At 45.2% G+C, this 72089-nt stretch overlaps 1 long non-coding RNA gene across 1 annotated transcript; it reads left to right on the top strand.

Moving 5' to 3' along the window:
* Positions 1-39983: 39983 nt before the first annotated feature.
* On the top strand, positions 39984-63759 carry LOC309393317. The gene is made up of 3 exons (XR_014175566.1): positions 39984-40476; positions 47271-47397; positions 63680-63759. It is a non-coding gene; the product is annotated as an uncharacterized lncRNA (long non-coding RNA).
* The last annotated feature ends 8330 nt before the right edge of the window (positions 63760-72089 follow it).

Genomic DNA, 72089 nt, shown 5'->3' with positions numbered 1-72089 from the left:
ATTTCCTTACCGCCCACCAGTTTTGTCCTTCGACTTCTCCTCCTCCTCTTTTCCCCACAACCCCACTCCCTTCTAGCAGTGATGATGTTACCTAGTTTGGTAATGAAGCTCAGAAAGCAGCAAGAATCCCACTATCCCCCACCTCCTCTTTCTCCCTTTCATTCTACTTTTTGTCTTTTCTGCTTCTTCCCCCCCCCCCCCCCAAGCTCAGAAAGCAGCAAGGATCCCACTATCCCCCACCTCCTCTTTCTCCCTTTCTTTCTCCTTTTTGTCTTTTCTGCTCCTTCCCCCACCCCAAGCTCAGAAAGCAGCAAGGATCCCACTATCCCCCACCTCCTCTTTCTCCCTTTCTTTCTCCTTTTTGTCTTTTCTGCTCCTTCCCCCCCCCCCAAGCTCAGAAAGCAGCAAGGATCCCACTATCCCTCACCTCCTCTTTCTCCCTTTTTTTCTCCTTTTTGTCTTTTCCGCTCCTTCCCCCCCCCCCCCCCAGCACTTCACCAGCTCAGGTGTGACCGGAGAAGTTTCTCTTCTCAGAAATGTCTTCAATGGAGCGGTGGCAGCCTGGCAGGCTGAGCCTGCGTCCCTTTCAGGAGCTTCACTGAGGAAACTTCTCCGGTCGTGCCTGAGCTGGTGAAGCTCAGGCAAGCACAGTCCCATCGCCAGGGAAACAGTGAGTGAGGTGAATCGCGTGGTTGCTCAGATCACATGGGCGCAGCCCGACGGGAGAAGTTTCTCTTCTCAGAAATGTCTTCTCGGGCTGCGCCCGTGTGATCTGAGCAACCACGTGATTCACCTCACTCACTGTTTCCCTGGCGATGGGACGGTGCTTGCCTGCGCTCCACCAGCTCAGGCGCAACCAGAGAAGTTTCCTCCCCTTCCTCTTCCCACGTGTTTGCTTGTGCACGCGCTTGCGCTCGCCTGCCCACTTGCATAAAAGGAGGTTTTAACCTCCGAAATCCCTAACGCACGCATTCTCGCGCACGTTAGTTCAAAAGGAGGTTTTAACCTCCGAAATCCCCACCGCCCACCTGGAATCCCAAAACGCCCACTAGTGGGCGGTAGGGACCAGGTTGACAGCCCATGCTCTACATATTGCACTGAGTCACTTTGAGAAATCTGGGATTTATGTCAGAATGCTGTTTATAGACTATAGCTCGGCCCTTAACACCATCTTACCAGGCATTCTCACTGAAAAGTTGACTGACCTGAATTTCCCTCCCCTCACTTGTGAATAGATCAAAGACTTCCTGATGGATCATCCACAAACAGTAAGGGTTGGGTCCTTTATATCTTCCATGCTGAAGCTCAGCACAGGCTCCCCTCACTGTGTGCTCAGCCCCTACCTGTACTCACTGTATACATATGACTGCATATCCTCTGATCCATCCAATATCATAATAAAATTTGCAGATGACACAACGGTGCTGTCTCTCATAACTGGAGGGGACGAATTAGCATACAGAGAAGAAGTCCAGAAGGTATCCTCATGGCACTCAAGAAACAACTTACATCTAAATACTAGTAAGACAAAGGAGATGGTGTTAGATTTCCGGAAGCACAGAGAGGAACCTGCCCCACTGTATATCGAGGGGGGCTGTGTGGAGAGGGTTTCCTCTTTTAAATTCTTGGAAGTGCTTATTAGTCAAGATTTCACCTGGAAAAACAACACATCTTTGGTGATTGGAAAGGCCCAACAGGGACTTCATTTCCTTAGACTCCTGCGAAAAAACCAGGCGGAACAATGGCTGATGACCTTTTTCTATTGGTCCAACATATAAAGTGTCCTCACATATTGCATTATAGTATGGGATGCTGGTTTAACAGTTGCGGACAGGAAGGCACTACAGAGAATGATCAATTCGGCACAAGAAACTATTGGTTGCCCTCTGACACCACTGGATGACATTGCCAGATCTCGCTGCTTTAGCAGAGTAAGGAAGATACTCAGAGATGATTCACAACCTGGTCAATGTCTCTTTGCACTTCTACCATCGGACAGAAGACATCAAAGTATAACCAGCCGAACAAATAGGTTTAAAGGTAGTTTCTATCCTTGGGCTGTCAGACTTTTAAATACAACCACAATCACTCCATGCACACTCTAGTTTTTTTCTTCTTCTTTCTTCTTTAGTTTCTGCTATATTTTTGCACCAGTGAGGTTAAAACCAATTTCATTTATTTATTTTGTACAATGACAATAAAGATTATACTATACTGTACTTAGCTTACTCTTAAGATCTCATTAAATACCATATTAATGACAACATACAAAAATTAATGACCAATGGTAAATTGTTATCCATCTCCTTTAGGTTTCAAGGCAAAAGATTAAAAATGGTTAAAAAAATTTTGAGTATCATTTTGAAGATAGTTTTTATCCACTTAGTTATCACACAATTCACACCTCAGGTTCCCAATCACATCACACAATTCTTTGTGAGTCCTTTACTGAAATCCAGTTCTATCACCAGAGTTCCCATAATCTATTTAGGAAGTGCAATGATATGTGAGAATGACTTTTGGGATGAGGAGAAGAGAGGCTGCCTAGGGAAGGATCAGATAAGAGGGGAGAATCCTGCAGCTGCGTAATGGGAGAGAAAGAAACTCAGAAAGGATCCTCGCTAACTTTTCAGGCTGAAAAAAGAGCTGGTGGGAGATTTGTTAATGTTGCTTTACAATCAAGTAGAATTAGCACATCTGGAGGTGTTTTCCATCGGGATGACCAGGGAGAAGATTAGCCTGACAACTTTCTTCTTGATCAACCCATGCTTTCTGGGAATCAACCTCTTGTTTTCAAAGAGTTTATGAATCATCCTTTTTTTTCTGTGTTCATTTCATTTGTTATTTGCTCTAGAATGTTCCCTATAATTGACTGACTGTGTCGATTATATTTTCTCTATATTTTATCAATGTATGATTGACAAAAGTTTCTCACACTTTTTCATTCACTTATGAAGATAATGGCAGTATTTGTTTCCTATTTAACCATATTTGGAGATGAGAAAATTGTAGAAGAAAGATTCAATGTGGGATAAGAAAAAAAGTTTTCTGCTTTCCAAATTCCTGGATTTTCCTATTCTAGTTTCATCCTTTTCTGAAGAAGAACGAGTTTTGGAATATTTCTGAGTTGAAACTGTACTTGGACCAAAATGGAGAAATAAGAGCAGATCTTGCCATTTCGGGCTTCTTGGTTCTCCCAAGGAGGATGCCAAGAAAAAGGTTCTGGCATATTTAGAAAGACAGAGACTTTATATCGACCTAGATACTCTTTCACAGCTAAAGTTGCTTAATAAGGTAGGAGAAGTTTTGGTGTCTCTTCTCTGTTTCCCAAAGCCTGAGGTCCCATTTCAAGTGGGCAAAGCCTACAGTCTCCAGGGTGGTTGGCCTTCCATGCCAGTTGGTGTCATCTAATGGAAGTTCTTCAACAGACGGGACCTAAGTGGAGGGGCTTTGCCATGTTTTATGGAAACCTTTCAAGATCTTACTGGTCAGAGGTTTCTTTCTTCATCACAGTTTAATTTCATAATTAAAAAATCTAATGGAATAAAAGTTTCCTAAATCTTTAATGGTAAACTTTATTCTAAGTTTTAATATGAATGTATAATCATACTTAAATCTGTTTTCAATTCCATTCCTCAAGACTTTATTAGATAGAAAATTACTTTATTGCAATGTTAAATTCCAAAAGCAAAAGGAAGGAACTAAATGAACAATCTGCCGGTTGTTATACCTCCTGCATCTGTTAAGAAATAGTCAGAGATTTCATATTTACCTCAGTGAAGACCAGAGGCTACATGCCTCCATCCATTTCTACCTCCATTTTCCATGGACGGAGAGTCCTAACATCTTTTCTTTGGCATTCCTTGTTTTTCTGCTCAGTCCCTGCCTCAGTCCAAATGTGTGGAAAGTTGTCATCCTGGATTTGTCAAGAGGGCCCGAGAAGGAGAGCCAGTTTGCTGCTATGACTGCATTCCTTGTCCGGAGGGGACCTTCTCCACTCGGAAAGGTTGGTGACACCAGAGGAAAAGAAGGCCTTGTGGAAAAGGATTTTTCCACAGCATTTTGATAGAAAGTACAAATTAAAGCAGAAATTGAAGTTCAACTCTTTTTTTTGTTTATTCAAAATGCACTACAAGTCCTCTAATTTTATGTACTTTAGTTATAAAGGTATTAGAAAATTATATTATCTTTCTTTTTCTGTGGAATGGTTAAGCAACCCATCTTGGAAAATATTCATGGAATCAGGCTTTGTCCAAAAAGTATTTCTTGAAATATAAAAAAACCAGAATATTAAAGAAATATTGCTTTTTGGCTTTCTCAGATACACAAAAATGCACCAAGTGTCCGGATGATAAATATCCAAATGAGGACAGAGTCCAATGTATCCCCAAAGTTATAACCTTCCTGTCTTATGAAGAACATCTGGGCATCATCCTGATCTCTTTTGCCCTACTCTTTTTCCTAATAACAGTCCTTGTTTTAATCATCTTCATTAAATACCGAGAAACTCCCATTGTCAAAGCCAACAACCGGGACCTCTCCTACATCCTCCTGGTCTTCCTTCTGCTTTGCTTCTTGTCTCCTTCTCTCTTCATTGGTCAACCATGGAAAGCCACCTGCCTTCTCCGACAAACGGTTTTCAGCATCATCTTCTCAGTTGCTGTTTCTTCTCTCTTGGCCAAAACCATCACGGTGGTGCTGGCTTTCCTGGCCACAAAACCCGGAAACCGAGTGAAGAGATGGTTGGGAAAGAGCTTGGCCAACTCCATCATCCTTTCTTCTTCTGCTGTCCAAATTATAATCTGCTCCATCTGGCTGGGAGTTTCTCCCCCCTTCCCTGACTCTGACCTCCACTCCCAGCATGGAGAGATCATCCTGCAATGCAACGAAGGGGCTGTTGTCATGTTCTACGTCACCCTCAGCTACATGGGCTTCCTGGCTGCCATCTGCTTCACGGTGGCTTTCCTGGCCAGGAATCTGCCTGGGGCCTTCAACGAAGCCAAGCTGATCACCTTCAGCATGCTGGTCTTCTGCAGTGTCTGGGTGACTTTTGTGCCCACCTACCTGAGCACCAAAGGGAAATACATGGTGGCTGTTCAGGTCTTCTCCATCCTGGCCTCCAGTGCTGGTCTGCTGGGCTGCATCTTCATCCCCAAGTGCTACATTATCCTTCTGAGGCCAGACCTGAACACAAAGGAGCATCTCACAGCCAGAATAAATGTAAAACCATGAGATATAATATCATGATATTATAAGAATGGTAAAATGTCCTTTTATTTGAAAGAATACCTAAATTATTTCCACTTAGATAGTATGCAAGAATCAAAGACAATGATATATGTCTGTCTCTAAATGGAAAATGTTTGAATGACTGAAATTCTGTTGTCTTCCTATTCATCGCCCCGAGTCCTTCGGGAGAGGGTGCGGCTAAGAAATAAATATATTATTATTATTATTATTATCACAATAAATTTAGCTAAGGAGAAGAACTCGTTGAAAATCATTCAGAGGAATTTAATATTCGGCAGCTATCAATGAACCAGACACCGTATGAAAAAATTGAGCAATTATTCTTACTGACAATGGCTGAAAGTGTGTACCGTATATTTCAGACTATAAGTCACACCTAGATTTAGAGGAGGAAAACAAGGGGGGAAAAGGTTTTTGCCTCCACTCGTCCCATTTTTGCCCTCCCCGGCCTCCAGAAGCACTGTGCAGGCAAAAGAGGCCTGTCTTTGGCCTCCTGAACCCTCCGTGTGTCCTGTTTTCACCAAAAAACATGCCTGGTTATGGCCTGCTTCTGGGGGTTGAGGAGGGCAAATACGGGATGCACTGAGGGTTCGTGTTAGATCGGGTAATGGAAAGGCACACACAGGATAACGGTAACAACAGCTCTTTATTAACTCAGTAGCAACTATATACAATCCAGCGAAGGTTGAGTCTGACAGCAGCCCTTTTATAGGGAGCTGTCATACCCTTCGACCAATGAGATTAAACCTCTGTTCCCACCGGAACAGAGGACTTGGTGGAAACCATTATAGCTGATGCTAGTATCTAACACCCCTCCCCTCTTAAGTAATCCGACTGGTTACGTAGTCATACAGGTAGGCAGGCATTTTTGTAGCTCTGCCTGACCTGTGCAGTTCAGTCGGAGGGTGTTCTTCGGACAGGTCGGATAGACCTGTTTGCTCCGCAGCTCCACTTGGTGGAAGCTCCTGGAACCTTTCACAGGCCGTGGCTGGAGCTTCTAGAGCCGGTTCGCTTGGAGCTTGCTGCGGGCCTGCAACACAACCAGATAAGTTCCCCGGTACCCTCGGGCTTGAGCTACCTGTGGATGGAGTGAGTTCTTGCTCCATTTGGGTAGGGCTTTGGCTAACTCGTGCAGGAGTTACCTCTGGTTGTCTAAGAGTGGAGTTGGAGAGGCGGCCACGGAGTTGGGCGAAGTGCCTTCTCCAATTCTGGCCGTCCTCGAGTTCTACAAGATAAGAGTGAGGCATGGTGATGCTTATCACTGTGGCAGGAATCCTTCCCTGGCATAGTTGTGGGCGTAAACTGAATCCCCATTGCTAAAGTTCCGAATTTTGCTTGTGGAGTCAGGGGGCAATTAGCAGAATAGTTTGGGTGTAGCCGGTCTAAGTGGGACCTTAGCCGGCGACCCATGAGAAGCTTGGAGGGGCTTCTCCCTGTAGTGGCACTGGGTGTAATGTGCTGAATTAGCAAATAGTGGTCAACCCGTGTTTGCCAATCTCCTGGGCCCATCCTAGAGAGGGCCTCTTTTGCAAATATCACCATTCTCTTCGCCTGACCATTGGAGGCCGGATGGAATGGCGCGACCAGGGCATGTCTGATTCCCTGTGCTGCTAAGAAGGTCTCAAATTGCATGGCCATGAATTGGGGCCCGTTGTCAGAGACCAAGATGACGGGCAGGCCGTGTGTGGAAAAAAGTCTCCGTAGTACCTTGATGACCGCTTCTGCCATACTGAAGGTCATCAGGACTGCCTCTAGCCATTTCGAGTAGGCGTCCACAACTACAAGGAATGTCTGGCCATGAACTGGGCCAGCAAAATCAATGTGCACCCTAGACCATGGTGCTTGAGGTCGCTCCCACTCCTTAGCGGGTGCCTCTGGGGGAGCATCTGGACTCCTGGCACGGTGTGCAGGTAGCCACCCATTCTTCAATCTCCCTGTCCATGTTAGCCACCACACGTAACTCCTAGCCAAAGACTTCATCCTGACAATTCCAGGATCCCCTACGTGTAAATCCTCTAATACTGCAATGCGCAGTTTGGGTGGAACAACGACCTGGTCCTCCCACAGGAAACAGCCATTAACAACAGAAAGTTTGTCGCACTTACAATGGTACATTTTGAATTCAGACCCAACAGGCCCCTTGGGCCACTCCTTCCACATCCAGTTCAAAATTTGTTTGATGATGGAGTCTTTTGCAGAGTGGCGGGCAACGTCACTAGACGAGACAAGACCAGTCTCTAAGCAGTCAATGAGCAGAACTGGCATCTTGGGGGTAGAGTCAGCAAGAAGTTCTGGTAGCGGGCAGCGGTTCAAGGTGTCGGCGTGCCCCAAAGTGGCACCTGGTTGGTGGATGAGGCGGTAGGAGTAGGCGGCTAAGAAAATGGTCCATCTGGTCATCCGCAGTGATAATAACACAGGAGTAGGTCGGTCCCCAGCCAGCAAGCCCAGCAGCGGTTTATGGTCCATAATTAGTTTGAAATTACAGCCGTATAGGTACTCACGGAACCTCTTTACTCCGGCCACTGCAGCCAAAAGCCTCACGGTCCAGCTGGCTGTATTTCCGCTCTGCAGCGGACAAGGTCCTAGAGTAAAAGGCTACGGGAGCCTCGGTTCCGTTGGGCATGCGGTGGCTGAGGACGGCTCAGGAGTCAAAGAAAATCATATCAACATGTTTGGAAATGGGAAATGGTTGAATGAGTGTAATTCTTGTAACTCCCTTCCCTTCCCGCTCAATAAATGTTGAAAGTCATTCAGAGGCATCTTCCTTCCCCACTGACTTCGCTTGTCAGAAGGTCAGAAATGGTGATCACATGACCCAGGGACTCTGCAACCATCATACGTAGGTACATGCCAGTTGCCAAGCATCTGACTTTGGATCATGTGACCATGGGGGATGCCGCAATCATAAGAGAAAAAAAATAGTCATAAATCACTTTTTTCAGTCCCATTATAACTTCCAGTGGTCAATAGAAAAATGGTTGCAAGTTAAAGACTCCTTTTACCATTGCTAGGAGTTGGTCCTGGATGATTTGGGCCCAGGGCTGCTTTGGGGCCATAAAATCCTGAGCTCACAGCTAGGGATGGCTGTCTGGAGCCCCCCAGCACCATAAGCCCAGGGGACTCCACCGCCCGCCCAGCCCCAGAGCCCCGGAGGTCAGGCAGGGAGTCTGGTGCAAGAACAGCAGCCCTCACTGACCCCTCCAGGTGCCCAACTGAAGAAACAGCCTCTCTCCTCTGACTATCTGTGGGACAAGGGCCCTGCATGCCTCCCAACCTGCAACCATCATAAGTACATGCCAGTTGTCTCCCCTCCTCTCCCCTCCCCTGGAGTCTCAGCTGGTGCCAAACCCAGAAAGCATCTCTGTGAGCAGAATCGCCCCCTCCGGTCCCAGCCAAGTCGCAGGGATGCACGCCAGAGCAGCCGTTTCCTCCCCCATGAAGTTCTGGATGAACCTGATAGAGTCTCCGAGTTCTCTGTGTTAGAAGATGCAGAATTTCAAATAAAGCTCTCTAGGATTATGCAGCTGACAAATTCTATTAGGAGCTGTGGTCTCCTTATCTCTCATGTAACTAGGTGAGACAGAAATAAATAAATTAAAAAAAAAGATTGCTTCACCAACAATCTGGAATATTGAATGTCAAGTGCATAAGAAAGAGAGAGATCAGAGTCTTGGACTGCACATTAGACAAACAGCCTACTGGGATACTTGGGTTAAAGCATTTTCTGTGCATTCAGAATCAAACATTTATTGGAACCAAACATTGATTTGACATCTGCATAGGTGGGTCTGATTGCAATAAATTGTAGGATGATGCAGAAATGTGATTTATGTTTTTCTTATTCTTTTTTATCTGTTTCTTTTATTCAATTTTTATATACAGTGTTGTTAATGCTTTGTATTTAATATTCTGCTTCTTGATATGGCATAATGGCTAATCAACAATAATCTATTTAATTTGTTCATCAAAAGTTGAATTTATTAAAAAACAAAGTTTAGTATTTGGCAAAGGTATAATTAGCCAGGAGTCTACAATGTCAGTACATAGTATTTTTTTCACTGCCGAAGAGAGCTAGTCCATTCAGTTTCTGCTCATGAGCTTCTCCAGGGTGCATCCCAGGGGGTGAGCTAGCTCTGCCCCAGAAAGACGAGAGGGATCCTGTGGCATCATCCGGTCGCCTCACACTTGGTTGTCACATCTGAGCAAGTCCAGCAACTGGTGCGGCCATCCAGCAAGAGCCCACCAAAGATCCTTGGAGACCCTTGAAAATGACTTTGGTCATCCTTGGGGTCCATGTATGGTTGGCCTCTGCGTTGAAGGTGTTGCAAGTGTCACCAGAATCACCAGCTGAAGATGAGGAGGCCTCCATCACTGTGGAACCTCCATACCGGAATCCATCGATCCCAACATCACCATCATTGATGGGAGACGATGTCAGACGTTCAGCCCTGGTCAACAATGTGATGGTTGCCGCAATTTGTCCTGGGGCAAAAGAAACACAGATTGAATATTTTAAGAATAATGAAATAGAAACAAAACAATAAAAAACAGCAACCAAATTAAAGGCTCCTAGTTTTCTTTCCTATTAGTTTCCATAGTCCAACCACCTCCACACAAAACCACAAAAGCAAGAAATGCAAAACAACAAAAGGTATTAAGATATTAAATAACAATAACAACAATAATAATAACAACAGAATACCTTTAAAATAGAAAAATAAAGAAAACCTGACAACCACATTAGGTCACTTACCAACCATCACATTGTCATGCAAGACAGAACGTCTGACATCCTTCGCTCATCAATGATGGGGATGTTGGGGTAGATGGGTTCCAGTATGTATGGTTCCACCGTGATTATGGCGGCCTCCACATCTTCATTTCGTTGTTCTGGCGACACTTGCATACACTTTTTTCTGGGGATTGAAGAAGAAGAAAAGAATCAAATATAACTGCCTAGTACATTGTTTTCTTAACAATGATAATGAAGATAATTCTTAATGTCAGCTCCAGATTTTCAAGAAAAAATTGGGGGTTGGACTAGAAGACCTTCAAGATCCCTTCCAGCCCTGAGGGATTCTATCCTTTCTCCTATTAGTTCCACCAACATTGGGGGGGGGCTTTCAGTGCCCCAGGACTCCCCAGGTTGTGGTGATGATACTTCCTTTAACAGGAGCAACTTACTTGCATTGGTGGTAAAAAATGCAGAGGCCAACGAATAAATAGACACCAACTATGAACAATGTGACTTTCCAGGGGTCTCCAAAGATGGTCTGGGGTCTTTCCCTGGATGGCTGCAACAGCTCGTTTGGGTCCATTTCTGAAAGAGAGAAGGGATGGAGGAAGAAGAGTCAATTCTCTGGTTTTAATGGTTGGTGAAGGGAGCCCTGGCAGACTGGCAGCTGGGAAAGGGCTCCAGAGATCTGGGCCGAGTTGCCTGGCCCTCACTCGCTCAGCTTATCCGCGAGCCATAATTAAGGGGCGGAGCCTCCATGAGGTGACCTGGGAAAGGAAAAGCTGCCTCCTGTGCTGGCCATGCCCACCCCTTCACTTATACTGTCCCACCCCAAAAAACTCAGGCTAGGGCTTATTTTCAGGGAAAGACGGTATTTCTGACCTGTCCCGTTGTTCCCTCAATGCTCGGTTCTCCCTGAGAAGCTCCTGGTCCTCCCCAGCTTGTTCCCGAACTCTGCAGTGGAGATGATGGCTTTCCTTGTTTACGTCATTGAGTTCTTTCCCCAAACTATTGATTCTGTGTTGGTTGTTTTCTCTGAGGACTTCCGCCTTCTCCCCAGTTTGTTTTTGAACCCTGCAACTCAGATCTCGATTCTCTTTTCTGAGCTGGTCTTACCTGAAATATTTCTTATGTAAAAGATCTAAACCAGAGTAAAATTAGCTTCCTTGGGTTTGTTACATGAGTCATCAGACTTGTTTAAAATTAAAACTAATTAAAATACCTGGTATTTTGTTTATTGGCTTACAATTCAATAGAATAGAATTGAATTCTTTATTGGCCAAGTGTGATTGGACACACAAGGAATTTGTCTCTGGTGCATGTGCTCTCAGTGTACATAAAAAGACAAGATGCATTCGTCAAGAATCATAAGCTACAACACTTAATGATAGTCATAGGATACAAATAAGCAATCAGGAAACAATCAATATCAATATAAATCGTAAGGATGTAACCCACAAAGCTACAGTCCTGCAGTCATAAGTGGGAGGAGATAGGTGATAAGCAACGATGAGAAAACTCATAGTAATAGTAAAGCAGCCTTAGTGAATGGTTGTATGTCTATGTATAATTTTCTGTGTTTTGAACAAGTTGAAAAGAGTCAGGTTTTATTTTTCCCAACCTTATTCCAGGCAATGTAATTCAACCTAGAACTATGGATAATAGGGGAGAGAGAGAGAGCTAAGGAGTATTTAAGATGAAATTCTGGAAGAAAAGTCAGGGCTGCTATCTAAACATTTCTCACTGCTCAGTTTCTCTTTAAAATCTTTGGAAAGCTCCTCCTTTTCTGTAATTTGTTGGATACTTTTCACCCAAAGCTCCTTGTTCTTCAACTGGAGCTCTTCTTTTTCTGACAAGAGCCTTGAAATTTCCATGGTCTTCCTGTAAATTATAAAGAACAGAGAGAAATTGGCCTCCTTACTTTTTTTCACTTGAAACATGACATTGTTTTGTAAATTAAAAAAAATATATTAAACATAACTTGGTGTGTTTTGTGTGTCTGTGTGTGTGTATATAAAATTCAGTTTTTCTCTTTCTGCTATAACAACCAGCAGTTTCTCCTTACAGGAAACAAAGCTGTCAGCCATTTATTGGGGTATATGAGAAATCAGTAGATTTTCAGGGGCTTCAGCTGTGCCTGAATGCTTCTGCAGCCACATTATTCTATTTTTCTTAATTCTCCTCTTTTCCCCCTAAAAGATTGCAGATCGCAGGATCCAATCTGGGTCGGTCACTGGGACCTCAGGTTGAGCCTCCTGAGCTTTCGGACTCGTGCTGGGACCCTTCCTCAGGAACCCAGGGACTTGAGGGGGGTCAGCAGCCCCCAGGGGTCTCCAGGGGAAGCCTTGCCTCTTTCCCGCCTCTTCCTCTTTGGGACTTTGAATTAACGCATCAAACAGACAAGAGGCAGAGACTGTACAGGTAGTCCTCGACTTACGGCAGTTCATTTAGTGACCATTCAAACTTACAATGTCACTGAAAAAGTGACTTATGACCATTTTTCACACTTACGACCATTGCAGCATCCCCATGGTCACATGATCAAAATTAAATGCTGTGCAATTGGTTCCTATTTATGACGGTCGCAGAGTGCGGGGGTCACGGGATCCCCTTTTGCGACCTTCTGACCAGCAAAGTCAATGGGGAAGTCAGGTTCACTTAACAACTGCAGTAATTCACTTAACAACAGTGGCAAGAAAGGTTGTAAAATGGGGCAAAATTCACTTAACTGTCTCGCTTAGCAACAGAAGGTTTGGAGTCAATTGTGGTCATAAGTGGAGGACTACCTGTTGTAGGAGATCTCATAAAATCCAGAGGAGGGGGCTTGGGGCCTGGGGAAGGGGAAAGCAAATAGAAAAGAGAGAAAGAAAAACAGAAAATTTCATCTCCACTTTCTTGACTCATCACAACATTCACACAAAAGTCACACAGACCAGAATAAATGGGGGATGGGGGCAGGGTCAGCATTCACACTCAGCACCAAAATAAATCCAGCTTTTGAAAGGGAGAAACTTACAATTTCTGTTTCTGTAAAACAGAAATATAAACAGAAGAGCAAAAAGGCACCATTCTTTTAAGATTAAGCAAAGAACAAGAACTCCTCCCTGCCCCTCTTTGCATGGAATCCATCCCAACTTCAGAGAGACCCAGGAATTCCTCCTCTTCTCAGCTGGAGGAAAGAAATGGTTCAGGCGGAATCCAACGTAGATAGAGAATAATGTTCTGTCACATACATGCTATGGCATGATAGGATTTCTCGGGTTATGATTAGCTTTGATGGCCTCAGATCGCAGCCTTGCAAGGTAAAAGAAAGACAGAACTGGAAGGGATTCAGGAGACCCTCTACCCTCCCACTCAAATGGCTCTCCAGTCTCTTCTCCAAAGCCTCCAGGGATGGAGCCCCCACAACTTCTGGGGAAAGGCCTTTCCACGGATTCATTGTTCTCCCTGTCAGGAAAGTCTCCTGAATTCGAGGTAGATTCTCTCCTGCATCAGTTTCGATCTCTCACTTCTTGTCCTGCCTTCAGGTGCTTTGGAGACTAGCTGGACCCCCTCTTCTCTATGACAGCCTCTCAACTGTTGGAAGACTGCTATCAGGACACCCCGAATCCTTCTCTTCATTGGCCTAGCTCTGTCATGGTGAACCTTTTCGGCACCAAGGGCCCAAACCGGAATACGTAGGCGCATATGTGCCCTGGAGCGCAGGAAACCCAAACACCAGCTGGCTGGCATGCATGCACACTCCAGAAATCGTAAGAGCAGCTGGCGACAGTGCACATGCCCAAAGAGAGGGCTCTACGTGCCACCGCTAGCACACGTACCATAGGTTGGCCATCATGGCCCTAGATGGCACCTGTTCCTGCCATTGTTCATCCTGCAATTCAGCCTCCAAGCCCCTCCTCCTCTTTCTTGCTCTTCTCTGCACACTTTCCAGACTCTCAAGATCTTTTTTTTAAAATCATGGTGGCCAAAACTGGATGTAGGATTCCAAGTGTGGTCTTACCACAGCAGTATAAAGCGTGTTTAGCATGGAGTATAAAGGGTATTATGTAACGTATATCCTACAAAGCGTATAAATTATATGGCAGCAAATGAATTCCCAAAAGAAAACAGCTGTAGCTTTAAGGATTTTCAATTTCATTTTTACCACGAAGCCACACGTGCTTTGAAGTCCTTTCAATGGAGGCTGTAAAATCCATCAGGAGATTCATCTTCCAGGACTCCTAAGAGGGTTGATTTCCCTTCTTCTCCAAATTACAAAGAAAAAGTCTCCAGACTGTTAAAAATCGGCTACTGAGCTACAGGGAGAAATCTCACTCAAAAGTTCCGCACAACAATATTGGCTGAAACTCACCCAGCTGGCTTTCATGCCTAAAGCAGAACTAGAACTCGCAATCTCCTGGTGATTGTCTCAAAGTCGCCCATTTAGTTTTTATTGTGAAGTTGGGATTAAAACTTTAGTGATGGGCACAAAGTCCCTCGGCTGGCTTTGGATCCTTCTGCCGCTGAGCTTCCCGGCTCCCCTCCCCACCACTCGCCCGAACAGACAGCTGTCACTCATGCCCCTGTCCTGCCCCGCCCCCTCACACCCAGATCAGGCCGTGCCACCGCCGCAGGCGGTCTACCTGAGCGCCTCCCGTCCCGCCGCCTCGTCCCCGCAGAAGCCATCGGGGCTGGCCGAGAGCCTCGCCAGGGAACCGGTCGGAGCGCGGCGAGAGAAGCCAAGGGGCGGGTGAGCGGGCGAGCGAGCGCCTGGACGGGCTTCCTCCCAGCCGGGTTGCGGGGAAGCCGGGCGGGGGATTTCCACGCGCCTTCCCTCCCGAGCCATGTTGGGGCTCCGTCTCCGGGAGAGCGGCTGAAGGACCTGCGGGGGGCGAGCGTGGCCCTTGGATCTGAGAACAGGAGAAGCCCCCCCCGGGGGGGGGGGGGCAGGCAGCCTCTGGGGCTCGGAGCCCCCGCGGGACCTGAGGCAGCTGGGGAGGGGGCGCAGTCTCTCTCGGCCCTCCCGCAGACTCTGCAAGGCGGCCGGCGCTGCGGAGGGGGCGGCGGGGAAGCCGGTCTTGGGAGGAACGGATGGATCACCGATGGGCTCTGAGGAGGTTTCTCTCCCTCCGAGACTGCAGCCGTCGGGCGGGGGAGAAAGGGCGCCCGGATCCCTCCCCCCTGATCTGAAAAGATCTCCTGGCTTTCTTCCCCTCCAACCCCCAACCCCTCTTCCCCGTTAACCCCTTCCCCCCTTCCCGGTCTTTGTCCGATCCAGCCCTCTCAGGGCGGATCCCCCTTCTTCCTGGCAGCTGCCTGCTGAGAAGCCCTGGAGGGGCATCCGAGGGGCGCTGCCCCCTAAGGGGAGAAAAACCTCCTTTCTGCCTCTGCTTTTTCCAGCGGCAGTTGCACTGAAGCCCCCGGGCTCTCCAGCCCGATCTTCTGTTTCTTGGGAAGGTGCAGGTGGGGGCAGAGATTGAAACAGCTCGACCCGCCTTCACTCCCCCAACTCTAGGCAGCCACACCTGGGAAGGAGGGGTCCCGTCTGACTTGGGGGAGAGATGAAAAGGACAGGAGACCTGATCCAGGTGGGCCAAAACTTCCCTTTTCTTCGGGTTGAGGTGGGGCCGCTTCCTCCCCTCCAGACCTTCCCAGCCTCCGGGCAACGTGAAGGCTCCCGACTGACTGAGCGACCAGAGTCCCTTGGGGCTTCTTTTTAACACCGGCGGCAGATGAAACCTTTGGGTGAGGCTAACAAAAAAGAAGTAGGAAGACCCCAATGGCGGAGACTCCCCACACAGCCCTCCATTCCCAGGCCTGGTTGGTCAGGCGAGGCCACTCAGGCGACCACCCTGTGTCCAGAGGCTGGGAGGGTCCGGATGGAGGGGAAGCAGCTCCCTATCGCTTTCAACACGAGGGAGAGGAAGGGGCCGGGGAGACCCCTCTCTCTCTGAGGGTCCCTGTCCATCACACCAAGGGGGGGGGGGCTGCCTCCAGGCCTCTACTTCCAATATTGTCCTAGGTGAGATCCAGCCGCCTCCCCTTTTCCACAGCAGCCCCGCCTCTCCCCCCCCCATTATTCCCCCACGGGGTTCAGCAGCCCCCTCCCCCCATTCTTTAGAGGTCTCTGCCCTTCTCAATGCTGTTTGCGGTCTGAAGGGGAAGAAGAAGAGTAGTAGGAGAAAAGGAAGGGAAGAAGGAAGGAGAAGAGGAAGGAAGGAAGTAGAGAAGGGAGGGAGGGAGAAAAGAAAGAGAAAACAAGGTGCTGTTACAACAGGAGGAAGGGGTGGTAAATAAAGCAACCCAAACTGTATACTATAACCTATTAAATGAAATAATAAATGCATAAGAATGATAAATGTAAAGAATAATAACTGTTGCAGATCTTCTGATTTATGTTGGATTAATTGATTTATTTGGTGCCATGAAGTCTAACACTTCTCAGTGTGAGGTAAACAAAGGGCACTAAGGAATTTCTCGAAACAACATTTTTATTTATGGCCCCCATAAAAAAGGGGCTCATAGATAAACATTCCATCCCTTACTGTCACGGTGATATCTCTGACTGTCTAATCAATGATATATGTACATGTGAAGTTTTCCATACATGAAATTGTATCTTTTCATTACGTAGTTTTCTTGTTTATGAATGTGTATCCACCCACCCTATTGAAACCAATAAAAGAGAGCCACGGAGTCAGATCTGGGCTCTCATCTCGAGAAAGCAGCCTCTGCCTCTTTCATGATTCGGCCCCCCATGAGAAGCCCACCGGACATTCGCAACTGGTGACCCCGACGTGATAGTTCTGAGACTATACGTCCCGACGTGATGGCTTAGGCTGTACGTTTCTTGAACTTTTTTTGCTCATTGCCTGGAAGAGGCTATGCATACATCCCGTCTGAAGCAAGATGAGATCCCCTCGTGAGTATAAGAAAGAAGGTTAACCAAGAAGCAGGTGCGACCTGCAAAAACTTGGTAAACCAATCAAGGTTTAAATTATTATTCTAAAAAGAATAATGGAAAGATTTTACAAAAACCAAGCAAATTTAATTTGGCCTTTTTATATTTGGAAATCCGGAAAAGGGCTCTGTAAAAATGTCTGTGTGGAAAAGATTGGGCATTTACTTCCACAAGACACAAAGAACCCCTGCAAAAGTGTTATCTTAAAAATTCTTTCTCTAAAATCATCTTCGATTGGTCTCTTAACTCCTCATGGAGATGTTAATTTTTCTGCTTCTCCATGATTAGAGGAACAATTAGCAACAGAGGAGGGGAATAAACATATGTTTTCTGCCTCTCCACCTAAATTGATTCCACAAGATCATGAAGTAATTAGTTTAAAGGATTGCTTTTTTCTATCCTTCCTTTACCTGCTCATAAGAAAGGTTTAACTCTGTAAGTCTGCTTCTTACCTCCCCACACCTCCCCCTCTTCGGGATGTCTGCTGCCTTCCTCCCCCCCCCACTTTCTTTTCTTTAGAAGGAGTTTGTCCTGTCCCCCACCTCCCCCCCCTTTTTTTGGAAGAGCCTGTGTGGTTAGGGTTAGGGTTGCAGGAAAACACCAGAGAGATAATTTTGAGGCTCGAATGAAGCTTTTGATGAAATTAGCAAAGGGAAATGTTACGTTTGAATGCCGGAGGGCATTTCTTGGACTTGGGAACGATCTTGATATAGTAGATATGATTATATATTTACTTAGTTTTTTTTAAAATTTAGATTTATGTTGTAGAATTGAATTTTTTGTATAAGTGCTACTCATTGGCTTTGGTAAATTATTATATGGATGGTATTTTATTTGGAGCCCCAAAGATATAACCTAATTGGCTTTTAAAAATAAAAAATGATTTTTTTACTGGAAGGAGTAGGGGAGACATGATGGCATTGTTCCAATGTCTCAGGGATTGCCACGGAGAGTCAGGCTGGTCAAGGAGAGAGATGGCTTGGAGCTGGGGAAAGATTTCCTAACAGTTAGAGCAGTTGGCCAGTGGAACGGCTTGTTTCCAGGGGTTGTGACTGCCCCAACATTGAAGGTGTTTGAGAGGATGTTGGATGGTTATTTGTCTGAAACGGTATAGGTTTCCTGCCTAGGCAGGGGGTTGGATTGGAGGACCTCTAGGGTCCCTTCCAACTCTGCTATTGTATTGTATTGTATTGTATGAATTGCAGATTGTATGAAATTGCATAACTGCATGAAATGTTACAATCTTTTTTGCTCCAAATTTTTCTTTGTTTAAATAAACATGGAATTATTTTGCTAATTAATTTATGGCAGCTATTGGGGAACCTTTGTCTGGGTTCATCCGTCTGCGTCTGCCAGTTTACTTAAAGTTCTTTATTTGATTTATTTTTTTTCCTTTTTGTGCCCTTGCCACAGTTGAAAAGATTAATGAGATTTTGAGCATTCCATTTGTGGATTGCTAACTTGTCAGCTAATTCTTTTGATATTTTTTAAAGACAAAAAGACTCCGTTTTCAAATGTTTTGCCATTATTATTATTTTTATAGGCAGTTGTGGAATTAATAATTTTGGGTTTGTTGTAGAAATTGGACTAATTTAATTAATATTATTTTTCCTATTCCAAAATTTGATTTTCAATTTTATTTTCAGTACACCTTATCTTTTTAGTGTGCTTTAACTGACTATGTGGTCTGTATGACTTTCCTGCTTGCCTATTGTTCTCGATTCTTTGCTTTCATAAGACTGTTTTTTTGGATGTAGGGTGAAATTGCTTATAAGGACTCTTATGAAAGTTTCCTACCTTGCAATACTGTTGTTCTTGCAACACTAAAAATTGTCTGTTGCTATTTTAACTTTTCACATCTTTTTTTAACAAGCTTTTTAACTACATTTCTGACTTTTATTATGTGTGTCAATTTATTTTTAATTTTCTAGGTATTTTTTAAACTATGTTTTTTCTTCAGATTTTTTTTGATTAACTTTTTTTATCACACTGCCTGGGGACTGGCACAATCTTGCCATATGCCACTCAACCAGGCCAAGCAAATTGTTTCATCTTGCCCCCAGTGTTTTGGGGCATCCCCCTCTGGGGATAGGAAGTTAATCCCCATGATTTGGCCTTTAATTATTATGGCAAATGGATGTCACCTATGGTTTTTTTTTTTGGCTCCTTAGAAGTCAATTCATTTCTTTTTTTGTATTTTTTGGCTACATTTTAACGAGGAGTAACAGCTAATTATGTTATTTCTCATCTTTTTTTTTCAGCTTTTACTGCCTTGGGCAAACTTTTCTTTTTAAAGACTGATAATGTCCTGGCCTATTTTTCATTGGCCTTTTTTTATAATTTTGTATTAATTGGAACATTGTTTTAAAATTTTGGGTTTTTTTTAATTCCACAGGTTAAGCCATTGTGGAACGTGTTAATTGGTCCTTTAAGGACTGTTTTTTCAAACAAATAAAAAAGGAGGGATTTTGGGTACCTAACAATTTGGCGTACCCCAATTTGGCTAATTTGGCATTGGTAACATTATAGATTTAAAAAGTTTATTTGCCTCCCCCGCAAGGGGGATGAGGATATGCTGTGCTTGCTTTTACAGATTTTTATGGATTCTAGTACGTGATGTTTGTCCAGCCAAAAAATATTGTCGTACCAGTTTCCAAATCCAGTTCCAGAGATGACCAAGATGACTTTACAGACAGCACAGTGGCCAATACGATCTTGCCAAAACAGCTGTCCAGTGATGTGAAAAACCAAAAACCACCAAAGCAGTGCTGAAACAACGACACGACAACTTATGTGCTGCCATTTTTGCCAAGTTTTTAGTCATCATTAGTCATCATTTGTTTATGTTTACTTGTTCTGTCATCTCACCCAAAAAACTCATTTGAACAGTGACTGCAATAAAAATCCATGGGTATAACTAACATTACACACACTGACTTGAACTGTACATGAAACATTTGCTTTCTACATGTTTGGATCCTGTTTGAATCTTGCCTGCAGTAATTCAACATTTCATTGGTTCGAACTATAAGACTATCTCTTATTGAGGATTAATTGCTTATGATCCTCCCCCTGATGCAATTGCTTTGTATATTCCTATAGTAGCAGTTTTTGAAAATGTAACATGTGCTAAAGTAGTTAACTGTATATTTTTAAGTAATAAGCTTTATTGTCTCTTATTTCTTCCTTCTATTTTGTTTTTAATAACAGTCATGCCTTTCCTAATGCTGATCCGGAGTGTTGGATGTGCCTTTCTTCCCAACCACCATTTTATGAGGCCATTGGCTTACCTTTTTCCTTTACTAATGCTATTTCAGATACCACATGTCGCTGGAGTAATTCTTCTATTACTATTTTTTCTATCATTGGTCAGGGTTGTTGCATAGGCTATGTTCCCTCTAATTATTTACAATATTGTATAATGAGAGCGACTTAGAGGGGGAACTGGATGCCAAAGAGGTGTTTGGTGAGAGTGGTAGGTTGGAACCGAAGGGTCTCAGCCTGCTACCTCAGACCTGCACTCTGGAGGCATCGAAAGCCCCTGGTTTTGACATGTGTAGAAAGCTACCATGATCTCAGTAATTGGTTATCTTGGACACTTACAAGCTCACCTAATTTGCAGAACCAGATGTGGGAATAGAGGAATGGTTACATACAGACATACGCATTACAGCTATGGTCTCGAGTAGCCTGTTATTTTTTAGCTAAACCAAAAACACTTATTTGTTCTTGTTGTTTTATTCAATGTATCTTGTCCTTAATTGCCATGGCTAGGAATTTCTTACAGAACAACCCTAGCTGCTGCAACAACCGGAATTTGTGCTCAGCAGCGAAGAGGAAAAATTCTGGACGCCATAATTTACATGCCATCGGACGAGGAACACAACGTATTTTTTTTAAAAAATAAAAACAGAGGAGATGTTGCAATTATTAATCAGCCTGGTGCCTTGTGGAGACATACTTCGGTTTTCATATACAAAAGACTGACACATAGACTTCAAAGAAATATATTTCTTTCTGGTTGTCCAAGGACGGACTGTTGTAGATCTTCTGATATAGGTGGGATTAATTGTTTAATTGGTGCCATGAAGTCTAACACTTCTGAGTGTGATGTAAACAAGGGCACTAAGGAATTTCTCGAAACAACATTTTTATTTATGGCCCCCATAAAAAAGGGGCTCATAGATAAACATTCCATTCCTTACTGTCACGGTGATATCTTTGACTGTCTAATCAATGATATATGTATATGTGAAGTTTTCCATACATGAAACTGTAACTTTTCATTACGTAGTTTTCTTGTTTATGAATATGTATCCACCCACCCTATTGAAACCAATAAAAGAGAGCCACGGAGTCAGATCTGGGCGCTCTCATCCCGAGAAAGCAGCCTCTGCCTCTTTCATGATCCGGCCCTCATGAGAAGCCCACCGGACATTCGCAATTCTTTGCTTCCAAACTGTTGAGGAAGGAGATTGGACTCCATTGTCTATATTTCCCTTTCCGTCCCCATGGTTCTTTAGTGAAAATTATAACCCAAGAACATATAGATCTGTTAAAATGTTCCCATTCTCACTTTCCATATTGGGAATACCTAGGTACCATGCAATAATCTCATCAAATAATTCAAACAAACGTTGGGGACATTGAACTGAAGCCAAAGTTCAAGAAATCGTACCAAGAGTTTTGGTTACAGAAAGAAATTTCTGATCGCTATCCTGCACTATGCACAGTGGTTACCGTGTTTCCCCGAAAATAAGACAGGGTCTTATTTTATTTTGATCCACGAAATATGGCCTTGGTCTTATTATCGGGCTGGTGGCGTCTTATTTGCGCCAGCCAAGCAACTGGCCGGCACTGCTCTGATGTGCCCTGTCACCTCCCTGCATCGGGTTGGGCTTTCTTTGTGAGGGGGATAATCTGGGGAGTGAGAGAGTTAGGAAGCCTGGGTTGGCGTGGGGCAGTTTCTCCAGTGAAGCGTCTGATTCATCCCCAGGGGTGAGCGTTTTGCCTCCTCTCTGCCCCGGCTTGGAAGCTGCAGAGGAAGCCTGCCATGCCCAGCGCGGGGGGAGGGGGGAAAAGAGACGACAAGAGAAGCCACGTCTCGCTCCACACCTCTCACTTCTCTTCCACTCCACCTGCCACCCCTCTCGCTAAAGAGACGGTGGAGAAGGGAAGCAGCCTGGATTCTGTTAGCATTGGGGTGGGGTGGGAGGAGTTGGGCTGCGAGACACACGTCCTACCCAAGACTTGCAGCTCCGTCGTGTTTCTCGCTGTTTTGTTCAGGTAAGAACCCTGTAAAAAAAATATTGAGAGTTCAACTTCCCTGGACAAAACAGCGAGGAACATGACGAAGCTGCAAGTCTCGGGTAAGACACATGTCTCGCAGCCCAACTCCTCCCACCCTGTCCCAATGCTAACAGAATCCAGGCTGCTTCCTTTCCCCACCATCTTTTTAGCAAGACGAGTGGCAGGTGGGGTGGGGGAGAAATGAGAGGTGTGGAGCAAGACATGGCTACTCTTGCTGTCACTTCTCTCTCCCCTCCCTGGGCATAGCAGGCTTCCTCTGCAGCTTCCAAGGCAGGGAAGAGAGATGACGAAGGGTGAAATGTTCACCCTGGGGATGAATCAGACGCTTCACTGGAGAAACGGATCCACGCCAGCCCAGGCTTCCTAAATCTCTTGCTCCCCAGATTGTCCGCCTTGCAAAGAAAGCCCAACCGGACGCAAGTGCTGCCTCCAGCCACTTCTTCATCCTGGTGAAACTACGTTTTGAAAGGATGATCTGCAGGGTGTGTGTGGATTTCCTGCACATTGGCAGTGGCGTCTCCTCACAGGGCATCTCCCGATGTCCCAGGTACGAAGTAACATCCCGTAAAGGAAGGCATGGAAATCCATACAACTGGGGATGTCAGAAGAAGCCTTGTGAGAAGACGCTGCTGCCAATGTGTAGGAAATCTCCTCCCTCTCCCCCTCTCCTTCAGATAGTCTTGTGGGCTGGCCGGAGAAGTCTTCAATGAACTTCGCTCTGTCTGTGTCTCGGCAGGCAGCAGTGTCGGCAGCATCTCTTCGCAGGTCTCATTCTTCCTTCTCTTTGGCTGATTCTCAAATATTTTCAAGCAAAACACTGCCAAGAGAGGGAAGTATCTCTTCTCCCTTCCTTGCCAAACTTTGCGTGTAGGCGTAACGTTTCACAAAGCTCCTTAATTCGTGGCTGCTGGCTCCCTCGCTTTGTGTTTTTTATACACATACCGACAGACCCACCCTTCCTGGGAATGCCGTTTCCCACTCCCAAGATTCCGTTTCCAAGGAAAGAAGAGCGCTGGGGCCACACTGGACATCCCCCCCTGCCCTGACTCCTGTCAGCCTCAACTTTGCTCCTGAAACCCTGCGGGCCACTTCTCTGCTTGAGCTCAGCCGAAGGGGGGGTTGAGGGCAAGGGCGAGATGAAGCTGATTGCTTCCCCTTTGCCTCCTCTCCCAAAAGCAGTCTCAGGTGCAGCCACTTTTGCAGCAGGAGACTCAAGCCGTCCTTCTGAAGGGTACTGTAGCAGCAGCTATCCACAATTTTTTTACCCTTATTTTGTCCCGATCCACGTGGCTCACTCGGCCACGTGGGTTGGGACGAAATAATGATTAAAAAATGTAGATAACTGCTGCTACAGTAACCTTTCGAAGGACGGTGCGAGGCGCGTGGGGTGCATCACTTGGCCACCTGCTGCTTTTGTGGCCATAATTGATGGCAAAAGCAGCCACACTTGCTGGAGGCCATGGCCTGAGCAGCACCCGCAAATCAGCTGTTTTTTGAATGGCAGCCAGATCGGCTCAACTGATCCGATTAAGGAGCCGAGAAGCACTGAGGTGACCAGGGAAGGGAAGGGCTTCCTCCTTTACTTGCCATGGCACCCTTTCACTAGGGCTTATTTTCGGGGGGAGGGCGTATATTTGCACCCACCTCAAAAACCAGGCAAAAACCAGGCCTGGGCTTATTAGCAGGACATGTCCTATTTCCGGGGAAACATGGTAAGGCTGTCAACTTTAAAAGCAATGTTCTGTGTTGATTTGTAAAATGGCCTGCAGGTTGAGTCTTCCTCTGATGAGCTCCTTGTCCTGCCCTCAGGCTCAGGCATTATGGAGAATAAATAGATGCCCTCTTCTATGTTGGAAGATGCCTCTCTCCTCAGCCTTCTTTTCCTAGAGGGTAAACATACCTAGTTTCCTTAGCCATTTAGTGATTTAGCCTCCAGATCAACCAGGAAGCAACCTGGGATTAAGGAGAAACTTCCTAACCGTGAGAACAATTAACCAGTGGAACAGCTTGACTCCTGAGGTTGTGGATGCTTCATCAACGTAGGTCAGTTGTCTGAAATGGTATGCGATCTCCTGCTTGAGCAGTGGGTTGGACTAGAACATCTCGAAGGTCCCTCCAAGTTCTATTCTGATTGATTGAAATCCTAAACTGTCAGCAGCCTCCCAAGTTGGGCATGGCTAAATCAGCATTAAAAATGTTTCAAGCTACAGCATGTAAAGGATACCTTGGTCAATAGTATGGAAGCCTTCCAAGTGGTCTAAGAAGACTCTATGTGTTCTGTTCCCAATATTCCATTCTCTTTGAAGGTCTTCCCCTTAATGATCAGATTTAGCCAACTTGAAACGGGTTCAACAGCTTTCAAAAATGAAGAAAGGATACCGATATTTCACCCACCTTGTTGAGCAACTTGAGCCGTAAAAGAGCATCTTGGCTGATAATAAGTCTCTCTCTTTGAAAATTCCCCAGCTGCTCTTTAAGGGCATCCTTCTTATGGAAAATAACCCAGCTTATGATATTCAAATCTGCAGCTACATCTCCATTTTGAGCCAACTACAGTTTCTTCTTGGAAAGATTGCAAAATTCACTCGTCTCCAGAAACAGATGGAACTGGAATAGAAACACCCATGAAGGTTAAAAGCAGGAAGCTTGGTTTCTTACCACTCATGGTCTTTTCACATGTGAATCTTTCTCCTAGAGTTGTCTAATTTGAAAATTTTGTGAGTTGAGAAATAAGTGTTATCCCTGTCTTCAAAACTGACAAAAGTTCAGCAAAGTTTGTCAATCATATATTGAAAAACTACATTTGTATTGACGAAATATCATTGACCAGATTTCTCTAGGAAAGAGAATATTTTAGAACAGACTACAAATAAATTGAACAAAGAAACAAACAAAGAGATTATTTGTAAACTCCTTGGGAAAAACAGGGGGATTACCAGAAAACGTGGATTTGTCAAGAAGAAAGTTGCCAGGCTAATCTTCTCCCAGGTACACCAGGATGGAAACACAACCACATGAGGTGACTCGACTTTATTGGAAGGCCACATCAAGACAGTCTCGCAAGTCTGAAAGTTTAAATCTCGCACCAACCCTTTTCCAAGCCTGGAGAATTACACAAGATCTAAAAAAAATTTTACAACAGAGAATGAGGTGGCTGGACGGAGTCTCCGAAGCAATAACTCAAGTCAGCAAACATATCAAACACACCCTCCTCTTCTTATTTTTCACACAACAACAAGGGTTGTGGCTGAGACAGTGTGACTAGTCGAAAGTCACCCAGCTGGCTTTCATGGCTAAGGCAGGACTTGAACTCTGGATCTCCAACTTTCTAGCCTGGTGAAGATGTTGGTATTATATTATATTTGCACATGTCATTACCCTTCCTTAATAGATTGTGGAAATGCTGGTGATGTAAAGATCTCAGCAAAGTAGTAACAACCTACTTGCTGATAACTAATTAATTGAGATAATTAATTTCAATGTCCCTCATAAAACTGGGAATTTATGAATAACAATTAGTCCTTGATCATCTATTTTTCTATATTGTCATGAATGCAGGCGGGTAGTTGATAAAATATGATTTTCTGATGCAACATTTATATCAACTTTTAAATATATTTTGATGTCATATCAAAAATATGTAAATTTTAGCAATTAGGCCTTAACAAATTATGCTATTTTGTATAAAAACATTTTTATTAAGATTTCATTTGCACCTTTTCTTAAATCATTTCTTTATTTATAACTTAGACCCAGGCATAAAATTCAAAAAAACATCTTGATGGTTCACCAAAATTGTCTGAAAACCCCCCAAAAGGAATTTAAGAGAGAGAGAAGTGAAAAGATCTCCACTTAGAAGTAAAATGTGATGCAAGAGAAAAGGGATGATGGATACCAAACTGGATAGGAACATTTGGTGAAATGATCTCAACATAGTCATTGATTGGAAGCCACAGCAGAGCAAATATTCTTGTCTGGGGAAACCCCAACTTAAGGTCCCCTTGTAGGCACCACCCTTGGGGAAGACGTGGCAGAATATCTGGCTCAGGAAGGGCAAGAAAAGGGAAAGGAAGCTGCTGCCATCTTGGCTGCCAAAGGGCCCTATTGAAATAAGGCAGCTGAAAATCAGAGGGAGCCTGGGACCATCCTTCCATGCAGTCATAGATTCAGAGGGCTGGAAGGGATCTTGGTCTTCTAGGCCAACCCCTTACTCAATACCATCCCACTCCAATGGTTATGCAGCCTATTTTTGAAAGCTGCCAGTGGTGGAGAATCCACAAGCCCAAGAGGCAAGCTGTTCCACCCATTAAATAGTTCTCGCTGTCAGGAAATTTCTCCTTCCTTCTCGGTTGGATCTCTCTTTAACAGGCTCCCACCCATTGCTTCTTGCCCTGCCCTCAGGGGCCTTATAGAATAAATGAAACCCCTCTTCTTTAGGGCAGCCTCTCAGGTACATCTGTTATGTCCCTCCTAATCCTTCTCTTCGATTAACTAGATATTCTAGGACAATCTCTCAATTGGCGAATGGAGGATGCAGCCCTCTTCCAATGACGGAAAGATGTCACACAGAAGCTTAAGATCTGTTTACTGTTATCCCAGAGTGTCAGGCATGGAAAAATGAACTCAGGTACAAGAGAGGAAACTCAGTGAAGCAGAGGAGTTCAGTCTCCCCTTCGCTGTTTGTCTTTCTCAGGCGCAAGTAGCCAGGAACAGCCGTTGATCTCAAAGTCAACAAAATCCATGGGGGGGGGGGGGGAATGGAGTTGTTGGAATATAATGTTTCTAACAAGATGATGCATTGAACCCCCACCTGCTCAGCTCCTACAATCTTCATGCAAAGACCAAGCAGTCAACAGACAGAAAAGCTTTAATTCCTGCAGAGAGGAGGGGTTGAGCTAGATGGTCTCAGAGTTTTCTTCAAAGGTATAAATATAAAATTCTATGGTGCTAATTTCAAACCCCTGCCTACAGCATTTTATTGAAAAATGTATGCATGGTTTTAAAATTTGCAGTGTTTAACACCCCTTTCCATGAATAATTAAATTGCCCCAAACTCTTGGCCTTTTGTACCCCAAAGAGCTCTGATGGTTCCCCTCCGTCTCCTTTGGATGCTTCCTAAAAAGTAAGGAAATCTGATGGATCCTTGTCGGGACCCCTTACCTGCCACCCCTGCAGCCTTGGAGACCCAAAACTCTCTTCGACCCCTTTGTTTCTCCTCCTTAGAATGGAGGAATAGGCAGCATTCAAGGCCTGGGCCAGAGACTTGGTGATACTGTACACATTGGGGTTATTTAGGACCTGGATCCTGTTCCATTTCCACTGGGTCTCCAGTGGGGCTTTCTGGGTGCATCTTTCTTCTGTCTTTGACCGAGAAGATGGATTTTGAAACAGAACAGTGAAAATACTCATCTTGATATTGAGGTCCTGCAAAGAAACTGTGTTCAAAGGGATCATCCTTAGGACTTTTTTTTCCTGAAAAGCCAGGTTCCAAATACTGTGGCCATATTTGAAAAGCCTGTGCCTTCTTATTTTCGCTTCACCCAAGATTGACAAGATCCAAACTTTCCCTTCAGTGGGTCCTGGGAAGTGTGCAAATGCTGAATGGAAAGGAAGAACTCTGTTTGCAAGAGGAACATGTTCCAGGAAGTGAACAAAGACATGGACTTGTCTCCACTTAGAGAGGGGAGCTGTATTTCCATCTGTGGAGAATGTGATACAACAACACAAATTCCATTCCTGACCAGCATAGGGGTGAAAATCATCATGAAATTCTATCCCTTCTCGGTGTCTGAAGCAAAGAGGCCAATCAGGGTCCTTCTGAAATGGAGGAGCAGCTGGACAATGGCTGGGTACTGGAATCCTATTTGGGGAACATCTGGTGGAAAAGGGGGAACTGATTTTTATCTCTCAGGGTCTCTGAAGCAATTCTATCACTGATCTAAAAAAGCAATGAAGAATGACGTGTTATATTGGGGGTTAGATCAAATCCAAAACGTTAGCTTTTAATAAATCCAACCTGGTTCTCTGGAACCTGTTAGAAGAATTTATTGTCAATTAGCCATTAAGCCATATCAAGATGAATAATGTAGAACACAGAGCATCAATAAGTCAATATATAAAAATGGAAAGTAATAAAAAAAATAAGTGAGAAAGAATATGAATAAAGACTGGAAAACATATTTATGCATTACTCTTAAAATTTGCCACAGTCATGTTAGATATTAGCATAAACCGCTGTAAGTCTCCACTCAGGTCTGCCACTAGGGCGGGAACAAGGGGTTGTTCTGATTGGATGGGAGGTTTACCAGATCCCTATAAAAGGGGAGCTACTCGACCCCATAGCAAGCTGGATCACTACTACTACTAAATAAAGAGCTGTTGTTGTCACTATCGTCTGGAGTCTGTTCTCTCGTTGCCCGAATCCAACATTGGCGACGAAGGTGGGATTGAGAGACAGATAGGACGAAGAAGCTACCTCCAGAATCTACGGATCCGATCCAGCCCCGGAATTCGGCAGAAATTCCGGCAGCCATCTCAACGCGGCAAATTCAAACGCAGACAAGATGTCGATGCACGCTCCTCCAACTCCATACGACCCAATCGCCGAGCATTGGGAATCCTACATGCTGAGATTCGAGTGCTTCCTCGAGGCAAACTATCTCACGGGAGTACCGGACTCCCGGAAAAAGAATATGTTCCTGAGCTACTGCGGTCGAGAGGTTTTCGAGACGGCCAGGGATCTCTCGGAGCCAACCCCCATCCAGGCGGTAACATGGACGGCGCTGCAACAGACGTTGCAAACACATTACGTGCCAAAATCTTCCCGCCACGTTTGCCGCCAGGGATTCAATACGAGGAACCAGAAGGCGGGAGAATCCATCAACCAGTACGTTGCAGCACTTCGGAAAGCAGCCACGCATTGCGGGTTCAGGGATCTGGACGAGCAAATCCTGGATCGCCTTATATGTGGGTTAAAAGACATTTCGTTACAAAAACGATTGTTGGCTAAACCCAACCTAAGCCTGCAAATTGTGCTAGACGAGGCGAGAGCTTCTGAATCAGCGGACAAATCTTCCGAAACAATACAACGCGGGTACAGCGCGATCCAGCCTGGAGCTAGACAAGCCAGAGTGCATTATGAGGCCACCGATCAAGAGACCGAGGACAGCGAATACGAAGACAGTCATCGAATGCGGAGCAGTCACACAAGACCGACGGGGAAACCAGAATTCCGTTTGCCACCCTGTGCAAGTTGCGGAGGGAACCACCCCCGGTCTACCTGCCGTTTCAGGAATGTTGTTTGCTCACATTGCGACAAACTAGGGCACATCGCAAGAGTGTGCCGGAGCGAAGTCCCTGCCACACAATGGCAGCCTCCGAGGTTTCGCCGGCAGAAGCCCAACCCAGGGGCTTGGCGAAAAAACATAGGGCGCCCACAGAGAGAACCGAGGGAGTCATCCAAGAGAGAGTATCCCCAAAGAGCTGAAAGGGCGTATTCACAGAGAGCCGAGAGAGAGTATTCCCAGGAAACCGAGAGAGAGTATCCCCAGAGAGAACCCATGAGAACCTATCTCACAACGATAGGTCAGGTCTGCACAAAGCGGCCTAAAAAGCTGAAACTCACTGTCCTCCTAGAGGACTCCCCTTGCGAGCTTGAAGTCGACACGGGATCGTCCCTGATGATCATCTCGTGGTCAACCATGAAAAAGGCAATTCCGAGCCTTAAGAAGCGCCAACTGCGAACACCAGACATCCTGCTACGAGACTACCAGGGAAACAGGGTCCCCATCGTGGGTCAAGGCACGTTTTGGGTCCAGTTCAAAGACATCATAGCCCAGCTGCCCGTGACCGTCACCAGCGCACCATTACAGAGCCTCCTGGGACTGGATTGGTTCGAAGGCCTGGGGCTAGAAGTCACCAGAATCAACACCATGGAGAACAACAGCTCTGAGGAAATTTTTAAGGAGTTCGAGGATGTGTTCAGCCCCGGCCTTGGTAAGTATGTGGGAAAGCCAATATCATTCAATCTAGATCCAAAAGTGGCGCCAATCCGACTCAAACCTTGAAGAGTGCCTTTTGCACTCCATCCCAAAATTGACAAAGAAATCAATAAGCTCGTAGAGCAAGGGATACTTGAACCGGTGGATCACGCGCACTGGGAAACCCCCATCGTGACCCCAGTTAAGCCAGATGGGTCAGTCCGCATCTGCGCGGACTATAAATGCACAATTAATGTCGCCCTACAACAGAGCGCATATCCTGTGCCCGTAGTCCAACACCTATTGCACTCGTTGGGACCAGGAAAAATATTTGCGAAGTTAGACATGGCACAAGTGTATCAGCAGCTGCCTGTGGATAGCGCCACGGTGGAGGCCCAAACTATAGTGACGCACAGGGGTGCTTTCAAATGCAACCGGTTACAATTCGGCGTAAGCATCGCTCCAGGTCTCTTCCAAAGCGTCATGGAACGGCTTTTGCAGGGCATACCAGGAGTCGTCCCATATTTTGACGATATCTTGGTGTCGGCAGCAAACGTGGAGCAACTATTAAAACGTGTTAGAACAGTTTTGGCCAGAATCAGAGAAAAGGGTCTCCGCCTAAAAAAGGAAAAATGCCAAATTAATGTGCCTAGGGTAGAATTCCTGGGGTATAGAATCGATGGACTGTGTATACACCCAACATCGAAGAAAATTAAGGCGATCCAGGATGCCCCCACACCACGAAATCAGACCGAGTTGCAGGCATTCCTCGGACTTCTTAACTTCTACAGCGTTTTCCTAAGACAGAAAGCTACCGTCGCTGAGCCGCTACACCGACTCCTAGCCAAGAACGCGAAATGGACCTGGGGACGCTCCGAGGCGGCCGCCTTCGCCGCAGTCAAGCGTCTGCTCACGACCGACTCTCTACTCATCCAGTACAGCCAAACTCTACCACTGGTATTGACCTGCGATGCATCACCTTTCGGCGTCGGCGCAGTACTCAGCCACAGAATGCCAAACGGCAACGAAGCCCCCATCGCGTTCTACTCAAGGACTTTGTCGTCGGTGGAACGAAACTACAGCCAAATGGACAGGGAAGCGTTAGCCGCTGTAGCTGGAGTCAAACGTTTCCACGAGTATCTCTACGGCCGCGATTTCAAACTTATCACAGACCACAAACCATTGCTGGGTCTTTTGGCAGGAAACCGCCCCACACCGGTCTCACTCTCCCCGCGCATGACCAGGTGGACTGTTTTCCTGGCTGCGTATTCCTACAAACTGATACATCGACCGGGTTCCACATTAGGGCGCGCAGACACACTCAGCCGTTGCCCACTACCAGAACTGTTAACAGACCCCACTCCCGAAATACCGGTCCTTTTGATTGACTGTTTTGGACTCAGGGCCAGTTTCTTCTGTGGACGTTGCTAGGTTTTCTGCTAAGGACAACGTAATCAGACAAGTACAAACTTGGGTATGGAGGGGGTGGCCCAAAGGGAATGTGGGACCCGAATTCAAACTGTTTTGGTCTAAGCGCGATGAACTGTCGGTTTTACAAGGTTGTTTATTGTGGGGGGATCGAGTTGTTGTACCGTACGCACTGCGGAGAAATGTATTAGAGGCTTTACATGTTGGGCATCCAGGGATCGTAAGGATGAAAGCGTTAGCTAGGAGTAACGTTTGGTGGCCAAACATGGACAAGGAGATAGAGGAATGGGTAGCCACTTGTGATCTGTGCCAAGAGTCCAGACCAGCCCCCCCTGAAGCGCCCGCTACGGAATGGGACAAATCGAAAGCACCCTGGTCACGAAGACACATTGATTTCGCAGGGCCAGTCCAAGGGCAAACGTTTCTAATAGTTGTGGATGCATACTCCAAATGGTTGGAAGTAGTCCTGATGACTTCAATCACGGCAGAGGCAGTCATTAAGGTACTACGGCGGCTTTTCGCCACTCACGGCCTGCCCGACCTCCTGGTTTCCGACAACGGGCCCCAATTCACGGCCATGCAATTCGAAACATACTTAGCGAGTCAGGGAATTCGGCATGCCCTCGTCGCACCATTCCATCCGGCATCGAACGGACAGGTGGAGAGAATGGTGCGATCTGCAAAAGAGGCCCTCGCTAAGATGGGCCCAGGTGATTGGCAAACACGAATCGACCATTACTTACTAATCCAACATATTACCCCTAGTGCCACGACAGGAAGGAGCCCCGCTGAACTCCTCATGGGTCGCCGCTTACGGTCTCACCTGGACCGGCTTCACCCAAACTACTCTGCCACATCGCCCCCAGACTCCACAAGCAAAATTCGGAACTTTAGCATAGGGGATTCAGTATACGCCCACAACTATGCAGGAGGGACATTGTGGATTCCGGCAAAGGTAATTGGTATCACGGGTCCTCGATCATACTTGTTGGAACTAGAGGACGGTAGAAACTGGAAAAGGCACATAGACCAACTCCGAGGTCGCCTAACACACTCCAACCTACGATCAGCAAATGAAGACTTCATTCCGTCAGAAAGTCAGCCAATGCAAAAAACTGAATATCCGAGCACAGAGGACTACAGCACCACGGAGCCTGGGGCGGAACCTGAGATCAACGATAGAGCGGAACAACCTCCGAGCGAGGGGAACCTACCATCCCCTGCCAGCGAAATGGAACAAGAGGAACACGCTGATCTCACGCCCGCTCCAACTCAACCCGAACTTCGACGGTCCACCCGAGTAAGGCAGAAACCGGCATACTTACAGGACTTTGTCACTAACCAGAACACTCCATCTAAGAGGGGAGGGATGATAGATATTAGCATAAACCGCTGTAAGTCTCCACTCAGGTCCGCCACTAGGGCGGGAACAAGGGGTTGTTCTGATTGGACGGGAGGTTTACCAGATCCCTATAAAAGGGGAGCTACTCGACCCCATAGCAAGCTGGATCACTACTACTACTAAATAAAGAGCTGTTGTTGTCACTATCGTTTGGAGTCTGTTCTCTCGTTGCCCGAATCCAACAAGTCACACCCACATATCCAGTTCTCAATGGAAGAGTTTTGCTCCAATAAGGGGCTGCATTATATGTAATTTTGGAATTCTGACCACCCAGGAAATCATTTGTTTGGATTTAAGCAATGGGTCATTTGTCTAACAATGCAGTACAAGATCTTTCTCTTTCTTAGACAGTAGACATTCCAATAACAGATGTATTAAGATGCATGACATCTTCTTAACTGGGGCTCCACAAATAAAATCCTTTTCATTATAAACAGTTGATTATATTTCTTTAATTAACCATTATGACTAGCTTTTCAAATCTTGCTCAAATAAATACGACCCTGAAATACGAAAATGAATTAAGGCATTTCTGTGTCTCAATACTTGGAAATTTGGGAGGTCTGTTTGTAGCAGTTCACCCACTTCAATATGCCAACCTTACTGAGGTTGGGTGTATCTTTCTCTGCTCGGATATCCCAGATTCTTTGTGCAGCCTTCTCTTGAACTTGTTCTCCAAGGACGCAAGAGACAGGGAAACCACAGCTCCTAATAGGATTTGTCAGATGTTCAAGGAAAGTGGGCTGTACTTGAAATTTTGTTGGTTCTGACAAACCAGATTTTGTGGTTCTCTCATTTTCCACTAATTTAATTTTAGATCAATAATAATATTCTCCAATTTTAGTGAGAGAGAAAAATGAACAACTTCCTAAATTAGTTCTGAGGGCAGAAGCTAAAGTTATTTTATTCATCTCTAAGATACTCTTCAGAGTCTGGGACTGGAATTGTACTAAGCATGAACTATTTTAACCATAATTTGATATAGGAGCTTGGCAATACAGACTTTAATATATTGGGCTAAAGAAGCTGGATGGTTTTTAAAATTTAAGCAGCAAATTCACTGAGTCCCCTGCTCTAAAGGCGCTTCATTGAACAAGAGTGAGTGAACTTTCAGTTCTGGAGAAAACTACCTTAAATAAGGAAAGATGTTAATTCACTCTATTGACTCACCATCAAATAGCCTTCTATGGCTTTGATGTTATTTTGCAAACACCCTAACTGTTGACTTTCATTTATTAATTTTAAAACAATTATTAGCACAGTAGGAACCAACTCTTCTCAACAACCCAAGTTGAAACTATAAAAGTAATATCATAACATCAGAAAAGAGGCATTTATCTCCTAAGGCATGCTTACTTCATGCCTTTATTTTGACATCCTTTCACTCATTTCTTTTAACTTTTCTCCCCCCTCCCTTCTCCTTCCTTCCTTCCTGTGTTCATTCCATGGGGTGAGAGGCAGCCCTGATTTCATTTTTCTAAAGTCTCTCCCTCCCCCCTCCCTCCCCTCCCCTCTCTCTTTTTTTTTTAACTCTGTAAAATTCTGGTAACTAGTTGTTCAATAAAGTTGATTTTGTTCTTGGAGACAGGCCATACTATAGCATCAGCCCTTTTGTGTGGTGCCCTTGAGCATTAGTTTTCAAAACAAAGTACATTTTGGTTCCAACTCAGCTGCCAACTATTTCAGTTCTGTGATATGCTCTGCCATTAACTGGTCCCTGGAGTTTTGTCTTTTATCACTATGCCAACAAATCTTAGATTTATTTGTTTCTTCAGCCACAGGTGCTGTGTATTCCCTCTGGGCTCAGTTTCAAGCATGGAGACCCCAAATCTCTCAATTCTAGATGATGGCTTTAATTCGATATCTGCCCCTGTTATTATGAATCACATGGGGATTATTTCCCTTTCATTTCCCTCTACAGAATTTCCCAACATTCTTTCAGTCCAAGAACTGGTTGAATTATCCAGGGATCCCTCCTGAGAGAGAGAATTATGATAAAAGTTTCAGCTCTGCTCTTTGGCTGAATCCTCCAGGGGAGACTTTGGGCAGAGATATAGGGAGTTTTGGGACAGGCAGGGTCTGTGCTCTTGAATGTCCGTGTCTCTCCTTTCCAGATGAAGCTGAGTGTTTCTCTGTGTTTCAATCAGGAAAGACACTGTATCATATTCTACCTTGTGAGAGTCCTTTGAATTCTTCTAATTCTTCTTGAGAAACAGGAAGAAGATTGATTGATTCGCCCCATGAATGATGGACCTCCTGCTTCTGCTTCTGATGCTGCTGGTGTCCCATCCAGTCTCTGGGAAGCTGAGAATGAAATGCCCGCAGAGTTTGGAGCACCAGGATGGAAAACAACCACAGAGTTTTTACAGTCCAGGAGACCATCTCATTGGTTCAGTCCTCACTGGAAATGAAATATTGCATACAAACTTGCTTTTCAACGTGGCTCCTTCTCTTCAGTTTGTTTTCCATGATCTGTAAGTCATTCAGGGTGATGAAGTTGCACTCCCTCCATTCTAACACTCTCCTTCTTTTCTGTTTTTATTTTTCATTTATTCCTATATTGGAGATTATGTCTAATTTCCTGAATGATTTTGATTTCCATGGCTTCTCTCTTTTGTCTGATTTTGTGAAAGAAACTCAAATCGAAAAATAGGCCTGAAAAAAAAGCTGAAAGTGCTGCAGATTATTTTCCTCTCTTAGTTCAATCCTTAATTTATCACTTGAATAATGAATTTTATTTAAAGTTGTGGTGGAACCAGTTGTAGTTGATGTACCTCAGCCCATTTCCATATTTGTATAACTGATCATTGCTTTTGGATCAAGGTTGCCTTAAGGCTCAGTAGGCTTTTGGAAGCTTTTTTTTTAATGTATTTGTTGCTGCCCATTATAATAACATTTTTTTTTACAATAGGGATGTTTATGGTTTTACAGATGCCTTAATATTCATTTTCGCCATTCAGATGGTCAACAAGAATTCCCAGCTCCTGCACAATCTCACACTTGGCTACAACGTCCATGACAACTATTGGAGCACTTTCCGCACTTCAGATGCCTTGCTGGACATTCTCTCCACTGGAGAAGCCAATGTCCCCAACTACGGCTGTGGACGGAAGGACAGCCTTCTGGTTCTTCTTGATGTAGCTACCAGGGAGATCTCCATCCAGATGTCAACATTAGGAGGCACCTACAAAGTCCCACAGGTTTGTGTGTGTTTTTCTCTCTCTGGTAAAGGGAGGGGTGGGTGGTGGTGGGTGAGCAATAGATGCAATCATGTCTTCTCCATGGAATTCAAGAGCTACTTTTCTACATATTAGCAAAAATGACAATATTTTACCCCATTACGTTCATGTTGAGATTAATCACAAAAGGCTTGAAATGCAAGCAATACATTCCCTGGAGAAGACATTCTACCAACTATTTAACTGATCAAAAAATATCCCTGGTTGTTGGGGCCTCTATTGCCATCTTCATTTCCACATATAAATAATATCTACTCAGATTGATAGAAATAGTAACATTTTATCTATTTAAAAAGTGGAATAAAAAGGACTCTACCAATTATAGGCCAAATAGACTAGCAGATATTGTGGCTGAAATGTATGCCTGGATCCTCTTAGTTAAACTTGAGAAAAAGGCATTCCTTGCAGAAGAAACAGAAGGTTTTAGGTAGTGAATAGCTATATAGATTTTATAATAAATATTGCATGTCAGTAATCTAATATTGGTAACAAATTTGTCTTGAAATATCTAATCTATATCAGCGAAGTAAAACACGGTTTTGCTGGCTTTCTAGATGTTAGTGCATTTGTCATAATTAACAGAGAAATATTATATCGGAAATTGATTGCCCTCAAAATGGAACTCAGACTGTTGGCCCTGATCCAGGCTCTTTCTCCAGGTCCTTGTTTGAGAGGGAGGTTGGGGCTCAATGGAGCAATGAGAAGAAGGATTGATACTTACCAAGGAGGAAGGGAAGGATGCATATTTGAACCCTTGTTATTCTCTCTTCATATTGACAATTTACTTCAACTAATGAAGGATTCAAAAACACATCATAAATAAATGTTATTTCTTTCTTTGACAAAAATTAATAAATTAGTGGACCAGTGAAATGCAGTGCACATAGTTTCCAGTACTTGGACTTTAGAAAGGCTTTGACAAAGTAAACCACCATCTACTTCTTGGTAATCTAAAAATATGTGGGATAGACAGCATCACCCCCAGATGGACTCAGCCTGTGGTCCTCAGTGGAACTACATCTACATGAGGGAAACAAGCAGTGGGGGACCCCAAGGTTCCAAATTTGCAGATGACACCAAGCTGGCAGGAATAGCCAACACTCCAGAAGATGGGCTAAAGATACAGTAGGATCTTGACAAACTTGAACATTGGGCACTATCTAATAAAATGAAATTCAATGGTGAAAAGTGTAAGGTTCTACATTTAGGCAACAAAAACGAAATGCACAGGTACAGTATAGGTGGTACCTTGCTCAACAGTAGTAACTGTGAAAGGGATCTTGGAGTCCCAGTGGACAACCATTTAAATATGAGCCAGCAGTGTGCAGCAGATGCCAAAAAGACAACACAGTTCTAGGCTGCATCAACAGAGGGATACAATCAAGATCACGTGAAGTGTTAATACCACTTTATAATGCCTTGGTAAGGCCACACTTGGAATACTGCATTCAGTTTTGGTCGCCACGATGTAAAAAAGATGTGGAGACTCTAGAAAGAGTGCAGAGAAGAGCAACAAAGATGATTAGGGGACTGGAGACTAAAACATATGAAGAACGGCTGCAGGAACTGGGCATGTCTAGTTTAATAGAAAGAAGGACTAGGGGAGACATGATAGCAGTGTTCCAATATCTCAGGGGTTGCCACAAAGAAGAGGGAGTCAAACTATTTTCCAAGGCACCTGAGGGTAGAACAAGAAGCAATGGGTGGAAACTAATCAAGGACAGAAGCAACTTAGAACTGAGGAGAAACTTCCTGACAGTTAGAACAATGAATCAGTGGAACAGCTTGCCTCCAGAAGTTATGAATGCCCCAAGAAGTCTTTAAGATGTTGGATAGCCATTTGTCTGAAACGGTGTAGGGTTTCCTGCCTGGGCAGGGGGTTAGACTAGAAGACCTCCAAGGCCCCTTCCAATTCTGCTATTTATTGTATTGTATCTCAGGGTGGGGAAGGCCATGGGGGTCCTAGTGATAGAAGAGACCCTCAAGGCCTCCCCAACCCACTAAGATACCTCCTGCTTCTCCCTCCCTTCCTGCAACAAGGACTCACTTACTTTCCAAACCTCTGTCTCCTCTCTTGTTTCTCGGCTTCTTTGCCTTTCAAGAAGGGAGAGGAGAGTTGGCTGGGAAATGCTTTTTGTGCGGAGAATGGACGCTCCTGGGTGCTATAATATTGTGCAGATTCAGGCACCCGTCTTCTTTTGCAGAGTCAGGGATCCAGAAACTTTCATTCTCGGGGGGGTGGGTGGGGAAAGTGGTTACCTGCAGGTCTCCTGCTCCTCCCCTCCCCCCAACTACTTTCCACTTAGCTACTTAATGAGGCTTCTTTGTCTCAGGGAGCAGCAAATGGGGCCAGACAGAGACTGGCAATCCAAGTGTGTTTGGCAGAGAAAGCACACTTCAGCCAAGGCACCCAAACTGCTGCCAATGGTGTGGGCGACAGCTGAGCATGCAAATGGGGCCAGACAGAGACAGGGAGGGTAAGAGAGTAATCTAAGAGTGTGTGTGTGTGTGTGTGTTTGTGTGTGTGTGTGTGTGTGTGTGTGTGTGTGTCAGAGAAAGTGTGCTTCAGCCAAGGCACCCAAACTGGTGTGGCCGACACCTGAGCAGGGAGGCAGGGTGTGTGTGTACTTTCATCCCCATTCAAACAGGGCCTCTTATTTCCTCCCCAGCACAGTTGGGGCATGCAGGCTGCTGCCACCTAAGCACCATGATTGCCCTCTCCCCAGCCAGCCAGCCAGCCCCACCTGACCTGTTCCTTGCCGGCTCCTGCAAAGCCTCACCATTCTCCTCCTCCTTTTCTTTTTGGTGTCGTCGTCCTCCTCCGCCCAAGTGGCAGTGGGCTCCACAGGACAGGTTTTCATTTCTGCCTGGCTCTCCAGTGCTTCCTGGGTCAGTTGGAGGCTTCCTTCAGCCACCAAACAGTTGCAGGGCTTGTTTGGGGTTTTTTGCTTCCAGGTTGGTGCAGGAGGCTTTCCAGGGCCAAAATGGAGAAAGAAAAAACCCTGTGCTTTCTGCACCCCATTTTGGCCCTGGAAAGCCTCCTGCACCAACCTGGAAGCAAAACATAAAAAATAAAACCCCTGCAACTGTTTGAAGGCTGAAGAAAGCCTCCAACTGAGCCAGGAAACACTGGGGGGGGGGGGGGGGGAGGTCATCCACACTCACTTCCAGCCAGCCGGAGTTTCCTCAGCAATGTGAGCGCCTTCCCTGCATACTCATGTGTTCCCCCCCCCCCGGCCCTCCACAAAGGCCCGAAAACGAGGTGGCCGGCAGGAGGTGCGCCTGCATGTGGATGCTGGTGGAGCTGGGCTGGGGCAGCTGGCGTGCCGGGAGAGGAAGCTCTGCATGCCACAGGTTCCCCATCACGGCTCTAATCCTTTCAATTCCTTTTCCAGATCAATTATTTAACAGCTTCAGAGGCTCTGAGTGATAAAAGCAAATTCCCCTTTTTCCACCACATGTTCCCCAAAGAAGGAATCCAGTACCCAGCAATTGTCCAGCTGCTCCTCCACTTCAGATGGACCCTGATTGGCCTCTTTGCTTCAGACACAGAAAAGGGAGAGAATTTCATGAGGATTTTCCCTCCTGTGCTTATCAGGAATGGAATTTGTGTGGTTATATCACAACTGTTCTCAAAGACTGGATATACTACATACCTCAGGAATTCCCTCTCTAAGTGGAGACAAGTCAACGTATTTGTTCACTTCATGGAATTTGAAACCTTTTGGGACAGAATTCTTCCTTTCCATTTAACACTAATGCGTCTGCCAGGACCCATTGAGGGGAAAGTCTGGATCCTCACAAATTTTGCAGAGTACAAAATAAACAAGCGCAGACTTCTCAAATACATCCATAGTATTTGGAACTTTGGTTATCTGTTCAAAGAAAGGCCAAAAGATTCTGCCTTTAAACCCTTTTTCTTTGTGGAAGTAAAGTTTCAAGATCATTATTTTCATTGTTCTCTTTCAAAGAATGTCTTTTCTATCAAAGGCCGCAGAAGATGCACCCAGAAAGCCCCACTGGAGACTCAGGGGAAATGGGACAGATTAAGGGCCCAAAGTGACTACCACCATTACAGTCTCATAAAGACTCTGGCCCAGGCCCTGAATGCTGCATATTCCTCCAGATCGAGGAGGGGAAGGAAGGAGGGAGAAAAGATCTTGGGGTCTCCAAGGCTGCAGCCATGGCAGGTATGGGGGTCCCGATATGGATCCATTAATCTTAGATCCTTTGGAGGAGGAATCCAGAGGAGAAGGAGGGGAACCATCTCAACAGATCTGACCAATTCAATTACTCAGGGAATTAATGGTTCCAAAGAGTAGATACCATGGCATTTTTATATTTAGCACTGCTAATTGGAAAATGCTGTATATTTTTTAAAATAAAACCCCGGATTTGTCGCTTTGTGATGAGCCTGGTGGAATTCCACCTTTCTTCCGTCCCCATTGCACGTGGGTGTGTTGCAGCTGGACAGGCAGCTAAGCCCCCCTGTTCTCCTCCAATGAAAGGGAACCTGGTGTGGATATGGATGCTTTATTGGGAGAAGAGGGCAGGTGAAACTGAGGAGATGCAAAGAGTGGAAATCAAATAGAAAGATGCGATAGGCAGCATTAACTAACAGACAGCAAAGAAGCAGCTGGAACCTCTCCAGTGATGCTCCGTGTGAGGGACGGAGGCGTCTCCGGATGACCAGGGGTCTCGGTCACAACGGCTGCTTCCGTCTTCTCCAAAGACTGACAGAAAATAGAGTCTGGCTTCAGACCTTATAGTGAGGCTTATCTGTCCCCGGCCACTAGGTGGGGCTAGAGCAACAGCAGCACAACAGTTACCGTATTTTTCAGAATATAAGACGCACCTTTTCCCCTCAAAAAAGAGGCTGAAAATCTGGGTGCGTCTTATACATCTAATACAACATTTTTCCCTCCCGAAGCCCCGCCCCCTTTGCCAAAATGGCCGTGCATACCCTTATGGAGGCTTTCAGAGAGCTCCTGGGGGCTGGGGAGGGTAGTAATCAGCAAAAAATGGACCATTTTGCCCCCCACCCCCACCCCCAGAAGCACTCTATAAGCCTCCATAAGGCTATGCATGCAATTTTTTGACAAAAAACGGGCTTGTTTTTTCGAAAAACGGGCCATTTTTTGTTCATTTTTGCCCCCCCTCTCTGCAAGCCCCTCCCCCAAGGCTATTCATGACTTTTTTAAAAAGGGGGGGGGCGTTTTTACAAAAATGGGCTGTTTTGGGGAGGTTTGGAGCGTGTATAAACTTTTTTTCCCCTCTTGGAAAGCTCTTTAACTGGTTGATGAGAATTACATTGATCAAGTGCTTTGCCAGCAGAAACAAAGTCTTAGGTGCTGCAGATTATCAGCGATTTCCTTCTCCAGCACATCGATAAATACACCTGGAAACATCTACCTATCTACCTACTCTCTCTCTCTCCCTACCTACCTAATGTATTTCTCTATCTGTATATCTCTCTCCATTTCTCTCTCTCTTTATCCCTTTATCTACCTCCCTACCTCCCTCCCTACCTACTGTATTTCTTCCTCTTTCTCTCCCTCTACCTACCTACCTACTTTTTTTAAAAAAATTGCCTCTTCAAAACCTCGGTGTGTCTTATACTCCGGTGCATCTTATACTCCGAAAAATACGGTACATGTTGTGGCATGACAACCTTTATAAATTTGGAGGAGACCCTGAGACCATCTAGCCCAACCCACTCCTCTCTGCAGGAATCCCAGTTCAAGCTTCTCTGACTGATGGCTGCTCAGTCTTTGCTCTCAGACGATGAAGAGGACACTGAACTTCTCTGGTTTACTAGCTCAACTCTAAAACAGCTCGTCCTTTTATCATATATTTTTTTCTCTCATTCAGTTACAATCTCCTCTCTTGTAACTGAATTCACTTTTTCCATGTCTGACACTCTGGAATAAGAGTGAGCGGATCTTACACACGTGTGTAGCAGGAGTCAGTTATTGGAAGAGGGTTGTATCCAGTGGTGGGATTCAAATCTTTTTACTACTGGTTCTGTGGGCATGGCTTGGTCTTGTGACTGGGTGGGTGTGGCTTGGTGGTCATGTGAATGGGTGGGTGTGGCTTGGTGGTCATGTGATTGGGTGGGTATAGCCAACTTGACATCACTCATGTCAAGGGGTACCTTGCCTGGCCTCTCCTTGCAAAACTGCAAAACTTCTAAACTGTACACATTCAACCTCACTTACTGCGTTTAGAAAAAACACCCCCAGAGCCCACTTTCTGGCACACATTTAACTTTAACTTCTGCACATTAGAACATTACACAGGCCTTCAGATGTTCTTCCCTAGCCTGCACATGACTGTTAGAGCCAGGAGATGTCATGGATTGAGTAGAATGTGGCAAAACTCACTTAACAACGCTCTTGCTTAACAACCAAAATGTTGGGCTCAATTGTCATAAGTCAAGGACTGTTTCTGCCTTCCTCTGAATGGCAGCCTTATCCTAGTAAACTCCCTCCCTTTTCTGGCAATTTTCCTCTCTGTTAGAGGCACCAAAATAATCCAGGGGATATAAGGTCTCCATCTGGAGCAGGGGGTTGGACTAGATGGCTTCCAAGGTCACTTCTGACCCTACTAGAGCAGGGCTTGGACTAGAAAATGACCTCCAAGATCCCTTCCTGCCCTTTCAAATATTGTTGTGCTGTTTGAAAGAGTCTTCTGAAGCCATGGTTTGTGTCCTTCCTTCCTCTCATTTTCTCTCTTTCCCTCTCTCCCTCCCTCCATGTATCTATTGACCCATCCATCCAACTATATCTCATTCACTTCCTCCTCCCTCCCTCTCTTTCTTTCTTTCCCTTCCTTCCATAACTCCCTCTTTCTTTCTCTCTCTCCTTTCCTTTCTTTTCCTTTCCTTTCTTCTTCCTTTTCTTTTGTCTCTCTCTTTCTCTCTCTTTCTACCCCTTCCTTTCCTCCTTCCAAAGCTAGGAGATCCATCTGAAACAAAAATTCCTTTGGATGAAACCGTCCATTTTACACACACACACACACACACACACACACACACACACACACACACGTACACACCCTTCCAACCAGCTCTGTGCCTTGCCTCATTGTTTGATTTTAGTGGTGGGCCGGTGGCCGAAGTCCTTTCCAAGTGCCCGGCAGCATCGCTCGCATCCCTGGAAAGCCCAGCTGATTAACTTACTGGGACGTGCTTCAATCAGTGCCTCTTCTGTGCAGGCAAGCTTCTCTCTCTGGAGCAGGCAGAGAAGGGGGACTTGCAAGGATAAGAGTGTGAGTGTGTATGTGTGAGAGAGGGGGGGGGGAAGAAAAAAGAAAAAGAGAGTGAGGAATCAGAACCTTTTCAACCTTGTGGGCCGCCTGGGAGGAGGCGGAAACAGGGCAAGGGCCTCTCCCCGTTTCCTCTGCATCTCCCTCCCTCTTCCCCGAGTTTTTCTTTCCTCCCATCCATTCTCTCCCCACACTCCTGAGAGCAAGGCAGCGCTACTTTGCCTGAGAGTTTTCTGGGCTCTGGAAGGGGCAGCAGGGGGGGGGGGGGTTTCCCCAGAACTTCTTTGGGAGAAGCGTCATTCTGAACTCCGCGTTGGGGGGGCGTGTGCGTGGGGCGTCCACTGAGGGGCTTTTAGCTGGAGGCGCCTCTGGCCAGGGGGGAAATTAGAGTGGCTCAGGTGAGCCAGGAGGGACGATTGAAATCTGTTGGCTGAGCTGGTCAATCCCCCCGTCCCCTGATTGGACCTGGCCGAACCGTCCTCCCTCCCTCCGGTCACTGTGGAGCTGCTGCAGCCTCTCCCCCAACACGCTGCCCAGTTATGGGCCCAGCCTATTCTTCCCTGCAGTATTTGGGTGGGGGGGGGTTCCTCTGTTTGGGGGTAGAATTTGGCTGCAGAAACGCAAAGGGGTGGGCAGCCTTGGAGGGCCTGTTCACCCTTCCCCTTTTCCTCTCAGCCCTGCAAAACCAGAAATCTCCCCCCCTCCAAGCAGCAACTGAGACTGTGCGGGGGGGGGGGGGCAGGAGAAGAAGATCTGACAGATCCCAATTCTGCATCAAGATGTGTTTCTGCAGAGGGGAGGGGGAGGGGGAGGGGGTAGCCCCAGCTTCCAAAGGCCTTTTAGCCATAATTGCCATCAGAGCAGATGTTGGGGAGGGGGTCAAGGAGGAAAGGGGTGCCCTGACTCTCCCTCAGACCCCAAGGAAGGAAGGAAGGAAGGAAGGAAGGAAGGAAGGAAGGAAGGAAGGAAGGAAGGAAGGAAGGAAGGAAGGAAGGAAGGAAGGAAGGAAGGAAGGGGAAGGGAAGGGAAGGGAAGGGAAAGGAAAGGAAATGGGAAAGAAGGAAAGGATGAAAAACAGAGGGAATGGGAAGGGAAGGAAAAAGGAAAAGAGAAAGGAAAGGAAAGAGGGAAAAGTTGAATAATGGCCGCTGCTGGAGTGCTCGGGAGCAGCCTGAGGTGGGCATTCGGGAGCAGGCCAAGACGAGCAGAAGGCCACGGCAAAGACAGGCAAACAGGCTGGGCTGCATGGACACGTGGTTGAGGCAAGGGAGCCAAAGAGCAGCTGCAGCTATGACTCTAAGGCCCCAGCCAAGGCCTGCGAGGCAAGTAGTGGTGGGGCAGGGCATGGCCAGGCAGAATTTTTATTACCAGTTCACACAAACTGTGCCAGACCGGCTGAATCCCACCACTGGCTATATCTTCCCTTCTCCAGCGGAGAGATTGTTTCAATTGGAAAGGGGGCTCCAAGAGTCCTCTTGATCTTCAGCTCCTCTCCTTGTTGTCTTTCCTCAAGGCTAAGAACAGCTCCTTTGATCTCTTCCTTGGCTTCATTGTCCTTCCCTGAAGTTCATGTAGATTTTGTACAAATTCTCCTCCAAGTTTGTTGTCTGCAAGGGGACCTGGTCCTTGAGTTGGGGTCTCCCCAAACTAGAACGTTCACTTCCTGAGATTCTTATGGCTGCATTTGCCTTCTTTCCATGAACATCTCCCAGCTGACTCAGATTCTGTCTCCAGTTAACTACGATTTTGAGATCATTTTCACAAACATACATATACAATTTGGTATCCCTCATCTTTCTTCTAGTCCATCATTAATCTTCTTATATGAGACTCTATTGTTAGTCAAGTCCTAGTAGCTAAAAATCAGATATTTTTCTACTGTGTGCTAATCATAAATATTGTTTCGGGAAACTTGATATTCCTTTATAAAATTTTATTTTATTCCAAAAGGTGAAATGCAAGTTTTGGAAAACTTTTTAAATGAAGTTTCAAATAAGGCTCCTAGGTTGAAAGACTTTATATTCTTTAAATCACATCAAATTCGGTTACTTTAAGATAGTATTAATGACCATATTAATGACAATATAGAAAAATTGATGACCAATGGCAAATTGTTATCCATCACATTCAGGTTTTATGGAAATATTTAAAAGGGTTAAACATTATTTGAGTTTCATTTTGAAGACAGTTTTTATCCACTTTCATACCACCCCTCAGGTTTCCAATCACATCACAAAAATTGTTTGTGAGTCCTTTACTGAAATCCAGTTCTATCCCCAGAATTCCCATAATCTATTTAGAAAGTGTGATGATATGTGAGAATGACTTTTGGGATGAGGGGAAGGGAGGCTGCCTAGGGAAAGATCAGAGAAGAGGGGAGAATCCTGCAGCTGCATAATGGGAGAGAAAGAAACTCAGAAAGGATCCTCACCAACTTTTCAAGCTGAGAAAAGTGTTGGTGGGAATTTTGTTCTTTCAAATTGTCAAAATTTTGTTAATGTCGAATCACAATTAATTAGAATTAGTACATCTGGAGATGTTTTCCATCAGGATGACCAGGGAGAAGATTAGCCTGACATCTTTCTTCTTGATCAACCCATGCTTTCTGGGAATCTACCTGTTGTTTTCAAAAGGTTTATGGATCATCTTTTTTTCTATGTTCATTTTATTTGTCATCTGATCTAGAATGTTCCCTATAATTGACCAACTGTGTCAATTATATTTTCTCTATATTTTGTCAGTATGTGATTGACATTTTTTTCTCAAACTTTTTCAAACTAATTAAGATAATGGCAGTATTTGTTTCCTATTCAACCATATTTGGAGATAAGACAATTGTAGAAGAAAGATTAAATGTGGGATAAGAAACAAAGTTTTCTGTTTTTCAAATTCCTGGATTTTCCTAATCTAGTTTCATCTGTTTCTGAAGAAGAATGAATTTTGGAATATTTCTCACTTTAAACTGTACTTGGACCAAAATGGAGAGAAAACAGCAGATCTTTATATTGTTGGCTTCTTGGTTCTCCCCAAGGAGGATCCCAGGAGACAGATTTTGGCGTATTTTATAAGACAGAGACTTTCTATCAGACAAGATGCTCTTTCACGGCTAAAGTTGCTCAATAAGGTGGGAGAAATATTGGTGTCCTTTCTCTGTTTCCCAAAGCCTGAGGTCCCACTTCAAGTGGGCAAAGCCTATAGTCTCCAGGGTGGTTGGCCTCCCATGCCAGTTGGTGACATCTAATGGAAGTTCTTCAACAGACAGGACCTAAGTGGAGGGGCTTTGCCATGTTTTATGGAAATCTTTCAAGATCTTACTGGTCAGAAGTTTCTTTTTTCATCATATTAATTTCATAATAAAAATCTAATGGAATAAATGTTTCCTAAATCTTTTACAATAAATTTTATTCTCAGTTTTAATATGAATATATCATCATATGTACATCATTTTTCAATTCCATCCCTCCTGACTTTACTAGACTTTATTAGTAGAAAAGTACTTTATTGTAATGTTAAATGCCAAAAGCAAAAGGGAGGAACTAAATGAAGAATCTGCCAGTAGTTAGTTATACCTCCTGCATCTTCTTAGAAGAAGTCAAATATTTCATATTTACTTACATGAAGACCAGAGGCTATTTGGCTAAAGTCAGTGTCTATCTCTATTTTCATAAATGTTGACTACTAACACATTTTCTTTGGCGTTCCTTGTTTTTCTGCTCAGTCCCTGCTTCAGTCCAACTGTGCGAAAAATTGTCATCCTGGATTTGTCAAGAGGGCTCGAGAAGGAGAGCCAGTTTGCTGCTATGACTGCGTTCCTTGTCCGGAGGGGACCTTCTCCACTCAGGAAGGTGGGTCACACTGAGGAAAATGGGAGGCTTTGTGGAACTGGATCCATCCAGAACATTTTCATGAAAGTGCAAATTAAAGGACAGATTGAAGCTCACCTGGATTTTTTTTATTATTTTTAACCTGCACAATTTCTTATCTAAAAGGAAGTAAATCAAAAAGTCTTTGAAGGAGGGGCTGGGAGGAGATGGGAGGAGGGGGTGGCAGACTGAGCAAGCTTTACTAACAACAAACATCTCCCCTGCTGATGGATTCAGAGTCCAGACATCACAGGGTTCATTCCAAGTTCTCTGTCTGCCTCTTGCAGAGTTTATTCTTTTTATACAGTTTTCACAAGCAAAGCAAAGAGCATATAGCCTCAGCATCTTATTGGTGCATTCTCCTTGTCAATCTCTAAGAACATCCCAGCCCGGATAGAGTCTTACATATCTAGATGATGTCTGGCACTGCTAATTAGTTGAGCTCATCGGAATCTGAGGTAACCAGCTACTGAGATCATGGCAGTGTGCTGCGCATGTCTGTACATAACCTTTCCTCCATTCCTACACCCTGCTTTTTAGTCTGGATACGTGCTGCTAAGTTCACCTTTCTAGGAAGATCTGAATTCTTTGAAACTTGATGAAATGTTTTATGTCCACCTTCTGAAAGACCTTGCAATTCAGTGTATATTGGATTCTCCCCTTGAGGATCACTGAGAAGGTGTCACTGCTCCATAATGTGGTGCTGTGGATAGTTATGGGGGGAACTCATTACACAAATATTCTGCCAGTCATGTAGATCAATCAATCAATCAATCAGAGTAGAGCTGGAAAGGACCTTGGAGGTCTTCTAGTGCTACCCCCTGTTCAAGCAGGAGAACTGATAACATTTCAGACAAGTGACTGTCCAATCTCTTCTTAAAAACATCCAATGTTGAAGCACCCACAACTTCTGGAGGCCAGCTGTTCCACTGATTAATTGTTGTCACTGTTAGGAAATTTCTCCTGAATTCCATATAGCTTCCAGATGTTAAAAGATACTGTAGGTATCCTCTAAATCCAGTATATTAATTGCCATGTGGCAGGACTCTAAATATTTGTATGAAAAGATTATATGATTCATTATTAATCTGTAATAATGTAGCTTCCTATGAATTACATTACATGTTACACCAGAAATAATTCACACCCTAGGACAGTGATGGCGAACCTTTTTTTAACGGCATGCCAGAATTGCACGCATGTGCGCTATTGCATGGACCCGCGTGCCCACTCAATTTCCCACCCCTGCGCATCTGCAGGTGACCCCCTCGCATGCGCATGCAACCACTCCCCACGCTCCGGAGGCACCCACAGCTTCTGGAGGCCAGCTGTTCCACTGGTTATTTGTTCTCACTGTTAGGAAATTTCTCCTGAATTCCAGCTTACTTCCAGATGTTACAAGATACTGTAGATTTCCTCTAAGTCCAGTATATTAACTGCCATGTGGCAGGACACAACATGTTTGGCTAAAAAGATTATATGATTCATTATTAACCTCTAATAATGTAGCTTCCTATGAGTTACATTACACGTTACACCAGAAATAATTAACACCCTACGACTTTCCTCAACTTCTTATACTTAGCTACTTTTTAAAAAGATTACATCCTTCTTATGCTAGTTTTAACAAAAAATAAAGGGACAGAATTTTAAAGAAAATTAATTTTTGGTTTCTCAGATGCAGAAAAATGCACCAATTGTCCAGATGATAAATATCCAAATGAGGACAGAGTCCAATGTATCCCCAAAGTTGTAACCTTCCTGTCTTATGAAGAACATCTGGGCATCATCCTGGTCTCTTTTGCCCTACTCTTGTTCCTAAGTACAGGGCTTGTTTTAATCATCTTCACTAAATACAGAGAGACTCCCCTTGTCAAAGCCAACAACCGGGATCTCTCCTACATCCTCCTGGTCTCCCTCCTGCTTTGCTTCTTGTCTCCTTCTCTCTTCATTGGTCAACCAAGGAAAACCACCTGCCTTCTCTGACAAACGGTCTTCAGCATCATCTTCTCAGTTGCCATTTCTTCTCTCTTGGCCAAAACCATCACGGTGGTGCTGGCTTTCCTGGCCACAAAACCAGGAAACCGGGTGAAGAGATGGTTGGGGAAGAGCTTGGCCAACTCCATCATCCTTTCTTCTTCTGCTGTCCAAATTATCATCTGCTCCATCTGGCTGGGAGTTTCTCCCCCCTTCCCTGACTCTGACCTCCACTCCCAGCATGGAGAGATCATCCTGCAATGCAACGAAGGGGCTGTTGTCATGTTCTACATCACCCTCAGCTACATGGGCTTCCTGGCTGCCATCTGCTTCACGGTGGCTTTCCTGGCCAGGAATCTGCCTGGGGCCTTCAATGAAGCCAAGCTGATCACCTTCAGCATGCTGGTCTTCTGCAGTGTCTGGGTGACGTTTGTGCCCACCTACCTGAGCACCAAAGGGAAATACATGGTGGCTGTTCAGGTCTTCTCCATCCTGGCCTCCAGTGCTGGTCTGCTGGGCTGCATCTTCATCCCCAAGTGCTACATTATCCTTCTGAGGCCAGACCTGAACACAAAGGAGCATCTCACAGCCAGAACAAATGTGTAAATGTGAGACTGAGAAATTTCAACTTTTAACATGTTCCACAGTCTAAACCAGTAATTCTCAATCTTTTTTTTTGTCCATGCCCTACCTAAGCATCTTTAAAATCCTGGTGCCCCCCCCCCCTCCTGTGACATATAATTCTTACTTTACTCAAAGAGTGAACTCTACTCACGCGGAGGAAGCCTAAAAGGCCATTAAATTGGTTTAAACAAGGTTCAAATTGCCCCCATTAAAAATCAAATTGCCCCCCTGTGAAGCATGGGCCCCACGTTGGGAACCACTGGTCTCAACATAGACAATGGTCCAAGCTGTTCTGCATGCAGGAGTGGGCCAACTCTTTTTCTTCAAATAAAGAAAGGGTGCGTGGAAGATTGCGAGGAGACAATTTTTTTGGAGAAATGGGGGCATGTTGGCAAGATAGAAATATAGAAGGAATGTAAGGAGCAACGTTGATGCCCTCATTTCTCAGGACATTTTGCCCAAACTGCTTTTATTTACACAATAACTCTTTCTTGAGGGTAGCAACAATACAAGGGTGGGAAGGTAACTTGAACTCTCACTAATTATGAATATTCATGCTTACATCTATTAAATAAACTATGCACCTGTATGATTGTCATTTTCTCCTCCTTTCCAGGAATGTATAATTTGTGTGGATCCTTTTGTCTGTAAGATTTCCTCTCACTATTTTATGGAGGGAAATTCCTCCAGTGGATACTAAATAAATAAATCCACTGAGCTTGGATTATTGGGTTTTTGGGTCCTGCGTTTGATTCCACAGAAACTGGTGTCAGCAGTGGGATTCACAGTCTTAGATCTGCCACCAGGGACAGCAGATGGGAAACCCCTATAGGGGGACTGTGGTGAGATTGATCCCATATGACCCTTCCTGATGCCCCTTAAAGGCCCCATTGAGGAGCTTCTGGGAGGCCACAGTCTGTGTCTCAGAGTCCATTGTGGCTGGGGAGGCTTGAAGAGGGTTTGTGGTCCCTTCCATCCCAATTCGCAGCCACTCTGGCCCTGCTGCAACCTCAGCTGAGCAACGGCTGGAGGTGTCCAGGAACCGAGGGGGAATTTCGCTTTGGGGGGCGGGATCAGTGTGAACTTTCCATGTGGAAGAACGGAGACTCACCCAGAGACTCTGTCCAAACCCCCCTTTTCCTATTGTGTGAATGGAGGAATTGCCTGAGCTGATCCTGGGCAGGGAGGGACGTGGATGATGGGCCTGCAGCAGACTCTGCTTGGGGAAGGAGCGTTTCCCAAAGAACCCCAGAAACCTGCTGTGTTCCAGGGCTGGGAGGGGGTCTGGGGTCCTCACTGGTGCCTCCACAGGAAGTGAATTTGGAAGGGATGATTTTTTAAAAAAAACCCTCTACCTCCCTGGTGAGAAGAGAAATTCCTGGATCTGCACACGGCCAGGACAGATTCCATGCAAACAGAAGCAGGAAAGTCCATTTTTATTTTTGTTAGACTTTTTCCCACTGTTTTATTATTTTTTCAACTAACTAAAGGAGGTGAACATGTCCAACTCGTCTTCCTCTTCCTCCTCTTTTCCCCACAACAATCACCCTGTGAGGTGGGCTTGTTTGAAAGAGAGCATCTGTCCCGAGGTCAGCAAACAGGCTTTCAGGGCTAAGGCAGGACTCGAACTCAGGATCTCCTGCTTCCTAGACTGCTGCCTTAACCATTATCAATGTTAAAGCAAGGTGGATTTTGGGCAGAGGTCCTGATGGTCACCACTGCCGCCTTGTCTTCCAGCAGGAGCCGGGAGTCCAGCAGGAACCCAAGTTTCCCCCTGGGTCCTTCTGGGGTAGAGCAGCCCCATCCAAGAGCAAAGGAGAGAAACTCCTGGACACAGAGAGCCCCTCCCCCAGTCACAGCCCCTCCCTCTTGCCAGGGTTCAGCTGGAACTCACTGACTGTAGGGGGCAGCATAGAGTCTGGCCCTGAATTCCTAGCTGGGCCCTGGGAATTCAAATCAGAGCCTCCTGGTGATTGGCTCAAAGTCCCCAGCTGCCTTTGATGCCTAAGGCGGGACTAGAACTCAGAGTCACTTATTGATTGGGACAAAGTCACCAAGGGGCCCCATCTACTTTTCTACATAGCAAGATAGGGTGGCCACCGCCTTCCTCTCAACCTACCCCTGGCATTTCCTGGTGGTCTCCCAACCCTGCTTAAATACAGCCCCTCTTAAGCTTCTCCAAACCAGCCTGCTGCTGCATCCTAGGGGTAGTCCTCGACTTACAACAAGAATTGGGACCAAAAATGCCATCGCTAAGCTAGGCAGTCATTAAGTGAGTTGTGCTGAATTTTACAATGTTTATTGCCACCATTGTTAAACAAATCACTGCAGTTTTTGAGTGAATCCTGCAGTCATGAAACAAACACCATTTCGCCCACCGATTTTACTTGTTCTAAACCCATGTTGATTGCGTGGCACCCAAGTGGCGACTATGTGCTGCACTCGTCGTAAGTATGAGGACCCATCATAAAGTGCTTTTTTCAATGGCTGTGGAACTTGGAACAGTTGCTAAATGAATGCATGTAAATTGAGGACTATGTGTAGGATACTTAGAGAATGTATATCTTGACAAACTTGAACATTGGGCACTATCTAATAAAATGAAATTCAATGGTGAAAAGAGTAAGGTTCTACATTTAGGCAACAAAAAAGAAATGCACAGGTACAGTATAGGTGGTACCTTGCTCAACAGTAGTAACTGTGAAAGGGATCTTGGAGTCCTAGTGGACAACCATTTAAATATGAGCCAGCAGTGTGCAGCAGCTGCCAAAAAAGACAACACAGTTCTAGGCTGCATCAACAGAGGGATAGAATCAAGAACACATGAAGTGTTAATACCACTTTATAATGCCTTGGTAAGGCCACACTTGGAATACTGCATTCAGTTCTGGTCGCCACGATGTAAAAAAGATGTGGAGACTCTAGAAAGAGTGCAGAGAAGAGCAACAAAGATGATTAGGGGACTGGAGACTAAAACATATGAAGAACGGTTGCAGGAACTGGGCATGTCTAGTTTAATAGAAAGAAGGACTAGGGGAGACATGATAGCAGTGTTCCAATATCTCAGGGGTTGCCACAAAGAAGGGGGAGTCAAACTATTCTCCAAGGCACCTGAGGGTAGAACAAGAAGCAATGGGTGGAAACTAATCAAGGAGAGAAGCAACTTAGAACTGAGGAGAAACTTCCTGACAGTCAGAACAATTAATCAGTGGAACAGCTTACCTCCAGAAGTTGTGAATGCCCCAACACTGGAAGTCTTTAAGAAGATGTTGGATAGCCATTTGTCTGAAACGGTATAGGGTTTCCTGCCTAGGCAGGGGGTTGGACTAGAAGACCTCCAAGGTCCCTTCCAACTCTGCTATTGTATTGTATTGTATTGTATTGTATTGTATTGTATTGTATTGTATTGTATTGTATTGTATATAGTTGGATCCATTGTTTCTTCAGGCACATTCTCACAAGGCCTTTTTAAATGAATAATATCTAATTTTTTATGCATAGATTTCCCTTTCATCGTCTGGGGAGGTGCAGGAAAACCAGGATTCTCTGGATCTCTAATACCAGATTCCAGATCCAAGGGACAAGACTCCCAATATGCAAGACTCCCAAGAGCAGCACAGTTTTCTCAAGCAGACAATGGATCAACTTCACAACAGAAGACCTGTAGAAAACTCTGTTGGACAACAAAGGAAGCTTGGACCATGCCAACACGATGATCCACCAGTTAGAGTTAGGGAAAGAATCTTTGGTGAAACACACTGAAGAACTCCAGAAAGAAATGTCTGAGATTACTAGCCAAGTGGCCTTCCTCAAACTTGAGAAGGCTGCCTTAGAACCTCTGAGAAGCTCCTCAAAGAGGTCTGGAACCTTCTTAAGAACTCAAGAAGCACCTCTAGAGTCTGCAGCATGAACTGGCTCAGATTGAACAAGCTTCCACTTTGTGGAGAAAAGCCACTGAAGCAGAAAGTCACCATTCTTCAGAATGTGAGGGGAAATGAGAAGAAGCACCTCAACCATCTGCAGCAGCACCAGACCTGTGTTTACCAGGCCAGACTGGAAGACCTGCAGAAAACTCTGGAGGGCAACAGAGAAGGACTGACCCATGTCAGAATGGCCATCCAAGAATTAGAGCTGCAGAACAGGTGTTTGGAGAAAGGCAGGGGAGATCTCTACAGGGAGGTCACCAGCCAAGTGGCCTTCTTCAGAAATGATGTTGGCACTCCTGAGTGACCAGCACATGGGACAACTTTGCTGACTCTCTCTCTCCCCATATCTGGAATGGAGGAATGGCGGCCTTTTACCCATTTGAAAGAGAAAAGAGATTCTTCCCCTCCCTTCCCTTGACTTGCCACCCAGTGTGCCAGGGGAGTCAGGGGAGAGGGAGGGAGGGAGGGAGGGAGGGAGAGAGAGAGAGAGAGACCCCAAGTCGCCGCTGGCTGTGGGGCTGCACCTCCCTTTCACTCATCCACAGCAGCCCCACTCCATGCTGGATGGGGGGGGGGCAAAAGGAAGGGATGGCATTAACCCCCTTGAGCTGGGGGCCCCCTCCCCCAAGACTGAACATATTCCCCCTCCCTCTCTTTTCTCTCAGCACAGAACTCTCTCTTCCGTCAGGTGAAATCAAGGGAGACTCTGCCCGGAGACTGATGACGCTACAGTAGCTAGAATTCCTATTGGTCCACTGGGGCTTCGTCGGATCCTGGGAAAATACGATTCGCTGGTTTTAGTCTGCATTTCTCTGCACATTCCGCATTTCTCTGGCATTCCGTCGTCTGAAGGCCCGCTCTGGGCTCGGCAGCGCGCGTGTGTATCTCCCCGGACTGATGCTCCCAACCCCTGAGGAGGCATCTGGAAGGGGGTGGGAGCGTTTGTCTTGGATTTCGGAGGTAGGAAAGTCGGGCCAGAACTAGAGGCAGCACCAATGAGAATTCTCCCTGCTTGAGCGTCATCGGTCTCCGGGCAGAGTCCTTTGGGGCTTTACCCAAAGGAGGAGAGCCAGTTCTGCGGAGAGAGAGAGAGGTGGGGAAAGTAGGAGGGGGGATCTTGGCCTGAAGAACCAACTGGGGCTTCCTCTCTGCTTGGAACGCTCTCCTGCACTGGGTGAAGTCAAGGGAGACTCTGACCAGAGACCGATGACGCTGAAGAAGGGAGATTTCCCATTGGTCATCCTCCTTTCTGGACCCTCCCAATCCCGAAGTTTGAGGAAGCCTCATTCTGGGCTCTGCAGAGTTTCTGCGATTCCTTCGCTTTGCGTAGAGAGAGGGAACCAGTGGGGAATTCCACTGCCTGAACCAAAGTGATCCACGGGATCTTGAGACTGGTCGTTTTCTCGGGGGGGGGGACACCCTCAGGAGGGAGGGAGGGGGGGGCACCCCGAGGCAATTCAGCCGGTTGGCCAAACAGCTCATACAATTAACAAGCAGTTTTAGGGAACCCGTGGGAACTGGCTGAATACCTCCCCTACCTGGTTCCATATTGGGCCAAGTGATACGTCCCTCCCCCCTGCTTGTGGGCAGACCAGAGGCATCTGGGGGGTCAGCGTGGATTTTGGACTTATCTTGGTCTGGTCCATCAAAGCTTTTTTACCTGCTTAAAATGGAATTTGCAAAGGGATCCGAGTGGCAACCAGAAGCCATTCTGAAACCTCAGGCTGACTCCTGATCCACCCACAATCTCTGTGGTTGGAAAGCAAAAGACTTTCCATGGGTGCCTCTTGCTAGAAACCTGGATGTGCCCCCCCTTACTCCCCCTCCTCTTCCTTCTTGGACCTGGATGAATAGGCAGCATTGAACGCTCTCATGCCCCAATCCAGAGCATTTGGTCAGTTTGATTTACCGGGAATGTTCCAGTTGAAAAAGATTCTGTCCTACAAAGAGGGAACCCAGAAGTCAAAAGTTACAATTTGTTGTAGTTTAACTCATCAAAGGAAAGTACAAAGGAAAGTTTACCTGGATAGGACAGAACGTCCTGCCCACTTTACACAGAAAGTCAGTTATATAAGCTAAACAGAATAACCGAATAGCAGAACAATAGCCTTGGAAGGGACCTTGGAGGTCGTCTAGTCCAACCCCCTGCTGAAGCAGAGAACCCTCCACCATTTCAGAATAGTGGCTCTCCAATCTCTTCTTAAAGACCTCCAGTGTTGGGGCATCCCCAACCTCTGGTGTCATTTCACTGCTTAATTCTTCTAACTGTCAGGAAATTCTTCCTTGGTTCTAGGTTGCTTCTCTCCTTGATTAGTTTCCACCCATTGCTTCTTTTTCCTGCCTTCTGGTGCTTTGGAGAATAGGTGGACCTTCCCTTCTTTGGGGCAGCCCCTCAAATATTGGGAGACTTTTTATCAGATCCCCCTTAGTCCTTCTTTTCACTGGACCAGACACACCCAATTCCTGCAACTGTTCTTAGTATGTCTCCATCCCCCTAATCCTCTTTGTTGCTCTTCTCTGCCCTCTTTCTAGAGTCTCAACATCTTTTTTTCTTTGTGGCGACCAAAACTGGGTGCAGGATTCCAAGTGGGTTCCTACCAAGGCCTTATAGAGCGGTATTAGCACCTCTTGTGACCTTGAGCCTCTGTTAATGCAGCCTAGGACTGTGTGGGCTTTTTTGGCAGTTGCAGCACACGGTTGGCCCATGTTTGATTTGTTGATTCAGGATTTAGGACGTGAATGAAAAAAAGAAGAAGTCATAAGGTTACTTAAGAGTCCACAAAGAGAGAGACCACATGCTAATTAAGACGGAAGGAATTCTTGGCATAGAAGAGAAGAAACTATGGGCATCCCATTATCTAAGCATAGTCCTCCTTGGCAAGGAAAAATAGCTTATCTTACAGGTAGGGAGTCTTATAATGTATCAATAGTACAGGTGGTCCCCGACTTACGACACTTCGTTTAGTGACCAATCAAAGTTACAATGGCACTGAGAAAAAGTGACTAATGACATGATCGAAATTCGGACACTTGGCAACTGATTCATATTTATGACGGTCACAGCGTCCCGGGCTAAGATGATTGATCCCCTTTTGCAACCTTCTGGCAAGCAAAGTCAATGTGAAACCAGATTCTCTTAACAACCATAGTATTGACTTAACAACTGCAATGATTCACTTAACAACTGCGGCAAGAAAGGTCGTAAATGGGGCAGAACCCGCTTAACAAACGTCTCGGTTAGTTACATAAATTTTGGGCTCAATTGTGGTCGTAAGTCCACAATTATTTACCTGAACACACCGTTGATCCTAAGGATATTTAGCCTGAAATGTGTGCAATTAAAATTTTCATATCTCGTCCGATCTTTCTTTGGCTCTCCGTCTCCCCATTCCCACTCCCGGTTCGCCCTCCCCAAATACCATGGTTGAATCATGGCAGTGTCACCTAGCAACAGAAAGTTTGGGCTCAATTGCGATCATTAATGGAGGACTGCAGGTTTTCCCTTATTTTTTTTTATCCCTTGTGGGTTTTCTAATCAAAATGTGATTAGCCAAACAATAATCTAATAATCCCATTTCTGAGAGGAAAAGCATTCTAGGTCCCAGCCTCAAAGTTATTGCCATCCTTTCAACATTGCCTTGGCAAGAGAGAAAAATAAGGCCAATGAAGACCCAAAGAAACCCTGGGCTACTTAGCAAGAGCAACAGTATCAGGACCCCCATGTGGTGGGCACTACAAAGCCCCCCGAATCCAAGAGAGCTGACGGAGGGGGCAGGAGGCCAGCCGAGGGGAATCTCCCACCCCTTGCTAGAGGCTCGGCTCCCCTGCAGCCATCCAGCAACCGCTCAGTTAGGGCATCCTAAGGGTGGGAGGTCTGTGTGGGGAGGAGGGCAGCCCCCCTGCCACACCTCTAGCAAGGACGGAGGGGAGGGTCACAGGGCTCTGCACCATTGACCCAAACAACACAAATAGGCAGGAATCAGGTGGGAAGAAGCGAGGAGGCAGGACGGCCGGAGCACCTGTTTTGCAAGACTTCCTAAGATGCCTGCCGGGATCCCTGCGGTGTCTCCCTTTTGTCTTCTCGCCTTGTCTTCATCTGCTCCATCCAGAACAGCCCCAAAGGAGGGAAAGGGGCCCTGCCAGAGCCACCTGTCAGAGGGGTAAGGCAGAGCATCCCAGGTGTTTCTATTTACCCTTCCAGTCTTCTTCCTTAAGGGAGAATTCCATAGCCTTCCCTTCCCTCTCCTTGTCCTTTCCTTGTCTCTGTGTTGCCAAACCTTTCCTTCCCAGCAGGGTGGGAGCTCTGTCCATGAGGCACACCTGTGGCCTGAAAGGTAATCTTCCTCCCCCCCCCCCCCCCATGCAGAGATGGAAGAGCAGCAAGAGAGTTGGAAGGCACCTCAGAGGTCTTCTAGTCCAACCCCCTTGCTCAAACAGGAGACCCTGCGCCATTTCAGACAAGTGGCTGTCCAATCTCTCCTTGAAAACCTCCAGTGATGGAGCACCTGCAATTTCTGGTGGCAAGCTGTTCCACTGGTTAACTGTCCTCACTATCAGGAAATTTCTCCTTAATTCTAGGTTCCTTCTCTCCTTGATTAGTTTCCACCCATTGCTTCTAATCCTGTCTACTTTGGAAAACCCCCCCCCCCTTTTCTTTGTGACAGACCCTCAAATACTGGAAGACCGCTATCATGTCATGCCAGGGCCTTCTCTAGACAAGCCATACCCAATCCCTGCAACCGTTCTTCACATGTTTTAGGCCTATGTCATTCAGCCATTTGGCCACGTCATGCGTGCAAATTCATTGGAAAAGTCAGTGATGCTAGGAATGGTTAGTGGAAGAAGCTGAAGGGGGAGCAAAGAACAGGTTAGCTTGATAACATCAATCTGACCCAACAGTCGGGGCTTCTCAGGGCACCATGGAAAGCAATGGCCTACAGGTGTTGGACACGACTGAACAGGAGTTCTCTGAACAAGAACTCAGAATAATCTCTCCTCCTGCAGATGTGATCAAAGTTGACACAGTGGGAGCACAGAATCCTTTAGCCACAATTTCCACAGGTGTAATTTCCTGGATGGAAGCTTTCCTAGCTGTCAGACTGCTTCAAGCTTGGATTCAAAGGTTTCCAGAATAGACTAGACTAGACTAGACTAGACTAGGACTAGAATAGAATAGAATAGAATAGAATAATAGTTAGAATAGAATGGAATAGAATAGAATAGAATAGAATAGAATAGGAGCTGGAGGGGACCTTGGAGGTCTTCTAGTCCAACCCCCTGCTCAAGCAGGAGAACCTATACCATCTCAAGACAAGTGACTGTCCAGTCTCTTCTCAGAAACTTCCAGTGATGGAGCAGCCCCAACTTCTGGTGGCCAGTTGTTCCACTGGTTAATTGTCCTCACTGTCAGGAGGTTTCCATTTAATTCTAGGTTGTTTTTCCTCTTTGTTTAGTTTCCATCCATTGTTTCTTGTCCTGCCCTCCGGTGCTTTGGAGAATAATTTGACCCCCCCCCCCCTCTTCTTTTGTGGCAGCCCCTCAAATACTGGAATACGCCTATCATGTCACCCAAATCCCTCCTTTCTTTAGACTAGCCAGGCCCAGAAAAGAGTCTTTAAAAAACAACAACACATGGAAGATTGATCCTCTGAGGTGACTATTTGGGGAGCCTCCAGGTTGAGCAGCAGTCTACCTTGAATGCTTTGGGATTTAGCAGCGGGAAGGAGCCAGGGCTCCTTAGCAGGAACTGATGCCTCCAGGTGTTCGTCCTCCTTGTTTCATTTCTCCTTTTCCTTTTCAGTGGACCCCTTGTGGCCATGGCAACAGAGGGAATTGCTTCGGGACGAACTCTGTTGCCCAGAAAATGCCCCAGATGCTTTGGTGGTCCTGCAGCCAGGCTGAGTTGCCAGAAGGAGGCGCCGTTCCCATTTCCCTGCCAGGATCCTGGGAGGCCCTGCGGGGGACGAGGACGAGGCCTTTGCTGCAATGGGGGTATCTATGGACGGAGAACCAGGGGTGGGAAAGGGGAGATGGAGAGCCAAAGAACGACCGGACGAGATCGAAATATATTTCATTGCACCGATTTCGGGCTAAATACCATGATGATCAATGCTAAGGTGACCAACTTTTTTACAATGAAAAGGAGGACAAATAAATTGGAAAAAATATATCGTAAATAAAAGAAATATTTTATTCATTGCAACAATAATACACTGAAATATGATATATGCATAATAAAAACATTTGCAACATTTTATATTGCAATTATGCCTACATGCCTGTTAATTATTATTTAAATGAGTATTTTTCCATTGAATTAATATTTTTTGTCAATGTATCATCTTCTAACAATATATTGGAAATATTTGAACAAGAAATATCCTTCATATTGAATTTTACGGCAAGTGCTGCAGCTAGAGTATCAACATTCAATCTCAATTTCTCACTTGTCCAAAAATCATTGGCAATTGAAAAAAACTCTTTCAACTGCTGCATTAGTTCCAGGGCAGCACAACGTAAATTGAACAAGTATAAATAAATGTTCACATGGAATATGTTCATTTTTGAAATGGCTGAAAATATCCACCCATCTTTTAACTAGGGCCTAGTTACCTGCGGGATCGTGTCCTGCCCCATACATCCCTGCGGCCCATTCGCTCACACAGAGAGGGTCTCCTCCGGGTGCCGTCCTCTAGAGATTGTCAGAGGGCGGTGCCCAGGAGTAGGTCCTTCTCTGTGGCGGGCCCTACCCTTTGGAACGACCTCCCCCCAGACATTAGAACAACAACCGATCTCCGCTCCTTCCGCAGTAAACTGAAGACCCACCTGTTTCGGCTAGCCGGCCTGGCATAACTCGACAACTTATCCACCCCTAGGTCATTTTTAATTGTTAATTTTAGTTTTTAAACTATTAATGTTATTGAGGTTTTAACCTTTTTCAGCATTGTAATTATTTATTTATTTTTTACCTCCTCTGTATGACACTGTGTTGACTGTTGCTTGTGTACGTCGCCCCGAGTCCCTGTGGGGAGAGGGGGCGACTAATAAGTTTAAATAAATAAATAAATAAATAAATAAATAAATAAATAAATAAATAAATAAATAAATAAATAAATAAATAAATAAATAAAAAATTATCAATTTCAACATATTGATTTTCCCATTGTATTAAGTTTTCAGAATTTAAATATACATTCAGTCTTCTAATTTCTTCAAAGAGACAATTGTCGTCTATTTTAATGTCTAGCATTTCTTTAGATAAAAATTCAACACAAGATTCAATATCTGTTCAATATACTTGCGATGAAGTAAAAAAAACACCATTAAAAACTGTTTAATAAAATACGTCACATAACGCGCAACAGATTAGCCTTCAAATATCAAAAAGGAGGACATGTAGGAGGACACTTTTTGAGGGACGACAGAACTTACAAAAGAAGGACTGTCCTCCCTAAAGGAGGACGGTTGGTCACCTTATCAATGGTGTGTACAGGTAGTCCTCAACTTACGACCGCTATTGAACCGAAACGTTATGTAACTAACCAAGATGTTTATTCAGTGAGTTTTGCCCCATTTACGACCGTTCTTCCTGCAGTTGTTAAGTGAATTACTGAGGTTGTTAAGTTAGTTATACGGTTGTTAAGTGGATAAGGGTTCCCCATTGGCTCTGCTTGTCAGAAGGTGGCAAAAGGGGATCACGTGACCCCAGGACACGGCAACCGTCATAAATATGAACCCACTGCCAAGCATCCGATTTTTGATCATGTGACCACAGGGATGCTGCAGCGGTCACAAGTGTGAAAAATGATCATGTCAGTTTTTTCAATCCCATTGTAACTGAATGGTCACTAAATGAACTCTTGTAAGTTGATAAATACCTGTAGTATTTTTAAGGATGCGGAAAGAAAAACAGCTTAAGAAGAACAAACCTGTTCAACCCCTCTCCACCCAGTGAGGGCAAAACACACACACACACACACACACACACACACACACGGCACAGAAGAAATCGATCTTTCTATTTTTATGGTGACTATGATCATGATTGATCACTTCTTTTTTTTATGTACAATGAGAGCTTATGCACCGAAGACAAATTCCTTGTCTGTCCAGTCACACTTGGCCAATAAAGAATTCTCTCTTCTCTTCTCTTCTCTTCTCCTCTTCTCTTCTGCTCTGCTCCAGTCCAGTCTGATCCAGTCCATATTTTCTATTCTATTCTATTCTATTCTATTCTATTCTATTCTATTCTACATTCCTATTCCTACTCTATTTATTCTATTCCTATTCCTATTTATATTCTATCCTATTCTATTCTATTCTATTTATTCTATTCCTATTCCTATCCTATCCTATCCTATCCTATCGTACTCTATATTCCTTATTCTATTCTATTTGTTCTATTTCTATTCTATTCTATTCCAATTCTATTCCTATTCCTATCCTATTTAACCTATCCTATCCTATCCTATCCTATATTCCTTATTCTATCTATTTATTCTATTCCTATTCCTATCCTATTCTATTCCATAGGAGACCAGAGTAATCTTTGCAGCCTCTCTTTATCCCTTAATGTATTTTGTTTAATAACTGGATTGATTGCAGTCACTGAATGAGAAGCACTTGAATCCACATTTTCTCTCTCTGTCATGACCAGCTTTTTCAGCTCCCTAGGAAGACCGATAATTCTTTAGAGGTAATCCTCTACTCACGACTACAATTGAGCCTGAAATTTATGTTATTAAATGTTAAGTGAGTTTTGCCCCATTTAATGACTTTTCTCACCACCGTTTATTTATTTATTATTTATTGAATGTCTATTGCACGGCTGTTAAGTGAATCATTGCAATTAATAAGTTATTAACAAGGTGGTTAAGCAAATCTGGCTTCCCCATTGACTTCGCTTAACAACTGTCTTGCTTAGCAACAAGTCGTAAGTTCAGGACTACCTCTATGCTGCCTAGAGAATTCTGGGAGTTGATGTCCACCCATCTTAAAGTGGTGAAGGTTGAGGAACACTGACTTAGTCCCAGAGGGGAATATTTTCCATCAGTGGGGGATGTTGGAATTCATTGTTGGAATCCCAAAGGTGCTTCCCCCCCTCCCCCAAGAGGCAACTGGACTTTCTGATTTTTCTTTGAAGATGTTTTGCTTTTCATCCAAGAAGCTTCTTCAGCTCTGACTGGATGGTGGGGAATGGAAGGATTAGTATAAGCATCAATCCTTCCATTCCCCACCATCCAGTCAGAGTTGAAGAAGCTTCTTGGATGAGGAGTGAAGTGTCTAAAAAAGAAAAACCAGAAAGTCCAGTTGCCTCTTGGCGGGAGGAGTATCTTTGGGAAAACCATGATCTGGATGCCTCCAAAGGCATTGTTGGAATGTATTTTTACATGCAACAACTACAGTAGTATTTAGCCAGTATAGTGTTTAGAAGTTTGGAACTATGGTATACACACTATGCTCTTTTGTTCTGAGTTTCCTGTTTCCTGTTACAGTTAGATAATTGAGAAGTAAAGCACATGGTGATTGTACTCTGTTTGTTCTGTGGTGCTTTAAACACACAGAATTTCTACCCAGGGACTATCCTAACCTCACCCAGAGTGAGTTGCTTCTAAAACCCCACAAACAAGAGCTAGGGAAAGCTTTGTTTGTTTTGCCTGCCTGCCTGGGACTTACCCAGAAGGTATCGTGGCAGTGCCAAAACGTAACGGCTTCTTCTCCTTCCCATCTTTTCACAGCCATCTGCATCGGAGATCCCAGCTGCAACTAAAAGGATAGCGACAGAGAACAGATGTAACCTGAGGGCCACAGAGGATGGACTTTGTAATACTTGAAATGTGGCTATTGTAATACTGTTTTCTTGTATTTTAAATTTGCTTTTTCAATTATATTGCTGATCATTTCACATAACCTTCAAGAAAAAGCCTCTCTTTTGGGAATCAGGACTGGCAGGGGAGCATTCAATACATTGTAGACAACAGTTTCGTTTTTAGCTGTTCTGAAGCCTCCGTGAAAGAAGAAAATAGTCCAGCCCAACCTTGGGAAGCGCTGAGGATGTATTTTTCCCAACCCCATTGTGATGTTTCCCCTTTTCAAATGTTTCTTTTACTTTATTCAGAATACAATTCTCTTTTCTATGGCAATGCTGTCATTCTTATGATGTAACTGAACAGATGATTACTGTATTTTTCACACTATAAGGCTCTCCAGACTATAAGACACCCCTAGCTTTTGGGGAGGAAAACAAGGAAAAAGATTCTGCTTCTGCCTCCCAGCAAACAGCCTGGTCAGCTTCAGCACAGTGTGATTTAGCACGAGCAGCTGATTGGCAGTTGGATCAGCCTCCTTCCAGGCGGCAGTGATTCACTGCCTGTAACAGGCCAAAAATGGGATGCACAGAGGCAAATTGCTGGGAGGCAGAGTCCGAAGGGTGGGGGCTGGCAGGTGGGCAGGGCTTCAGCAATATTCACTCTATAAGACGCACAGACATTTCCACCCATTTTTGGGGGGGGTGCGTCTTATAGACTGAAGAATACGGTATTTCTAAACCAATCAACTTTTGCTTTGAAGTTTTTTGTGGTATAAACTATAAAAGCAAGTGAAATCCATTTCTGGAGGTTCCCCCTTTTCATAGAACACACTTTATCAGAGTAATAAATTGCTCTTAAATGAACTTCCAACTCGATTGTTTATTGGAAAAGATAAACTTGAGGCAGAATCTAAGGCCAGATTTGGCCATTGATAAGTTCTGGGCAATTGAAGGGAGGCGAGGCCTGGGTGACTTCTAACAGCTCTTTATTTACTGTGGGGGCAACTGAACTCCCTGGCTGACACAGCTCCTTTTATAGGAAACTGCTCAGCCAAACAGCCAATCAGGAGAGAGTATTTTCCTGCTCCAACAGAGGACCAGACAGAGAACTTCAACTGACAACTATATACAATACATAACACCCCTTCCCACCAAGATGGAGCATTATGGTGATTAAAATAATAACAGGTGTAGTCTTTTAGGTAGGCAGGGCGGTGATGTGTCCGTCCCAACCTATGAGGTACCATCTCAAGACCAGTAGCTCCAAAGCCTTGACTAGGCGGAGTGGCTGCTTCAGGTATAGCTTGCAGTGGCAGCAAGGACTCGGTCCCTGGTGCTTCCTACACAAGAGGAACTGAGTCAGCAGGCATCTGTCATTCACCACAGTCCCTTGTCGGTATTGTTGTTTGTGGCGGTGGAGTCCCTTCTGGCTGGCAGCAGACTGAGGTTCCAAGGCAGCCATGCAGTTGGTCAATGTGGTGGCACCACAACCTGCCATCTTTGAGAGCCACACTGTAGAAATGCAGCCCAATAATGTCCACTACATGGGCAGGAATCTAGGAAGGGCCCCTGGCATAGTTGTGGGCATAGACAAGGTCCCCAAGTGAGAATGACCGGAGCTGGTTGGTCAAGTTTGCAGGAGTTGTCCGAGGAGTAGTCCAGGTGCAGCCGGTCCAAGCGGTCTGCAGGCGGCAACCCATTAAGAGTTTGGCCGAACTCCTGTGGTTGGTGGACAGTTGCCGTACCTTAGGGTCATGGGATCACTATAAGATTTGCTTAACGACCGCTTGATTTACTTAACGACTGCACTCATTTGCTTAGCAACTGTGGCAAAAAGGTTGTAAAATGACACAGAACTTACTTAGCAACAGAAATTGTGGTCATAAGTGGAGGACTACCTTTATTGCCTCATAGTCCATTCTAATTTATATTCAGAGACTTTCAGGATCCCATAATTAGAACTTCCCCTTTTTTCTCCCTTCTGCTCGCTTCCTGGGAGCCGGGAGCAAACTCCTTCTGAAGGGCTTATTTCTGGGGCTTCTGGGGCTGGAAGCAGCCTGAGATGACTGAAGGGAACCCTCAGATCAGGCCTCCAAGGGTTGCACTGCTGGGCTTCCCACATTGGAGAGAGAGAGAGACTCTCTTTCTTTCCTCTGATGGAGTTTGAGACACAGCCGATCTCCTGCTTGCAACTATTCACCTGGTGCAGCCACAAGGAGCCCAATCTCCTCAGGATGCAGTCTGACTCTCCTGTGGGGTTTCTCCACCCAAATCTTCTGGACTCCAGTCTCAACCTGGCCCATGCATTGGGGAAAAGAACCGGATGTTTCTGCTGTCCTTATCACCCAATAAGGAGATAGAGACAGGATGGTGGATGTCATAGAAAAGCTTCTATAATAGGGCAGGAGCAACTATGGGAAAGGTGAGCTAACTAGATTGTCAGGGTGGAAATTCAGCCCTGTTCTCCTCCTGGGGTAATTGTATTTAATGAGGGATGAACCGTGGTTTTTCCTTGAAGTATACTTCATAATTAAGAAAAATAAACCCGAGATATATTCTAAGAAACACATTTCATTGTAAAGAAAATGAAAACAAAACTTACTAGCTAATGATTACTAGCTAGTGCTCCTGCCTACCTTCTTGGCGGGCGAACAAAAAAATAATGATGTGGAAAAGAATGTGGACATGCGTAGTGAGCTGAGTGATAAGAGTCAGATCAGTCTACTGTATGTCCTAGAGTTTAAGCACAGCTGGCAAACAAAAAAACACAGTGACATAGATCTCATTGGATGAGGACATCTAAGCATCTGGCTTGGTGGGATGGCCAATGGCTCTCATGGAGATTATGAAATAACATGGTAGTTGGAGCTTGGCTCCCATAGAATCTATCTTACCACTTTTCCTATTCATTCTCTCACACATGCACTTTTAGTGCTGTCCATAGGAATCTTTTTTTAAAAAACGTTTTTTAAAAGGTGTCAAATTCATTGGCAGTTGGTGAACAACAAATTCCTCTGAATGACTTTCACAGAGTTTTCTTTAGCAAGATTTATTGAGGTAAAAAGAATTAAAATCCTTCAACAATTTCCCATTTGGAAACAGGTAGATATGTTCTTTGATTCCTGCATACTATCTAAGTGGAAATAATTCAGGTATTTGCTCAAATAAATGGATATTATACCATTCTTAAATATCATGGTATTTTTTCTTGTGTTTTTATATTTGTTCTGGCTGTGAGATGCTCCTTTGTGTTCAGGTCTGGCCTCAGAAGGATAATGTAGCACTTGGGGATGAAGATGCAGCCCAGCAGACCAGCACTGGAGGCCAGGATGGAGAAGACCTGAACAGCCACCATGTATTTCCCTTTGGTGCTCAGGTAGGTGGGCACAAAAGTCACCCAGACACTGCAGAAGACCAGCATGCTGAAGGTGATCAGCTTGGCTTCGTTGAAGGCCCCAGGCAGATTCCTGGCCAGGAAAGCAACCGTGAAGCAGATGGCAGCCAGGAAGCCCATGTAGCTGAGGGTGACGTAGAACATGACAACGGCCCCTTCGTTGCATTGCAGGATGATCTCTCCAGGCTGGGAGTGGAGGTCAGAGTCAGGGAAGGGGGGAGAAACTCCCAGCCAGATGGAGCAGATGATAATTTGGAGAGCAGAAGAAGAAAGGATGATGGAGTTGGCCAAGCTCTTCCCCAACCATCTCTTCACCCGATTTCCTGGTTTTGTGGCCAGGAAGGCCAGCACCACCGTGATGGTTTTGGCCAAGAGAGAAGAAATGGCAACTGAGAAGATGATGCTGAAAACCATTTGTCGGAGAAGGCAGGTGGCTTTCCTTGGTTGACCAATGAAGAGAGAAGGAGACAAGAAGCAAAGCAGGTGGGAGACCAGGAGGATGTAGGAGAGATCCCGGTTGTTGGCTTTGACAATGGGAGTTTCTCGGTATTTAGTGAAGATGATTGAAACAAGGCCTGCAGTTAGGAACAAGAGTAGGGAAAAAGAGACCAGGATGATGCCCAGATGTTCTTCATAAGACAGGAAAGTTATAACTTTGGGGATACATTGGATTCTGTCCTCATTTGGATATTTGTCATCCGGACATTTGGTGCATTTTCCTGCATCTGAGAGAAAAAAAACATATTCCCTTACTATTCTCTCCTTTTACCTTTCAGGAAATACCTTATTTGGACAACAAGTGATACCAGGAGATATTGTCTAGGACATATTTATTAGTACCTCTAGTGAGAGACGGTAAGAAGTATAAGACTTTTTTTTAAATCAATTTTTGTTTAATCGTCTATGAAAGTGAGAGAAGAATTGGGACCCGAATAATTTCCTGTGTGATGTTCAGAACCAAACTTTATTATTTCATGTATGTAATGAATCAGTTCCACTTCCTTTCCTCCAGTCTCACCCACCTTCCTGAGTGGAGAAGGTCCCCTCCGGACAAGGAACGCAGTCGTAGCAGCAAACTGGTTCTCCTTCTTGAGCCCTCTTGACAAATCCAGGATGACAACTTTCCACACATTTGGACTGAGGCAGGGACTGAGCAGAAAAACAAGGAATGCCAAAGAAAAGATGTTAGGACTCTCCGTCCATGGAAAATGGAGGGGGAAATGGATGGAGACAAGTAGCCTCTGGTCCTCAATGAGGTCAATATGAAATCTCTGACTACTTCTAAACAGATGCAGGAGGTAGAACAACTGGCAGATTCTTCATTTAGTTCCTTCCTTTTCCTTTTGGAATTTAACATTGCAATAAGGTACTTTTCTACTTAATAGTCTAGAGGGATGGAATTGAAAAAAAGATTTAAGTATGATGATATATTCATATTAAAACTGAGAATAAAGTTTATTCTAAAAATTTTGGGAAACGTTTATTCCATTAGATTTTTTTAAAGATAGAATAAAACTGTGATGAAGAAAGAAACCTCTGACCAGTACGATCTTGAAAGGTTTCCATAAAACATGGCAAAGCCCCTTCATTTAGGTCCTGTCTGTTGAAGAACTTCCATTAGATGAAACCAACTGGCTTGGAAGGCCAACCACCCTGGAGACTCTAGGCTTTGCCCACTTGAAATGGGACCTCAGGCTTTGGAAAAAAGATGAAAGACACCAAAATTTATCCCACCTTATTGAGCAACTTTAGCTGTGAAAGAGCATCTTGATTGATAATAAGTCTCTGTTTTTGAAAATCCGCCAGAATATTTTCCTTGACATCCTCCTTGGGGAAAACCAAGAAGCCCAAAATGCCCAGATCTGCTGTTATCTCTCCATTTTGGTCCAAGTATAGTTTATAATGGGAAATATTCCAAAATTCATTCTTCTCCAGAAAGGGATGAAACTAGAATGGGAACATCCAGGAATTTGAAAAACAGAAAACTTTGTTTCTTATCTCACATTTAATCTTTTTTGTACAATTGTCTCATCTCCAAATATGGTTAAATAGGATACAAATACTGCCATAATCTTCATAAGTGAATGAAAAAGTTTGAGAAAAATTTATCAAACTATAGAGAAAATATAATAGACACAGTTGGTCAATTATAGGGAACATTTCAGAGCAGATAACAAATAAAATGAACAGAGAAAAAAAAGATTATTCATAAACTCTTTGAAAACAACAGATTGATTCCCAGAAATCATGGGTTGATCAAGAAGAAATCTGTCAGGCCAATCTTCTCCCTTGTAATCCTGATGGAAAACACCTCCAGATCAGAGGTGGGTTCCTACCTGTTTGGCTGAAAAGGTAGTAACCTGGTGGCCTGGATTTCTGGAACCAACAGCAACCCAGGCTGGCCACGCCCCTGAACCGGTTCTCTCGGCCATATTGTTTTTGGCTTCTGCGCATGCGCAGAGCAACCGGCAGTAGTGGTAGCCAGAACCCACCCCTGGCTCGATCCCACTTAGGAACCTCAGTTTACTCGTGAGCCCCATTGGCCTTTCTCCCTGCCTCTCCTGGCCAATGTTGCTCACGAATAAACTGCAGCTAGGATCTCCCACGTGTTGCATGCCCAAAAACGGCATGGAGGCATGGGAAAAGCTGGGAGGGGGGTGCAACACACGGGATGGGACCTGGCCAGCCCTGCTGTTGCAGTAGCTGCCTGGGCGAGCCACTCCCCGCCTCCCCAGACCAGGCCCTCAGCTCATGTCAGACTGAGGCCGCAGCCGCCACCTGCTCCTTTGTCCACCCTGCTGGCGGGAGCCACAGCAGCGCCTGTCATGGCTGAGAGCTTTCTTTGCCAGCTGGCAGCCGAAAAGTTCTCCCTCTAAAAAGCCTCCAGTGATGGAGCATTAGGATCCAACCACACTTTAACCAACCAACCAACCAACCGGGGCTTAGTTTGGAAACAGAAGAAGAAAGAACCGGTGAGTGTCTGTGCCCAGGCATGGGGGAGGTTGGGGGGGAGGCTGGGGGGGGGGGGTGAGCAGGAGGGTAGGAGGTCTCTGAGCAAATGCTGGACAAGTAGGCGGTGGATGACCCCGCTTTCCAGTCGCCGGTGAGTGGCTGCATTCAGCCAGAGGATCAGAGGAGGCAGCTGAGCGAGCGCTAGGCAAGCAGGCAGGAGGAGGATCATTGTCAACCCAGCTTTGCACCCAGTTGGCTCTGGTTGCATAACCATCAGTTGGCTTCACGGTCGGACACGGAGAGTTTGGGGAAGCTGCTTGGCAGGAGCGGTTTGGCTCAGTTGTTCACTGGGCGGCAAAGCGGACCGACTCAAAAAGGATGAAGGGGATCTTCGGTGGAGCCGGTCGAGGGAGCAACCCCTGGCCTATTGAGTCTAATTGAGTTGATGGGCCTTGCCTTGGGGTGAGGGGTGGGCCCAAATTGCACCCCACTGCAGGCGTCTCTCAGCCGTTGTGTGCAGGGAAAAACCTTGCACAGTAAAGAAAACCTTCTCGTGAGTGTGAGTTAATTAACAATTTCTCGAACTCTTGGGAAGTTTTTCTTTACTGTGGAAGGTTTTTCCCTGCACACAATGGCTGAGAGACGCTCACAATGAGGTGCAATTTGGGGGTGGCGGGTGGGGCAGGGGATGGGCTGGGCCAGGCCATGAGATGCACATCTTACTGGAGACTGGCAGCTCCGGATCTTTTTGAATGCCACCACTGGATACAACCCTCCTCCAATAACTGACTCCTGTTACACACAAGTGTAAGATCCGCTCACTCTTATTCCAGACTGTCAGACGTGGAAAAAGTGAATTCAGTCACAAGAGAGGAGATTTTAATTGAATGAGAGAAAAATATCATAAAAGGATGAGCTGTTTTAGAGCTGATCCAGTAACGCAGAGAAGTTCAGTCTCCTCTTCATGGATCATCTGAGAGCAAAGACTGAGCAGCCATCAGTCAGAGAAGCTTGAACTGGGATTCCTGCAGAGAGGAGGGGTTGGGCTAGATGGTCTCAGGGTCTCCTCCTAATTTATAAAGGTTGTCATGCCACAACATGTACCGTATTTTTCGGAGTATAAGATGCACCGGAGTATAAGACGCACCAAGGTTTTGAAGAGGCTTTTTTTTTTAAGTGGGTAGGTAGGTAGAGGGAGAGAAAGAGAGAGAAACACAGAAGGTAGGTAGGGAGAGAGAGAGAGAGAGTAGTTAGGTAGGGAGGTAGATAAAGGGATAGAGAGAGAGAGAAATAGAGAGATATATAGAGATAGAGGAATACAGTAGGTAGGTAGGGAGAGAGAGAGAGAGGGTAGGTAGGTAGAGGGATAGAGAGAGAGAAATAAAAAGAGATAGAGAGAGAAATACAGTAGGTAGGGAGATAGATAGATAGAGAGTAGGTAGGTAGGTAGATGTTTCCAGGTGTATTTATCGATGTGCTGGAGAAGGAAATCGCTGACAATCTGCAGCACCTAAGACTTTGTTTCTGCTGGCACAGCACTTGATCAATGTAATTCTCATCAACCAGTTAAGGAGCTTTCCAATAGGGAAAAATTTTTTTACACTCTGCAAACCTCCCCAAAACAGCCTGTTTTTGTGAAAATGCCCCCCCCCTTTTTTAAAAAGTCACAAAAAGCCATGGGGGGGGGGCTTGCAGAGTGCTGCTGGGGAGGGGGAAATGAGAAAAAAATGGCCCATTTTTTGCAAAAAAGCCTGTTTTCTGTCAAAAAAAATTGCATGCATAGCCTATAAGCCTTAGGTTTATAGAGTGCTGGTGGTGGTGGTGGGGGGGGCAAAATGGTCCATTTTTTGCACATTACTGCCCTCACCAGCCCCCAGGATCTCTCTCAAAGCCTCCATAAGTGTATGCACGGCCATTTTGGTGAAGGAGGCGGGGCTTCGGGAGGGAAAAAATGCTGTATTCGACGCACACAGATTTTCAGACTCTTTTTTGA

The sequence above is a fragment of the Natrix helvetica genome (genome assembly GCF_964273705.1).
Source record: "Natrix helvetica genome assembly, chromosome: 5".
In the NCBI taxonomy this organism is placed as follows: Eukaryota; Metazoa; Chordata; class Lepidosauria; order Squamata; family Natricidae; genus Natrix; species Natrix helvetica.
The sequence above is the reverse complement of the archived record's forward strand: the minus strand, read 5'-3'. Positions and strand labels throughout refer to the sequence as shown.